General features: G+C 45.6%; 2 protein-coding genes and 1 long non-coding RNA gene across 11 annotated transcripts in view; 1 reads left to right on the forward strand and 2 right to left on the reverse strand.

Moving 5' to 3' along the window:
* Positions 1–20,364: 20,364 nt before the first annotated feature.
* On the reverse strand, positions 20,365–21,825 carry LOC139072132 (uncharacterized). The gene is made up of 3 exons (XR_011521737.1): positions 21,558–21,825; positions 21,230–21,440; positions 20,365–21,119 (listed from the first exon to the last, which is right to left on the reverse strand). It is a non-coding gene; the product is annotated as an uncharacterized lncRNA (long non-coding RNA).
* Positions 21,826–28,751: 6,926 nt separating this feature from the next.
* Positions 28,752–42,036, forward strand: dtx2 (deltex 2, E3 ubiquitin ligase). 4 transcript variants are annotated; one of them, XM_015961923.3, is made up of 9 exons: positions 28,752–29,287; positions 29,834–30,422; positions 33,232–33,290; positions 36,113–36,313; positions 37,314–37,414; positions 37,712–37,882; positions 39,359–39,520; positions 39,749–39,838; positions 41,666–42,036. In XM_015961923.3, exons 1-9 carry the CDS (start codon positions 28,975–28,977, stop codon positions 41,900–41,902), a joined length of 1,923 nt encoding a protein of 640 aa, XP_015817409.1. In that variant the 5' UTR covers positions 28,752–28,974; the 3' UTR covers positions 41,903–42,036. The 4 variants fall into 4 exon arrangements, with proteins under 4 accessions (XP_015817409.1, XP_015817410.1, XP_015817411.1 ...); XM_015961924.3 differs by having other exon boundaries at positions 37,347–37,414; XM_015961925.3 differs by lacking the exon at positions 36,113–36,313.
* A 4,954-nt stretch (positions 42,037–46,990) lies between these two features.
* gtf2ird1 (GTF2I repeat domain containing 1) overlaps positions 46,991–71,457 on the reverse strand; it is a 50,831-nt gene continuing 26,364 nt past the window's right edge. The window contains exons 9-27 of one of the 6 annotated variants that reach the window (XM_015961929.3): positions 69,745–69,928; positions 68,021–68,046; positions 67,759–67,885; positions 66,554–66,597; positions 66,262–66,342; positions 65,860–66,030; positions 55,515–55,568; positions 52,564–52,644; positions 52,102–52,285; positions 51,950–52,008; positions 49,538–49,609; positions 49,143–49,410; positions 48,968–48,996; positions 48,847–48,894; positions 48,693–48,770; positions 47,901–48,093; positions 47,790–47,827; positions 47,608–47,714; positions 46,991–47,235 (exon numbers count right to left, since the gene is read on the reverse strand). In XM_015961929.3, coding sequence (XP_015817415.3) covers positions 47,167–47,235; positions 47,608–47,714; positions 47,790–47,827; positions 47,901–48,093; positions 48,693–48,770; positions 48,847–48,894; positions 48,968–48,996; positions 49,143–49,410; positions 49,538–49,609; positions 51,950–52,008; positions 52,102–52,285; positions 52,564–52,644; positions 55,515–55,568; positions 65,860–66,030; positions 66,262–66,342; positions 66,554–66,597; positions 67,759–67,885; positions 68,021–68,046; positions 69,745–69,928 — 1,913 coding nt within the window. In that variant the 3' untranslated portion in view covers positions 46,991–47,166. The other 5 variants (XM_015961927.3, XM_054730963.2, XM_054730962.2 and 2 more) reach the window with 5 other exon arrangements.

Raw genomic sequence — 71,457 nt, forward strand, 5'->3', positions numbered from 1 at the left:
GTGACCTTATGTTACACGTCTAATCCTGTAATCACATTTAAGTTAACCCTTACGTTCAAAGACTCTTGCCTTGTTTTATCAATCAACACACAGCTTGTTCTACACGTGTTTCCGCTTTTCCGAAACACGCGTACTGAATGTTCTCTCTGGAATGTAAATGTTTGAGTTTTTGTTTCGTAGATCGTCTTTTCTGTCGATCCTGTTGTTTTTAGTTTGCTACCGATATGACCTAATCCAATCCAGAGATAAGTCAGTTAAGACAGGCTCATCTGTTTATCCACGGCTCGTACAACAGGATCGTTTAGGACAGACAGAGTCCTGTTGGCCTGGACGGCGCTTCCAGGTCTAGCTGCAGAAAAAAGGGAGACGTTCTAAAAATGGGGGTTAAATATTAAATTATTTGATTAAATTGATACCTGAGTACTCAGGATTTAGTGTCCAAAAACAATAGTGTTATTGGATTAGCTTGACCCTTTTGATGCACCCTAATTGCATGAGATTCTCCACTTTTCTGCCAAAAGGCACCACCCTGCGGTGTCCCAGTTCAAGAGTTCATGAGTTGGGCGCTGGTATTAAAAACCAGGGGGCTTAATGTTAAATCACTTAAACCCATCACAAATCATTTTAGTACCACCTGTCCTGAGATCATTTTACTGTTTATGTTGTCTAGCCTTATGGGGGTTTGCTGTTGTTTTGGTTTGAATTTGCAGCTAAAATTCATTTAAAGAGCAAGTCACCCCCTACCAGAGTCTTACGCAACTTCCTGTTTGAAAAATGCAACAAATGCTGTTGTCTAGCAGACCGAGAGGGCGTAGCCACTAACAAATACACAAACAAACAGGCTCACAACGCCATACATCATATGGTACCAGCTAACGTTCTAGGGTACCTCTTAGCCAATAACAATGGCAGATTTAAATTCAAATGCAGTGCAGAGTTTTTACCCGACAACGACACAACACTGACAGTTTTAGGCAGAAAATTTAAATTTTTACTAAAATGCACTAAAGTGCTAAACTATTGACTACACGTGTCTGCAGCACAATTAGACACGCACTTATGTAGTTTATCAGAAAAAAAAGTTGATTTAGGGGTGACTTGCTCTTTAAACATCTTCTCAGGGAGCATTAGCAGCTAGCTAGCTAGCTGCTGTCTTTTCTGCTGTTGACTGGTACAGAAGATTGTGGATAATTGATTATAACTGTGTAAAACCACTGTGAGTGTGTAATTAGTTACAACTGTTTCACTCCACTTACTTTGTTTAGATGAGTCTGACTGAAGCTTTGATTAAAGTGGAAGTGTGTGGTTTCCTGCCACTAGGTAGCAGCCATCGACATATAAATATTGGACAATGGGTTTCCATAGGCTCCAATAACATGTTTTGGTAGAAAAATGGGAGGTGGCCACCACCGCCATTTTGACCGTGTCACAGGTTCCGTCAAGTCCGGACAATTCCACAAAAGGGAAGAGAGGTGGAGCTGAGGGTGGGGCTGTAAGCCTGGGATCAACTGACGACACCCGGTCAAACTAGCTACTTGCTAACCTGAAGCTAACCCAAAGCTAACGCGGAGGTGGGAGCCAAGCCAAGGGAGGTAGAAACCTAGCTACAAATGGAGTTAACTGTGCACAACACCAGAGCTTCTGAGTCAGAGATACGCCGGGCTAACCACTGGGTAAAACTGGGTGGAACACAGAGGTCTCCCGAGAGCTCCACAAGCCTGCAGCCGCACAGCAGACAAGTGCCGCTGCGATCTGAGATGCGCAGAGCTGCCGCTGGGGAGAACCAGGTGGAAAGGTTTCCATCCAGAGCTCCACAAGCTGGCAGCCCGCGCAGCAGACAGAAGCCGCGATCAGACAGAGATGTGCCGAGCTGCGGGGAGGGGAGAAACGGGTGGAAAACAGAGGTCTCCCGAGAGCTCCACAAGCCGATAGTCGGAACCCAGCTCCACCAGCATGTTATATTTCAACCCATTTTCTCAAGTGCAACATTATGTTAAATGCACTGGTTTTTACCCTATTACACTTAAAATTCATGGTTAAACAGTACATGTTAAAATCTAAGCTCAGCTCGGCAGTGACCTAAAATACATAAATATAATTTTACTTCCCGAAAAAAATGAAGTGGAGACTCCTTGGGCGCTCTATTAGTGTCACAAGCGTGCCGGTGAGTGAAATGGAGGTGAGGATCCACACGCGGGTGAGGAAGGAGGCAGGCAGGCAGACAGGAACATTTAAAACAAGGATTTAATCAGGATCACGTAGGACAATGAAACAATGAGCCAACAAGAGACACAGAACTGAAGGGGTTTAAATACATGAGGGCTGGGAGCTTGGGTGATTGGAAAACGAGAGGCAGGTGGGAGCAATTAACAAAGACACATGACTGAACAGAATGGGGAGACAGGACAGGGTGTGACAGTACCCCCCTCTCAAAGGGCGTATCCCAGACGCCCATAGGAACACAGAGCAGGGCGGGAGGAGGGGGACCCGGAGGGAGGGCCGAGAGGAACCGAGGGACCGATGGAGAGGAGGCAGGGACCAGTAGAGTCCGGGGGCCTGCATCTGGGGCAGAGGAGGAGCCGACGACGGGCTCTGGGGGGCCTGCGTCTGTGGCAGAGGAGGAGGCGACGACGGGCTCTTGGGGGCCTGCGTCTGTGGCAGAGGAGGAGGCGACGACGAGCTCTTGGGGGCCTGCGTCTGTGGCAGAGGAGGAGGCGACAACGGGTTCTTGGGGGCCTGCATCTGTGGCAGAGGAGGAGGCGACGACGGGCTCTTGGGGGCCTGCGTCTCTGGCAGAGGAGGAGACGCCGACGGGCTCTTGGGGGCCCGCGCCTGGCAAGGGCAGGACCGGCGATGACCGGAGGCAGAGACGCCAGGAGGAGATGTCCTTGACTTCTGGACTGGAGGCGGCGGCGACGACCTCTGGACTGGAGGCGGCGGCGTCGGCCACTGGACTGGAGGCATCGGCGTTGGCCACTGGACTGGAGGTGGCGGCGTCGGCCACTGGACTGGAGGCGGCGGCGGCGGCCACTGGACTGGAGGCGGCGGCGACGACCACTGGACTGGAAGCGGCAGCGGCGAGCACTGGACTGGAGACGGCGTTGACCACTGGACTGGAGACAGTGTCGACCACTGGACTGGGGACGGCGGCGTCCACTGGACTGGGGACGGTGTCGACCACTGGACTGGGGACGGCTTCGACCACTGGACTGGGGACAGGACTGGGGACGGCGTCGACCACTGGATTGTGGACGGCGTCGACCACTGGACTGGGGATGGCGTCGACCACTGGACTGGGGATGGCATCTACCACTGGACTGGAGATGGCGTCGACCACTGGACTGGAGACGGCGTCGACCACTGGAGTGGAGGAGGAGACGTCGACCACTGGAGTGGAGGAGGAGACATCGAACACTGGAGTGGAGGAGGAGACGTCGACCACTGGAGTGGAGGGGGAGACGTCGACCACTGGAGTGGAGGGGGAGACGTCGGCCTCTGGACCGGAGGGGGAGACGTTGGACTGGAGGGGACGTCGACTTCACGGCCGGAGGGGACGTCGACTTCAGGGTCGGAGGAGGAGTTGACCTCAGGGCCAGAGGGGTCGACCTCAGGGCCGGAAGGAGCGAAGACCACAGTGCCGGAAGGGGCGTCAACCACAGGGCCGTAAGGGGCATCAACCAAAGGGCCGGAAGGGGCGTCCACCACAGGACCGGAAGGGGCGTCGACCTCTGGAGTGGAGGCGTCAAACTCTGGAGTGGAGGCGTCAACCTCTGGACACGAGGAGGCGTCGACTTCTGGACACGAGGAGGCGTCGACTTCTGGACACGAGGAGGTGTCGACTTCTGGACACGAGGAGGCGTCGACTTCTGGACACGAGGAGGCGTCGACTTCTGGACTGGAAGGAGCGTCGACCTCTGGACTGGAAGGAGCGTCGACCTCTGTCGGCTTTTGGTCCGGAAACTTCGACTTCTGGACCGGAACCTTCGACTTCTGGACCGGAACCGTCGACTTCTGGACCGGAACCATCGACTTCTGGACTGGCCGGCCCGGGGGAAGAACCTCTTGGGTCACCGCTGGGACTGGAGCAGACTGAACTGGTGGCGCCGGAAACTGGGAGAGCAGGGAGGATAGATTGTCCAGCTGGAGCTCCTGGAGACTGAGGCTCTGATTGAGTTGGGCCAGCTCAGCTCGGAGACCGGCTAGCTCTGCTGGGTGGACTGCGGGCTCGATCCTTTGGCCCTGAGACGAGGGAGCTGCTGACTGGACCTAAACCTTCTCCTGGTGATTCGGGGAGGATAGGGTGTCCAGCTGGATTTCCTTGAGGCTGACGAGCTGACGGATCCGGCCAAGCTCCGCCTGGAGACCGGCGAGCTCTGTCAGCTGGGCTGTAGGCATGGTTCCTCCGCCTGCAGATGACGGAGGCGCTGATTGGACTGGAGACGGGACTGTTGGTCTGACTGGGGGCGGGTCCAAGCTGGCGCGCTGAGCCGGGACAGCGGCGAGTTTGCAGCTCCGTCCTGGGACAAGGGGTGACGGTGGAGCCCGGCATCCTTCCCAACGCCGTGGGCCAACTCCGGGGGAGCACACAGCAAGTCTGGTGCCCACATAGCAGGAGCGGTCCATCTGCGCCTCCCCGTCCAAGTCTCCATCCGACTCCGGGAGGGTGGAGAGGATTGCTGAGGCTGAAGTTCGGCGGCGACGTCTGCTGCGAGGAGACGCCGGAGTAGGAGAAGCCGGCCAGTGGTTGGAGGTAAGGAATTGGAGCAAGCACCCCCAGGGGAGAATCTCCGCGCTGGATCCAGCGGGTTGGCTCATTCTGTCACAAGCGTGCCAGTGAGTGAAATGGAGGTGAGGATCCACACGCGGGTGAGGAAGGAGGCAGGCAGGCAGACAGGAACATTTAAAACAAGGATTTAATCAGGATCACGTAGGACAATGAAACAATGAGCCAACAAGAGACACAGAACTGAAGGGGTTTAAATACATGAGGGCTGGGAGCTTGGGTGATTGGAAAACGAGAGGTAGGTGGGAGCAATTAACAAAGACACATGACTGAACAGAATGGGGAGACAGGACAGGGTGTGACAATTAGTGCAATTAATGCCTCAGCAAGTCATTTTGTCCAACAATTGCACAAATAATATCCAAAAAAGAACGCACAAACGCTACAACTAATGGTCTAAGTTGAGAGACTGAAAATGACCGAACAGTTTTCAGGCGAGGTCGAGGCTCAGGCTGAGGTCTTTCCTCGGAGCTAGCTCCGTGGTCACATGGGTCTGATGCTCATTAATTATACAGAATTTAAGGCTTTTAACACACTTAAATAGAAAAGTGACAAAAAATTCACCTCCCTCAGAGTTGTCAAGAGTTTTTACCAGGGAGACTAGATCAATTAAACAAAAAACATGTTTTGGTTACCAGGTTGTAAACATGTTTACGCCGCTCGCGCCGCTCGCCCCGCTCGCCCCGACCGCCCGCTCTCCAACACCCACCTGCCAGCCCAGACGCCTTTGGACTCCTGTGCCCAGCTCCCAGCCATCATTGTCATCTCAAGGACGCCTCACTCAGCCAGACCTGACTCACCCTCCTCTCCAGCTCCAAGACCTTCAGGAAACCGTAAGCCTCCCCTCTCTGCGCATTATCCGCGTTTATCTGCAAACTACTCCTTGTTTCTGCTGCAGAACTCTATTGTCGTCGTCGTCGTCTTCCTCCGCTTATCCGGGTCCGGGTCGCGGGGGCAGCATCCCAATTAGGGAGCTCCAGGCCGTCCTCTCCCCGGCCTTGTCCACCAGCTCCTCCGGCAGGACCCCAAGGCGTTCCCGGACCAGATTGGAGATGTAACCTCTCCAACGTGTCCTGGGTCGACCCGGGGGCCTTCTGCCGGCAGGACATGTCCGAAACACCTCCCCGGGGAGGCGTCCAGAAGGCATCCTGACCAGATGCCCAAACCACCTCAACTGGCTCCTTTCGATCCGGAGGAGCAGCGGTTCTACTCCGAGTCCCTCCCGAATGTCCGAGCTCCTCACCCTATCTCTAAGGCTGAGCCCGGCCACGCTACGGAGGAAACTCATTTCGGCCGCTTGTATCCGCGATCTCGTTCTTTCGGTCATTACCCAAAGCTCATGACCATAGGTGAGGATTGGGACGTAGATCGACCGGTAAATCGAGAGCCTGGCTTTCTGGCTCAGCTCCCTCTTCCCCACGACAGATCTGCTCAGCGTCCGCATCACTGCAGACGCCGAACCAATCCGCCTGTCGATCTCCCGATCCCTCCTACCCTCACTCGTGAACAAGACCCCGAGATACTTAAACTCCTCCACTTGAGGTAGGACCTCTCCCCCGACCCGGAGGTGGCAAGCCACCCTTTTCCGGTCGAGAACCATGGTCTCAGATTTGGAGGTGCTGATCCTCATCCCAGCCGCTTCACATTCGGCCGCGAACCTACCCAGCAAGAGCTGAAGGTCAGAGCTGGATGAAGGTAGGAGGACCACATCATCCGCAAAAAGCAGAGATGAGATTCTCCTGCCACCAAACTCGACACACTCTACACCACGGCTGCGTCTAGAAATTCTGTCCATAAAAGTGATGAACAGAACCGGTGACAAAGGGCAGCCCTGGCGGAGTCCAACCCTCACTGGGAACAGGTCCGACTTACTACCGGCTATGAGGACCAAACTCACGCTCCTCTGGTAAAGGGACTGAATGGCCCTTAACAGAAAGCCACCCACCCCATACTCCTGGAGCGTCCCCCACAGGGTGCCCCTGGGGACACGGTCATAAGCCTTCTCCAAATCCACAAAGCACATGTGGATTGGCTGGGCAAACTCCCATGCCCCCTCCATCACCCTTGCAAGGGTATAGAGCTGGTCCACAGTTCCACGGCCAGGACGAAAACCACATTGCTCCTCCTCTATCTGAGATTCAACTATCGATCGGACCCTCCTCTCCAGTACCTTGGCGTAGACCTTTCCAGGGAGGCTGAGGAGTGTGATCCCCCTATAGTTGGAACACACCCTCAGGTCACCCTTCTTAAAGATGGGGACCACCACCCCGGTCTGCCACTCCCTAGGAACTGCCCCCGATGACCACGCAATGTTGTAGAGACGTGTCAACCATGACAGCCCTACAACATCCATAGCCTTGAGATACCCAGGACGAACCTCATCCGCCCCCGGGGCTCCGCCGCTGTGTAGTTGTTTGACTACCTCAGCAACTTCTGCCCCCGAGATCGGACAGTCCATCCCCAGGCCTCCCAGCTCTGGTTCCTCCTCGGAATGCGCATTGGTGGGATTGAGGAGCTCCTCAAAGTATTCCTTCCACCGTCCGACTATAGCCTCAGTTGACGTCAGCAGCTCCCCATCCCCACTGTAAACAGTGTGAGCGAGTTGCTGCCTTCCTCTCCTGAGGCGCCGGACAGTTTGCCAGAACCTCTTTGGAGCCGATCGATAGTCTTTCTCCATGGCCTCACCAAACTCCTCCCACGCCCGAGATTTTGCCTCGGCAACTGCCACTGCTGCACCCCGCTTGGCTATCCGGTACCTGTCTGCTGCCTCCGGAGACTCACAGACCAGCCACGCCCTGTAGGCCTCCTTCTTCAGCCTGACGGCTCCCCGAACCTCTGGTGTCCACCAGCGGGTACGGGGGTGGCCACCACGACTGGCACCGGCCACCTTACGACCACAGCTAGCAACAGCCGCCTCGACAATCGCAGAGTGGAACAAGGCCCACTCGGACTCAATGTCCCCCACTGCTCTCGGGACGCGGTCAAAGCTCTGCCGGAGGTGGGAGTTGAAGACCGTCTTGACAGGTTCTTCTGCCAGGCGTTCCCAGCAGACCCTCACTATGCGTTTGGGTCTGCCAGGTCTACGCGGCATCTTCCCTTGCCATCTGATCCAACTCACCACCAGGTGGTGATCAGTTGACAGCTCCGCCCCTCTCTTCACTCGGGTGTCCAAAACATACGGCCGCAGGTCAGATGATACGACTACAAAATCTATCATCGACCTGTGACCTAGGCTGCCCTGGTACCAAGTGTACCGGTGGGCATCCTTATGTTCGAACATGGTGTTCGTTATGGCCAAACTGTGGCTTGCACAGAAGTCCAATAACAAAACACCGCTCGAGTTCAGATTAGGTGGGCCGTTCCTCCCAATCACACCCCTCCAGGTCAAGCTGTCATTGCCCACGTGAGCATTGAAGTCCCCCAGCAGGACAATGGAGTCCCCTGATGAAGCACTATCTAGCACTCGTCCCAGGGACTCCAAAAAGGGTGGGTACTCTGAACTGATATTTGGCCCATAAGCACAAACAACAGTCAGGACCCGTTCCCCGACCCGAAGGCGCAAGGAAGCTACCCTCTTGTCCCCCGGGGTAAACCCCAACACACAGGCAGAGAGTCTCGGGGCTAACAAAAAGCCAACCCCAGCCCTCCGCCTCTCACCCGGAGCAACTCCAGCAAAGTAGAGTGTCCAACCCCTCTCCAGGTCTCGGGTTCCAGAGCCAATGCAATGTGTCGAGGTGAGTCCGACTATATCTAGCCGGTACCGCTCAACCTCTGCCACAAGCTCCGGCTCCTTCCCCGCCAGCGAGGTGACGTTCCATGTCCCAAAAACTAGTTTTCTTGTCCGGGGATTGGACCGCCAAGGCTCCCGCCTTGGTCTGCCACCCGATTCGCATTGCACCGGACCCTTCATGTTCCTGCTGCGGGTGGTGGGTCCACAGTTGGACGAGCCCATGTATCCGGTTCGGGCTGGGCCCGGCCGGGCCCCATGGGCGAAAGCCCGGCCACCAGGTGCTCGCTCACGGGCCCCAACCCCAGGCCTGGCTCCAGGGTGGGACCCCGGTAACCCTCCGGGCCGGGTACTCCGACTCTTCGTTTTAACCGCCATGAAAGATCCTTTGAACCGTTCTTTGTCTCACCCTTCACCTAAGACCAATTTGTCATGGGAGACCCTACCAGGGGCACTAAGTGCCCCAGACAACATAGCTCCTAGGATCATTAGGGCACTCAAACTCCTCCACCACGATAAGGTGACGGTTCAAGGAGGAGCTCTATTGGACCCTTCCAATCTCAGACCTTCAACCACACCTCAACAAATCAAAATAAATCATTTTTTACTTACCTTTTGCCTCGAGTGGTGAATCTTCATGTCATGGGTCAAACAATTACAGCCCAACATGACAATAGTTGGATTTCCAATGTTCTGGAAAACTTGCTTGGCTTCTATTGGTGGCATGATTTATACCACTGTTGATTTGAAATAGGAAGGTCTTTAGAGGAATAATAGGCAGTTCTGCGTGCTTTTGGCACCCCCTAACAGCTGAAACTGCTTAACCTTAACAGCTAAACCATCTCCCAGTGTTCCTAAGTTTCCACAGGAGTGATTCATCACTAAATCAAACAAATCGGCTGTGTTCATGATATAAAACATGCAGGAAACGTGCTGAAGCCAGACAGCAGCACCAAGTTGGTCAGCTCAGTTTTTCTAGTCCCAGTGCGACATTCTGGCCACGGGGCTGGCGATAGGGGCTGGGTGGCCTTTCATGAACCCTGTAGAGGGTCATTTTAGCTCATACTGGCTCAAGAAAATTGTTTTAAAATTTGAAAAAGTTGCAAAGTATCCCTTTTGTTTCCAAATGAACGTTTGAACATTGGCTTTCCATATTTTCCTGTATATGTTCACCTGTTGTCTCCCACAGAGCAAATATGTGCATTTTGGGTAAACCGCTGCTTTAAATTAGTGTTCAGTTTGATTGTGGGTGTGAACATAAAGGCTTTTTGTTTTCTTTGTGTCCCTGTGATGGACAGGTGTCCAGTCACAGTTGCACCCTACCCAATACCTGCTACAGATACAATTTCAAGGGATAAAGTGAAAAGATGCAGCTGTTTTAGGAAGCCATTAGCTGCTAGCCTTTAGCTTATCAACCCTGTAGGACGTGCACTTTATTTCTCCAAAGTGATGATGTTGAGGAAGTCAACTAAAGCCATCCTTTCTACTGGACCACTTCAAAATGACCAAAATGTCCTTTTAATATTGAACTTTTTCCCCCTTTTGCCTTTGAAATGTCTCAATTAAATCCAACATCTCTACAGTAGAAAAAGTCAATGTTTTGCTCCCAAAACTGCATGTGGTTAGCATTTTTAGTCATGCAAAATCATGTCTTTGGGCGCTGAATACATGAATCCGTTTTTTAATTTGAAAAATCCCCAGCTCCTTAAGTCCATCTCACCATGCTGCCCGTTTTTCTTCCCCCTTAAACTTTATTTGTTTACAGCTTTCTTTTGTTCTTCTGTAAACTGAATTATGAAGTCTCCTCCGTCTGATTCATGCTGCTACATATTTAATATTGTAGTTTTGCTGAGACACTTTTCTACGTTGCGCTGTTAAACACCTCCGATCCTTGCATCATCCTTCCTTTTTGCGACAGCGCCTTGAATTTCTGCAAGTTGAGTGTTTTTTAGAGTGCTTTAGTGAATGAGAAAAGGATCTTAGCTCTAGGGGGCTCGTGAAACTCCTTAATGTTACTAATCTATCACTTAATAAAAAGCTACGGTGGCTGATTTTCCACTAAACATCATGCAAACAATTAAATCACTTGTCCAACGGCTGTGTTTTTAAGGTATACTTGCAGAAATTTGCGCAGATCCCAGCAGAATCTGAATGTGTGTCAGTGCAAAATGACTAAACTTCTCTGTTCATTTTTAATGCAGCGAGTGTCAACGTGAAGTGTGACGGGTTGAACTCAAACAAGAGGTCAGCTTTAGCGTGGCGTCGCCGGCTGTTTGACTGAAGCTCCAAAGATGGACTCCACGGTTAGATTTTACAGTCCCATTAAACTCTCAGAGCGTCGTGAATCTGATGAGACCCAGCGTCATCGAGCTCATTCTTCAAGTCCACTTCTTTTGTTTCAGCTAAAAACGGCTCTCTGACTTCCTGGAATTGTCCGGATCTTCGTAAAAGCTGATTTTATTGTTTGGTTCGTGCTCACTGGCAGGAGAACGATGTGCTGAATGATTTAAGGCAGACATGTTGGATCTAATCAGAGATTTTTTTAATCAGAATTCAAAAGGAAAACAGTATCAAAGCTGTTTTTTCCTCTGCGGTCAAAAGGCAAAGGGTGGCTGATAATATTTTTGCCTATTACCAATGATCTCATTAACCAGAGGGCTGTTTTAATGCAATGAACTGAATGCAGCTTTCATTCTTTATGTTTTGGGTTAATCCAATTCAAAATGGCCGCGGTAGCAAATTGTCTTTAACCAAACATAAAAATGTCATAATTCCATGGATTTTAGAGGGATACGTTTTGTGCGTAATGCCCCCTTTCCACTGGCGCCTACTCAGCTCAGTTCGGATCAACCCTACATGTTTCGGGCTGTTTTCCATTACAAATGAGAAACAGTTCTGATGGTGGAGTTGTGTGTGTGTGTGTGGGGGGGGGGGGGGGGGTCGCAAGAGTTTGAAAAGTAACACGAGGTTTACTTCTTTATGCGACTACTGTGTATATCTACATTTATGGTGTTTACTAAAGTATTTCTTACAGAAACAAATAACCAATGCAGAAAAACCCAAATCTCTAAAAATATGGAGATTTTTAAATAAAAGTTAAACACTAAATATCCTATTTTAATATTACCTGAAATTAATATCTTACAAACCTTAAAGAGCAAGTTTCCTGAGAACCCTTTTGTTTATTTTTGAAATATGACTGGTCACTCAGAGAGGTTGAACATTTAGCCTGCGTGTGAAACTCACTTCTTCATTAGCCTCTGATAGAAAATAGACGTGGAAACACTCGGATTAGAAAAGCCTGACCGGTCTACATCACACTGAACGTTAGCATTCATGGACTAAACCATCTTGGTTCACGACGGGTAAGGCTGCTGTTGTGGATTTAGCGTCCAGGAGAGAGCAGAGCATGCCTCTACTAGTAGAAGCTAACTGTTAGCATTTGCAACTCCACCACACAACAGAACGCCTCCAGGCTTGTGTTATGTGTGAAGATTAAACAGTAACGATGCGGAGCAAAGAAGTCAGTGGTGGAGTCACGTTGTTGTTAGCCAGTCGGAGGCGAGATGTCCAAATATCAGGAAGTAAGACTCCAAAACCTGCCGTCTACTGCTCACCTCTCCTCTGGCTCACTTCTGGTTCCTGAAACTGGAGCGTCAGAGCTTTTTTTTCTCCACAGAGGTCGACTCACAAGGCATTAATTTATACTAGAGATCACTACACTTGTTGAAAGAACGAGTTAACTTTGTCTTTAATCCCATCAAAATGAGACATTTTTTACCTTCTTTTTGGTGTGGAAGTTAAAAGGTTAACCCCAGCAGGTGTCCAATGTGACACACACACAACCATAATTATTTATATTTTAAAATATTAGATAGCAAACTAACAAATTTTCTGAGAGAACCCCCATCATTATGGTTTTCTGTGATGTCTGATTCAGAGCAAAAGAGCTTCCTGCTCAGAGACGAAAGGATGAGGAGCTGCTAAACTAACAGAAATAAAGCTATGAGCAACAAAACCCAAATGAAACATGTCAGCCAGCATCTTCAAAGGCTCCTAAACATGCAGCTGACTCCAGAGATCAACACTGCAGTCGAACCAGTCCCTGTGAGAGATCAAATTCAAAACTTTGTAATAAAATAGCAATTAGCATTTGTTTAACCCTAGTGCCTCAAAGACGAATGTTTAACGTCTCACATATGTTTCCCTGGTTTAACGACCCGTTTTCCTGAGCGGCCCTAAAAGGAGTGAAGAAGAGGATCTTTCATTGGTCCTGATAGCCCCGGTGTGGGCAAGGAGCCATTGGATAATGGAAATTGTTCTGCTCCTCTGGTGCCTGTCATGGCCCTCTCTGTTCTCCACTTAGACCTGGTTCCCTGAGAGGACGTATTTCATTATTTCACCTTCAACCAGAACAACTCGTCTTGTGAGTCTGGCATATGAAAAGCATGATTTGAGCGCGGCAGGGCTCATTTGTGTAATTGACACCATTCAGGGTGCACAGGCCTCTGAGAGAAGGCAGGAGGCGGGGTTTGAACAGCCGTGTGGAAAATTAGAGTTTATTTCACTGCACTGTGACAGAAATGTTCAATTTCTTCAGTAAATGTTTGACAAGAATAAATCTTTTCTCACCAAAGTGACCCAGCGAGCGAACAGACTCCAGTCCCATCAACTGGTCCTCCTGTACAAACTCTCCATGGAGGCTTTTTCATTAAATCTGCAAAATGCATACTGCAATGTGGAATATGAGATCGCTTCGTGTTGTGTTTGCCCAGAAAACATAAAATACAGCCAAGTGTTGGCCAGAATATGTACTTGTTAAGGAGTCACAAACAACTGGTACTGCCCACCAATCACAAGAAGGACTATTAATTCTATGTGTGTTAGAAGTTTTACTGGAAGGATTGCTTCTAGAAACATCTCTGTCCCAAAACCAAACACCACAGCAGCAGAAATGGCTCATCTACCAGCAGTCAGCATGGTGGTGGAGGACTGATGATTTGGACCTGGGCACCTTATAACCACCACATCCACTATGAACTCCTCTAGATAATAAAGAGTCCCAAAGGGATATCACCTGCGTTACCAATGTCACCTGTTACATATCATGGATGCATCTGGTGGGCGAAGTCTTCACCAACATTTTTACAGGGGATCATTACCCTCATTAAGCATGGAGTGTAGCTCTCATCAAGGGCGCCCCAAGGGGTGGCCAGGGTTGGCCATGGCCACCCCTGGAAAATTACTGGCCCCCCCAGGAAAAGCCAGTGTTAACTAATCATATTAATATTCAGTCAAAACATATATTAATCTTGTTTATTCAAGACATAATTGTAAAACAAAATAAAAATGTTACCATTAACGAGTAAAGAAATAATCAGAATAAAAAATATACATATCTTTCTGCTGCTCGCCAGTTTTTATCTACATAGTTTTTTTTGTAAACACAGCAACACAGGTGAATACACCTAAAAAAATTAAATTTTAAATTAAATTTGGGGTAACATTTAAAATGACTGAAATGTATTTTTCTGAAATGTTTTTTAAATTTTAAGTTAAATGTTTGGATATGTACTGTTATTTTAATAAAAATTTGTAAAGGTGCAATGCAATACATCGCCACAGGCTAAATTCTCCCAGAGTTACCACATGGACCAATTTGGTGTATCACCCCAAAAATTTCTTTGGCCCCATCTGGCCACCCCTATCAAAATTTTCTGGAGGTACCCCTGGCTCTCATATGGTTGGTACAAACCCAACAAGCAGCTTTAGACGCCAAGAATTAAAAAAGAAAGCAAGCAAAACTGAATCAGCTAAATATGTTGTGTTTCAGGCCGAGCATTAATCAGCAGGTGATCGATTGTTGTTTTTATTGTTTTGTTGCGTTTATATCTCACTGGTGATTTATGACACAACAAACTTTGAAAGGTGTAATAAATCATCCACGTCTTTTCACTCCACCTGGAGGGGGGGGGGGGGGGGGAACAATTTAGTAAAAATCTAAAAACATTCTGAGGGATGTTAGCTCAGCTTCTGCCTGAAACTCCAACTCCATAATCTAAGCTGGAATATCAGTGTTTTAAACAAGACCCCACAATGCGGGTGAAAAATTGAAGCAAACGCGGAAATGAAATAAATTGCAGTTCCACCCTCATCCACTAGGGGCTGGTGTCAGAAGCGAGCAAATCCTCATTGACTCCCATGTTAAAAATACCAATTTCACAGCAGAAATAAACATGTTTACAGCCTGGTACCAAAACATGTTTTAGGTTTAAATGATCAAGTTTACACTCATGACAACTCTGAGGGGGGTGAATTTTTTTCTCACTCTTCTGTTAAAGTGTATTGAAAGCCTAAAATTGTGTATAATTAATGAGCATCAGACCCATGTGACCACAGAGCTAGCTCCGTGGAAAGGCCTCAGTCTGAGCCTCGGTCTGGCCTGAAAACTGTTCAGTCATTTTCAGTCTCTCAACGTAGACCATTAGTTGTAGTGTTTGTGTATTCTTTTTTGGATATTTTTCGTGCAATTGTTGGACAAAATGACTTGCTGTGGCATTAATTGCACTAATAGAGCGTCCAAGGAGTCTCCACTTCATTTTTTTCAGTAAGTGAAATTATATTTATGTATTTTAGGTCACTGCCGAGCTGCGCTTAGATTTTAACATGTACTGTTTAACCATGAAATTTAAATGTAATAGGGTAAAACCCAGTGCATTTAACATAATGCTGCACTTTAGAAAATGGGTTGAAATATAACATGTTGGTGGAGCTGGGTTCCCACTATCGGCTTGTGGAGCTCTCGGGAGACCGATGTTTTCCACCCGGTTCTCCCCTCCCCGCAGCTCGGCGCATCTCTGTCTGATCGCGGCACTTGTCTGCTGCGCGGGCTGCCGGCTTGTGGAGCTCTGGATGGAAACCTTTCCACCCGGTTCTCCCCAGGGAAAGAAAATGGTAATATTTACTCAGTACAATTGTCAGTAACGTGGTAATTACAATGCGTTTTTAAACCCAGAATCAAGATGTGGGTTTCCTAAAAATTCAAATTGCGGGAAGCCTGAAAAAAGATCCAGTATCCACATATATGACGTCATTTATGGACTCAGCGTTGCGGCCATTCTATGAGCAGAGAGGATGCGGTAATGGCTCAAATACTCCAGCTGCGTCCTGCATGCGGCCGCTGTTATATTCACAAAATCGCTCCACCACAACAAAATAATTCATTTGCGATCGTTTATATCAGTCCATATTCTCTGGTACTTCATGTACTTTTCAGCTGAGTTCATAATCTATGCCCCGGTGATTTCAACTCACTGCTGCTGGAGCGCAGCACACATTACGCTTTTTTTTTTTTTTTGGCGTTCCGTAGATCCTTTGGCTGATTAGTTAGAAAGCAGGAAATTTAGGAAACATTTTTTCTGGAAGGCAGAGAAAACATGCAGCATGCAGTATGCAGGAAGGTTAGAGAGAGAAAGGGCAGGAAATTATTCAAATAAAATCAAGATAAAAAGAAAAAAGTAGGTAGATTTATTCCCAATGTACATTTTTTACCAGTGAAAAGCAATAATATATAAACATTTAATATTCAGTCCCACATCCAGGGCCGTATCAAGGCATTTGGGGACCAAGACAAATAGGCAGAAAGTCAATGATGTGGATTTAGGAACTGGAAAAAAGCAATTGAGAGAGAGGGGGGGGGGGGGTTCAGTTCATGCAAAGTCTGAAAGGCATAAGGATTCAATGATAGCGTGAAGGGACTACCAGAGGGCTGTGAAAGCTAATACAACATTGGCTAATATACTCGACAAGGAACACAGTAAAAAGGTTAAAGAAAATCGTGAGTATATCAAAACAATTGGTGAAGTGATTTTGCTTACGTGAGTGTGTGTGTGTGTGTGTGTGTGTGTGTGTGTGTGTGTGTGTGTGTGTGTGTGTGTGTGTGTGTGTGTTGACTACAAAAAGCAAATTGTATTGTGCAGATATTTTATTTGTTTGAATGTTTATTTTTCATATGTACAGTTCACATAATCTTCAAATAAAGTCACAAACTATAATAATTGACTAGAATTGTTTTGTACTCAAGTCTCATGTTGCGGTGAAGCATTCAGAATTGTTATCGGAGTACCATAAAAACATGCCAGTTTTACTTTCACAAGTAAACCATTACTGCATTCGCCGTAATAGTTTACTTGTTCATTGTCTTTTATTATGATTTTTTTTCTTGTTCCCCCATGAAAAAGTACTGGCCCCACTGTGGCCCCCCTGGAAAATTTGGTCTAGAACCGCCCCTGCTAGAGAACTAGCTTTCATCATCAACTTACCTAGTGTGTCTTCAGATGACATCTATAGACTAAAAGATGTGGTAAATGTAGGTAACTGGGTTGATGACACTCATGTCAAGTTACATACGCCTTCATTCGTTGTGTTCCATGAAGACACGCCGCACGTCCGGTTGGTTCCGGATCTGCGCGCGTGTTCGCTCACACATGGCCTACACTTGTGTCCAGGCACACCTTTTCTACGTGGCAGTGCCACTGGTGTGTGTGGCATTGATGAGTTGTCGGGTGATTCCAAATGTCCTATGACTGTGACTCTACGTTTGCATGTTGTTCAAACTACTGTTGTTGTTGCTGGTGAACGTTGGTTAGTTAATATCCCGCTCGTGAAGCGGATGTGTTCTATGAGCGTCACGGTGTGTCCACACGTGTTGTGCTTCCGTCTCAAACCCTATCGGTGACAGTTCCACGTAGTACTACTGTCCATGTAGGTGAGGTCTCTCTATATTACTTGGATCCTGGTGAGCATAAGTCTGTTGTGGAGTTTCTCCTTTTTATGATAACATCTCCCTTGCTCTTTCTCCAGCTACGGTGGATCGTGTTACATTTAATGGTCCGACCATGGTTTGGGTTGGTGCGGTGAACAGGGTGATGCGTGAGTTGTCGACAGATCCTGGTCTCAGGTTTCAACCAGTGTCTTAATCCTGGTCCTCCGCTGATTCTGTCGTGTTATTCACTGCATGCCTAAATATTTGTTTGTCTTTGGGGTTGTCATTGCTCCTGTTCCGTCACTTGTCCGCACGGTTGACCTCTCAAGGGGACTCGTTCCGCAACGCCGGTGGCCGTCCATCTCGAGCTCTCGTACCGGTGGTATGAAATGTGTTTATCTACCCATCAGCTTGCTGCGTATGACTGGACTTCACTCGTCATCTAGAATATTCTGGTGCTCATCCGTGGTTGGAAACAGCCACGAAACTCCTGGATTGGGAGTGAGAAAGTCGCTAGTGTGCTTTGAAAATGGGCTGCAGTAACCAACTCTGACCACAGGATGTCATTTTTTATTCATTCTCACATCATGAAATAAAAACGCTGCAGGTTGTCTTCTTTCTGCAGCTTGTGTAAGAAGAACTGGGCCTGTGGCTTTGGTGACAGAAGGCAACATGTCGGTGTGCTGCTCTGTGACAAACCTTCATGTTGTTTCAGTCCAAAATCAGTCAGTGAAAAGTTCCAGTCACACTCCTCATGGGGGGGCCTTTACGCAGCTGCCAGGTGTGCATCGTAATTAAAACGGGCAGCGCTCCAAGCACTCTGGAAATGATTTTCTCAGCATTCCTGACATTCCCGCCATTCCCGCTGCATTCCACACATCCGTTGCCTGGCTGCATCTGACTGCTTCTCTGCCACAATGCCAGTGTGATTTCAAGGGAGAGATGAGAGGGATGTGACTGGAGCAATCATGGAGATGTGATGATGATGAGAAGAAATGAACCTGCACAAGCTGTGAATGGAGTCCAGTCCCTCTCACCTGCTTTTCTGTGTTTAAAGGGTGGATACAGGTGTGGCATAATGACTGGAGTACACACACACACACAACCTGACTGTTAACCTCTATTATTTAAGAACAGTTATCCTTTAATCATTTGCTCTCATGAGAGTAACTTTCCAACAGGATGCAGCTATGATATTATTTATAATTCTTGAATGACTTGAGTTAAATTCTGCAGCGATATGGAAAAAGATAAACAGCCAGCAAACATCACATATGAGAGGCTGAATCCTGCCTGCTTATGTTTGATTTGTAAATTGCAATTTATGGATTTATAAATGGGTCACAACTCCACGGCCGTGCTCTTCGGATCCGTTAAAAGCCTGAGTTTGAGTCGGCAGATAGCGGAAAATCCTGCATTGTGACACTCGCTCTGAACTGTGGGGCAGGTTTCCAGGCCATCAGGACTCAAATGAACTCATGAACTGTTTATTATGCTTATTGTTTTGTTTAAAAGAGAGACATTTGTTTATTCATGTTTGTTTTTATACATTTACAGTTATGGATGACTTATATTACATCACACAACTGAAATTTGCATTTGGGAGTGTTAAAGCAGTAAAATGATCTGTGGGATTTTTAGGGCAAGCAAACATTAGAGGAAGTACATCACCTTGAAATTATGTTCCTGCAAACGGCTCATCACATATCAACAAATGTGAGAAAAGGAGGATTAGTTACACAGAAATGTTGGTGTCGTGGTTCTGTGATTGTTGCACACAGCTTATGAAATAAAACCTTTTTTCTGAGAAAACTGGTATTATTTATTAAAAGTGGCCCGCTGTCTGGTTACCTGACTGAAGGCCACAGTTTTCTGGTGAATCCGGTTTTAGGACACGCGTGACCCAAGTGTTTAAGTAACGGGAACCTTTCTCTGCAGGCACGCAACCTCAGTGAGTCCTTCTTTCTTTTCTGCAGGGAAACCTTTTCTTATATTTTCAGTGCTGCAGCCTTATAGTCTTATTTACTTGCAGCGGATTGGGGCCGACACCCTGGCTGTACATAATTTACAAACCGAAAACATTAAACTGAAAAGTTGCAGTTAGACAGGAAAAGGTTTTTCTATAAGTTGAGAAAAACAGACGTGAACATTTTTGCTGCCTTCGTCTGATTTAATTATCATTTTTGTTTTTGTTGAATACGGGTGTGAATGTTTAAAAGATAAAGGCATGCTCCCGTGCTCCATTCCACTGTGTGCACTGTCGCCTTTGACCACAGTAATCCTCTGGTCCTTAAACCCAGGGGAGGGATAGTTTAAAAGTTAGGTAACACTTTAGTTCAGGGAACACAAATTAACCATTAATTTGCTGCCAATTAATATGCATATTAGTGGACTACTAAGTCTGAACTAGTCATTATTAAGCACTTATTAACAGCGTAATAATCCCGTAACTCCAACATTAACAGGCCATAAATTAAAAGTTTTATCAAAATAAGCCATTTATAATGGTTTGTTGCTGATTAACACACATGCTAATTAGCTCAAACCAATATGTGTTTTTTAACGAAGTAATTGGTAACACTTTATAATAACTACATCTTATTTAGCCTTAATTACACATGAAAAAACAAGTAACTACTAACAAATAATTAATTAACAATGACTTACTTAATAAACAATTAACCAATGTATTAATTAATGCTTTGTTTTTAATGATTAGTCCCTTGTAAAAGCTGTTTACTCATTTCTTTTTCATATGTAACAAACCATTAACAAAGTACTTTTAAGCAACTGACTAATGCATTAATTAATGCTTAACTTCTAATGACTAGTTTCATGTAAAAGCTGTTTATTTATGGCTTATTCATACTTAACAAACCATGAACAAAGTTTTTATTAATCATTCATGCATTATTAATTAAGTGGATAGCTAATAGCTAATTAAGCCTACTTTGAGACTCTTTCTAAAGTGAAGACTATTTATGCTTAATTAAATATTTGTTAACATATTTATGCTTTCTATGGACCGGGTGTCCCTACTGAAGACTTACTTCAATAAAAAAATAATACATGACACTGGAATGAGGGGAATATCCTTTGTATTTACATTTTGTAAATTTGTATAACATTCTGTATTTATATAAAACAATGAAACAGTGCCTCATCAACATACATAGCAACTGCACTGGTTAACAATAAATTATTATAACAAACTAAAATATTTGCATAAGTGCAAATAAAGCAGACTCCATCAAAACATGTAAAGGTAAATAAAATGCTTGACCTGTGGTTCTGAACGAAAAATGTATGTTTGAAGAAAAAAACTAAATGAACATAAAAATATCAACACCTGCAAAGGTTAACACAAAATATTCATAACAATATTTATTTTTTCATCAGTGCAAATTGTTGTAGACAGAACTCTGAACGGGCAACAGTAAATCAGTGTCTTGACAGTGGTCATTCTTATACTGTAAACAGAACTGTGAAATACTTTGTGACACCAATGATAGAAAACAAGGCAGTACTTCCTTACTTTATCTTAAAAGGCAACAGCTTTCCATTGGTTTTGTAGTCTTTAACCAGCTGTTTTACCTCTGGATCCTCTGCAATTGCAAATGCACAGTGTGCTGCAAACACAGACAGTTTAGCCTGATTGCTGTAGTTATTTAAGACTTCTGCACACTTTCTCGGTGCAGCAGTTGACAGCTCTGCAATGGGAGCGGTTACTACGATGGTGTTCCGATCCACTCCGTAGCGCTTAAATGCTCGGGCCATTGTCCCCCTTTGTCTGTAAATCTTGAGCAGAGATTGGTACCTGGACACAACCTGATTTGGAGATTGGGCTGGAATCAAAATTCAGAAAACATAACCAGATTAGAAATGTCAAAAAACAAATATGTAATGTAACAATGATTTTAATGAATTAATATTCAAATAAAACTAAAATGTTTACCCCTCTGATAATCTTTGTCCTTAATCTTCTTTGATGTTTTTCCCTTTTCCTTCTTCAGTCCTTTTTTGGTCTTCCTCTTCTTCTTCTTGTCATCATCTGATGACAAGTGGTGATGAGCACTCTGAAGACTCAGACGAACATTGTGTTGTGTCTGAAGAAAGACTTCTTGTGTCTTCTGAATCCTTTTCAGAGGGTGTGTCCTTTTTGAGAACTGTGAAAAAATATAAAAAGGAAAATTAATTATAAAACTTTCTAACTGTATAGTTATAATGTTGGAGCAAATATAAAAATTCAGGGGCAACATTCAGTTAAATGTAGTGAGAGTAACCTGATGCCAACTGTTCTTTCAGAAAGTCTCATTCCTTTGTCAGCTCATAGATTTTTTCATTTTGCCATTGCACCTTCATCTCCAGCATTTCAATTTCATTGGACCTTTTTTCAACCAGCAAACCAGTTGGGGCTGTTGAAACACCTGAGAAAGTGGGCACAGAGAAGTTCACTTATAAAATTAAAGAAAACTAAAAAGCTACATTGACTTGAGTAAGCAACATTAGAAACAAGATAATTAATTCAATGAATAAAAATAAACATGCAAAAAAATGTTACATACATATATATACACACATGATTAAGGACAATTATTTCCAAGCTAAAATGTCTTACCTTGCCAGACACTGCGTTACTTTGTGCCGTTTTTGTTTTCAGCATGTTTTATGTTAAGTTTCTAGCACATTTGTGATCAAGAACTCTAATTATAATCATTAAAAACAATGCAAACATTGTATTGAAAAGAAAATGAACTACAAGACTGAGCAAACCATACACGGACACACTGTAATATTACATTTGTATGTGTATTTTACACAATTGTGTACTAACATTTGTGCATTAATGTGTTCCGGTTTGAGGCTTGCTAGTGAAGCTGGGGGTTTGTGTTGCTCTGAGCCAAGCACGTGACACCGGGGTAGCTGTTCCCCATGCTAATTAGCTTGTTAGCAAATCTCAAGAAAAGCAAACTTACTGCCTGTTTGACCGCTCTTCGCTGTCTCTGTGCCAGACTCCTCACTGGCATGGAACGCGGTGACCCAGGCATGGGTCTGAATGGCTTTTCGAACACGCTTTGGCGGCATACCTGCACTGTTAACATATGTTTCAGCTTCACTCGTATGAACGGCGGAGTATGTTTCGTCCTCTTTTGATGACGTAACCAAAGTGAGACGGTAAAACAGCGGGAATTTTCCACAGCGCATGCGCATTGAACAACGTGCCAGTTGCAGTCCTTTGAATGACATGTTAGCCTAGTGAACTAGACCAAATTCTTGCTTTGCAAAGTTTGGTCTAGGCATGCTCCACTGGAACCTCCGCAGCTCCTACCAGGACTCTGGCTAGCCAATCACAGCTCTCTAGAGGGGTTTCAAACACATAAAGAGCTGTGATTGGTCCTTAATGGTGGGCCAATCATAGTGCTCTATCTGCTTAGTGAACAAATCACAGAACTTTATCCGCTTTGTGGGCCAATCAGGGCACTCTATATGCCTAGTGGGTGGGATGATGCAACAGAGTGAAACAAGAGTATAGCCGTGTTCGAGATGAGCCAGTTCTGCGCAGATTCGATCACCGGTGATCAGCGAGCAGTGCATGCCGGTTAGATTTGTGTCCGACTTGACGCCGACTTGCTCTGACATCATGCATATGTAGGCAGCGATAACCTTGTGAGATCAAGGCGGCCGCAGACTTTGGAGCAAGGCGCTGCAGTTGCTCTCCACCGGCTGCAAAACCTAGAGCAGGGATTCCCAAAGTGTGGTGCGCGCACCCCCGGGGGTGCGCGAGCTGCCGCTAGGGGGTGCGCGAGATGAAAAGTGTAATGGCTGCGGAGCTCAGAGAAGTCTGTCAGGTGTCACCATTAGCGTAGCCAGAAACTCATTTGTGGGTGGGCCAAAGAAAAAGTAAGTGGGCACAATAAATGTAATTGAAAACAAGTATATTTTACTTGTGTGTGTGTGTGTGTGTGTCCTCCACATGTGCCCTAGCTTCATAATAACAATGCGCTGAGCTTCAGCACTCTGGCCTGCGCAAGCCGATATGTTCCGTATTTTATCATTTTTAACGGTGTTGGAGAAATCTGAAGGTGGTGAGTCATTCTGGCAGATTGTAATTAACACCTGTCTCATGCAGGTGTTCTGACATTGTAAACCTCACACGCGCTGAAGATCTGAAGTTTAGAGTGCGTCTGTCAGAGGTCAGACGCGTTCCGGAACCACGGCTCACCACGTGTGCACAAGTGAGCACATCTGGGCTGGGCAGAAGTCATTTTACAACATTGGTTTAAATAGCGCCATTAACGAGACACAGTGACTTAAACGCTGCAAGTTGTGAAGCGCGTTCCATCCGCGAGACGCATCACCAAGCGGAAAGTGAATGCGTCAAGCATAAACCAAGCTTCGTGGAGCTGTGCCGTGCGCACACACACACACACACACACACACACACACACACACAGATTCAATAAGTGCACGCTGCGCAAACTCCGGCGCGCCAGACTGATACCGTCAGACTGAAGGCAGAAATGAGCTCTGCCTCCTCTGTGATAAAAACTTTTAAGAGGTTTTATAACAACATTTTTCATTCCAGGTCAGATCCAAAGCCTAAGTCAAATGTGGTCCGAAGTCTATGAGCCAAATTATCAAATCCTACCAATTCCAAATCCGCAATCCAAATGAGTGTGTTCCGAAGACTAATTATCACAACGAGTTTTTACCAAATGAGCATACGAGGAGAAGAGAATAGTATAAACTGTAAACAGTCTACACTACCCTGGACCTTCTCACTGAACTGGGGCTGGGAGCAGCTTTTAACAGCTGCCAAGTGATCATCACTGAGTGGAAACAGCTGAGCACCGGGAGACAGGCAGGCAAAGGCCACTGAGGCCATCTTGTGGCCAAAAAGGAGCAAGGCACGTAACAGTAGTCCACTAATATGCATATTAATTGGCAGCTAATTAATGGTTAATTTGTGTTCCCTAAACTAAAGTGTTACCAAAACCTTCAAAACTTAAATAATCAACTAAGAAATGTGGTTAAAGGTCAATGCCATGGTTGACTGTTATACCAGGAAGTAGCATGAGTAGGGAAGAGTTCCTTTTCCAAGCTTTATTTGAACCTGCGTCACATGTCAGGCATCCATCTTTGTTCTCACCACACTTCTCCATCTCTGTCTTACCTGCATCTCTTATCATCTACTGCCCCCTAGTGGTAGACACAACTGTCAACTTCGCAGAAAAATAATTTTTATCAGTGTTTCTGATCATTTTTGGTCACTGAGTTTTTCGTGAACACAAAAATAGTTATTGTCTTGTTGATGCAAACATATGGCCACGGCGTTACAACTGCCTTCATCCCATCATCACAGCCTCACCCTTTTCCGAAACCTCCAAGAAAGGTACAGCAAGCAACCCCAATCCCAAAGTGTTCAGTTACCTGCTAGAGATTTGTGTCAATTAAATACTACTGAGATAACCAAGATATAAAACAGAATGCTGCAGTAAGAGTGTATAACTCCTCAGCTTCAAGAGCAAGTCACTCCCAAATCAACTTTTTTTTCTGATAAACTATATAGATGTGTGTCTAATCATGCTGCAGACACGTGTGGTCAATAGTTTTTCACTTTAGTGGATTTTAGTTAAAATTTAATTTTCTGCCTAGAACTGTCAGTGTTGTGTCATTGTCAGATAAAAACTCTGCACTGCATTTGAATTTAAATCTGCCATCGCTATTGGCTAAGAGGTACCCTAGAACATTAGCTGGTACCATATGATGTCACAATGTCGTTGTGAGCCTGTGTGTGTGTGTGTATTTGTTAGCAGCTCTGCCCTCTCGGTCTGCTAGGCAACAGCATTTGTTGCATTTTACAAACAGGAAGTGGGAGTGGAGTAATTCTCTGGTAGGGGGTGACTTACTCTTTAAGAAAAACATCCATGAAAGCCGTTTTAACTGCTGGATTATTTATAAAACAGTGACTGGTGAATAAAACAACGGGTTGAATTCACTCTGAAGTGACAGAACTATTGTTTTATTGTAATACTGCACACTCTGAGCTGCGTTTTCATGCAGCCTGAGGTTTGCAAAGGCTCAGATGAACTGTTGCTTGTGTCATACATGTTTATCTCCAGTTGGGGGCAGACATCCTTCTAGGATGGACGAGCGAAAGAAGAGGAAGAGTGTGAAAGAAGAGAGAAAGGCCTAAATGCACACTCTCTAAGCTTTTAATGCAGAAAAGGGAGATTAAAGCACTGCAAGATTTAGCTAAATATGATATTTTTTAGGTATTTGTGTTAGAAACGGGTAAAAATGTGGAACTGTCTGTTGATGGCTGAAGAAACAGGGGTCCACATGCAGGACTACCACCCCCCATCCGTAACACCATCAATAAATCATGGCCTGCTCCACCACCTGCACCCCCACGATGAAACAAAGAACACTGGCTGGATCTGAGCCTCTTCTTCACCTGGAAAAAGACACTCTGAATTATAGTTTATGATGATGCTTCCGCACACAAAAAGACTATTTAAAGCATGTTTACTCACACACTCGTCACCTGAATTAGAAAAATTTTGAAGGCTTTTAAGCTTTCTGAACAGGATATGAATCAATGTTCCACTGAGCTGAGACAGAGCAGCAGAACACCCAAACAAAAGAGAACACAACAAACCATTTATGTGCAGTTTTTTAATGGATCTTCTGATGTTTTTTCTCCACTTCTGCTTGTTTTGTTGCCTGTTTGAGGAGATACTTGTAGACAAAATGAGGCTATTTTGTGTATTTACACATTTTAGGTCTAATTTTCTCCCAGCTTGCTCATTTTATGTCTCATGTGTTTGTTTTCCTGAGTTGAGGTTTGGGACGTAGTGTCCCACTTTGATATTTTTCTCCAAGACGGATTTTAAATTCAGGTTTTTGTTCATTTGTCTCTTGCTGGGTTGGATCTAAAGTTACTAATGTATGGACTTAAATAAATTAATTATTTATGAGAAATGTATATCTGCGATGGACTGGCTCTCTGTCCAGGGTGTACCCCGCCTGATTGCCCATTGACCGCTGGAGATAGGCACAAAGCGGGTTCAGACAATGGATGGATAGATGGATGGATGGAGAATTGTATATTTAAAAACGGAATAATTGATTGCATCATGTCATTACAACATAATTTCACATTTATTTATGCGATTATGTCATAAAAACAAATAAAAATACAACCTGCAGTATCGAGATCCTCCACCAGAGAGCACAATACATCTCTAGATTTAATTGCAGCTTGTTTTTAAGGAAAGAACTAATCCTTTTAAAGAGATAAAACTATTAGAAACAGATAAAAGTATATTGGTATATTATATACCGTATACATACATATACATACATACATACATACATATACATATATATATATATATATATATATATATATATATATATATATACACATACATATATATACATACATACATACATATATATATATATATATATATATATATATATATATATATATATGAATATTTAGGGTTATTATTTTGTTTTTACTAAATCATGTTTCTTCCTCCATTAGCTTGCAGATGTTGAAGGTTTTATTTAATCTGATTCAACTTTATTTAATCCGACATGTTAGTATTATTATGAATATCATTATTTTTATTATGATTTTAGGATCCTTCTGTACGTTTTTCATCGTATACATCTCTTACAGTTTTTCAGCAATTAACGCAAATGGGGTCACACGGTGTTTAGCTCGTTTAGGGAAAGCAGGCTAGGATTTTTGTTGGACATTTTAAAATGTTTTTAAAGATATTCAACGTTAAATTCTTAATTGGATGAGACCAACGTCATAGGTATGGTAGCCATAGCAACCAAGTGGGCGGAGCCTAACTTCAAAGGCACCTTGGTAACTAAGGAAACAGCATTCAAACAGCAACAACTCTGAGGTTTTTTTCTTTTTATGGAGACACTTTGCAACTTTTCATATTTTTAAATCATTTTCTTGAGCCAGTGTGTGCTAGAAAAACCATTTACAGGGTTAATGAAATGCCACCCAGCCCTTTTCACACTCTGGAGACAGAATATTCCACTTGCAGCTTCGCAGTTGCTGATCAGGTCTGCTTATATGGTGCTGCAGTCTGGCTCCAGCACGTTTCCTGCATGTTTTAGATCATGAACACAGCTGATTTGTTTAATTTAATTTAGTGATTAATAAGCCATGTAGACAGTAATGAAGGGGATACGTTTCAGCTGTTAGATTTAAGCAATTCATACTTTTTTGTCTGTGTCAGCCAGGATAGACACGCCACTATGAGTCGATGCAGGAGCGCTTTGACAGGCTTGCAGAGGCTGATGGAGACACGCCCCAAATTTTAACTGTCCATTGAAAGAGACGGAGAGCGCAAGCTTGTGATTGGTCAGGAGGCTGCTTCTTGTTTTTATTGGTCAACAGCACCGTCTTTGCCTCTTCAAAAGGTCAAAAGATAGCGGCAAAAACAGAACAGGTTGAAAAACGCATCGAAGAAAGTCTGAAAATATGAACTTTTATTCACCTGTGACTGAAGGAGAGCAAAGATATGCAGCAAGCGTTTTATTCGTGGACAGAAAAGATGATAAACGTGGGTTTAGAGGTACTGATCGCATAAAGAGGTGAAGATCAATGAGGGACAAATCTGTCCGTGTCAAAAAGTCTCTGGAATACATTAAAACAATGTAAACACAATACCATCGTGGACCGGCTACGTGACTGTAATGGTAGCAGGATCCCTCAGAATAGCACTACGCTCTCGGTTATCTTGGCGGGAAATTGTTTTGCAACACTCCCTAGCTGATGGAGAAATTTGAAAGCAAAATGTCTCTGTCAATGCGAGTATGTCTCTCCATCGCAGAGCTGAAGTATAAATTAGGCTTGAGGTGTTGAAAAGACAAACGCACAGATTGGTTTTGCTTTCTTTCTACAAACGGACACTAGGGGGTGCTAAAAGCAAGCCTAAACTGCCCAATCTCCCTTTAAAAACGTATTGGATCCAGTCACTAGGGGGCGCTTGTTTTGCTTTTGTTTCAACTTCTGTGTTGCATTCAAATGCCTCTGTTTTTACAAATCATTCAAAGTTTACTAGTATGAATAAAGCGTCAATTAATTAAATAGTAAAGCAAAAATGCTAACATTAAAATATATATTTGATCTAACTTGGGCTGGATTTTCAAAGATGCACAAGTTTACTAGTTTGCTTTAAATGTTTTGCTTGAGTTTGCTTTAAAGGTTAAAATAAAGTTATTAATCTTTAACGAAATTAATTTTCACGAAATTTTCATCCAGCTGGTGCAGAAAAATCACAATCTGCTGGAATAAATGAATTAATGTGTAAAAGGAGATCGGGTGAATGAGGAAGCTGTTTCCCATAGACCAGCGTTTCCGAGGCACGTCTGCTGAGTACTGCTATTCCCGACGGGCCTTGAAGGCAGCGGTCCAGACTGGAAGGCTCCATGGTGATGTTGTCACCACTCGGCCGCCTTTGGTCTTTCTGAACGCAACAGCTTTGTCAACATGAACCCGAATGTTTGTCTCGGTCGTGTTGGGTTCGAGCCTCGCCTCGGAACTTCCTTGTAGGCGCGTGCACACTTTCGGAATGGAGTTTTTAACGAGCCTAGCTAGCTAGTCGCTGCGTCTTCGTCGTAGCCACAATCAGCTAACCAGTTGTGTTGTTAGCGAATAACATGGCGATTGTGTCTGGTTCCTGCGCCCGGGTGAACGGCTCCAGAAACGGGCCCTCGCTGCCGGTTTTGCCGTCCGGTTCCGTTGGACCATCCCAGCCCATGATAGCGGTGTGGGAATGGCAGGACGACCAGGGCTATTGGCGGCCTTACAGCGGCCAAGTCAGCGCCTACATCGAGCGTTGTGTGTCCCGGCGCGGGCCCAGAGGAGGCGGAGGAGCCGGCTCGACGAGCATCTGCCTCGGACAGTCAGACCCCAGTCTGTCGCCCTACCTCATTGACATACCGAGCCTGAAGCAGTTCCGGCAGGACACAGGTGAGCACGACCTCTTCCTTTAATAACCGCAATAATAAACGCGTTTCCTCGTATCGTCACAGTGACCGGCCTAGCTGGTTTCGCTTTACATCAGCTGGAGGAAATACGAGTCATGTTTCTGGGCTTCATTCTCAGTGAAAACATCAGGATCGTTCTCATTACTCGTCCTAGAGCTGGACAGCTTAATCATGTTGGTTTGAATGATTAAACCGTGCAAATACTTAGTTAAATGACTGAGCTGTTAGAGCGTCATGTGGGAGGATGTTGAATAACTCAGGACTTTTACCTGACATGGCTTTGAAACGTGTGTTTTATACAAAAACCACACAAGAAAGGGGCTTAAAAACATTAAAAATATGAAAATAGATGTAAAGTCATCTTCGAGTACAAACGTTGAAGTATAAAATGGGTGAATAATGTGGGAAATACATGAAAAGAACAGTTACTGTTGATGAAGGTGCCAGTCTTGGGTCTTGACCAGGTAATGTTGGTTTAAGATGCTTTACTCACAAATACACACTAAAGGGTTTGTTGTTTACTTTCCAGGGACGACCCGGTCAGTGCGGCGCTCCCTGTTCGCCCAGTCTTCAGGCCTCGGCAGCGGTGTCTACTGGGAATGGGTCAACGATGAAGGAGGTTGGACTCCGTACGAGACCCGGACCTCCATCCTTCTAGAGCACAGCTACCAGGCCCGCCAGGGCACGGCCGACCTGGGCCCGCATGGGTACAATTACATAGTGGATCTCACCTCTCTGGCCCAGGTGAACAAATCCACAGGCTTCAGGCGCCAGGTGCGGCGACAGTGCAACCTCCCCTACCCGTTGGCCTCCTCCGGCCCCCCTGCCATCCCCTCAGCCCCTGCCTGCTCCTGCCAGCAGTGTTTGAGCCACAGCAGCACCGGACCCATTCCCAGCCGCTCACGCCATTCCTTTTCCTCGGGGAGTCTGAACCGACCCAGCCTCCAGGGGATGGGGTGGGTCGCTGCCGCTCACCCGACTTCTGTTTACTCGCCGTATCCCAGGAGACCCCTCTCTGTGGGGGGGATGTCCTGGGGCAGCCCCTGGCCCCCACTTGCCTCTGCTAGTCACATACCTGCGCCACACCTGGGCAGCTCCACCAGCGTTAATGGTTTAAGGTGAGTGTGACACATTAAACCACAGCGGGGGACTGAAGGATGTCCTCCAGCCCCCCCGCCCTCTCTGTCCTTCCTGTCTGTCTCCTCACTGACCCATCCTGTCAAACAGGAGGTCCGGAGCTCTAACACATCAGTGGTGTGTTTGTTTTGGCTCACTTCCCCTCATTTCCATCTTTGTCATCTGATCTTCCTTCTTCTCATTCCTAATGGCACAGAGAGCAGCTCCCAAAGTCAAACGACTAGCTTAAGCGGTGCAATGGATATGTAGCTCACTCTCAGTCCTGGGGTCTCAGTTTCCTCCACACTGCATATTAATCAGGGATGTGTATTTTTGAAATTCTGGCGATACGATACGATCACCATACAGGGGAGACGATACGATATATCACGATATATTGCGATACATTCAGTCAGACGTTACAAGCAATTTTTTTTTTTACAGAATTTATTGTAAGAATGTTCAATAAACAGTCCAAACTGATATATAACATGTTTAACATGAGGTATCTGAACCATGATGGAGGGATTTACATTTCAATGGTGGAAACAAAACCCGTTGCACACTGCTGCCAACTAGCGGGTGGCGATTGAATTGCACAAAACGAAAAGAAAATACACAAATGTTTGCATGTAAATTCTTTCAAGAATTAGATACACGGCTTTTGAATTTCAATGTAATATTTACAGGGGAAAAAATCACGATATATTGTCATATCGATATTTCCGATACACGGCTTTTGAATATCGATATAATATTGCTGGAAAAAAATATCACGATATATTGCCATATCGATATTTTCTTGCATCCCTAATGTTAATAATCCTGAGTTAATTCTAATTTTCTACATTTTTGAATGTTATTCATGTTTAATGTTCCACCCTTGCACGACGCGTTTTTGTACTAATTATAGTAGATGTCTGCTTATTCTTGCATTAACTTTTTGATGATCTGTGAAGTAATAGTTTTGTAAAACCCAAAAAGCTTCGTCACGCCGGATTTGCCGACTTTCTGTTTTTAAAATATTTCTGATCAGTAAACAAATCAGCATAACACCAACATAACCAGAGTAGATAAAAAAAATGCTGTTTTTAAATAATTATTTCATTTATGAAGGAGAAAAATTGTCAAATCTTGCAAAAAATGTGAGAAAGTAGTTGCTTTTGGACCCATCTGAGTCCTGATCCCACCAGGTCTGCTGGATGAAAAAATTCACTTCAACATTTGAGTTCCCTAACCTTAGTTGAAACAGATTAAAATTATGCTGCACAGAGTAATTTCATAAATAAAAATTATGCTAAATATAAATTTTTGGGTAACTGGGTGGTGAAGGTGAGGGTCAGGGTTGTTTTTTCTGAACAATCTGGACGTTTTCCACCTTATTTTCATGCTAAAATGTCAATAACATCAGCTGATGCTCAAAATGTCTGAACTCTGCAGCAGCAGCACGGCGCTGCCCGGGAATGCGCCTGGCTTTAAATCTGCCGATGCGTCTAGCGTAGATGAAAGCTGTGCCAATCATCATCTCAGGTTTTCTTTGTCCAGTACTGAATCTGAAGTAGAGCGGGGGCGATGCGGCCTAAAAGCAATATCACCATATATTGAGGATTTCACCTCGATAACGATGAATGGATAATAACTACGGGTATGTGCAGAAACAAAAGTTGTCCACTAGGCGGGGCTGTCACGTGTATTAGGTTGAGCCACATTTTTATGAGACTCGAGCTGGTGCAGCGTCTTAAAGGGACATGAACGTTGCCAACGTCCACACGTCTTTAAAAAATGTTTTTCATCACATTTATTGACATGGGAAAAATGATCGATCAGTCAGACATTTTGATAACAACAAATGTTTTATTTATTGCCCAGCTTTAATCTGAAACATGTAAGTGTGGCAAATAAAAAATAATCTAGAAGGGTGTGTATGCTTTATACAGCATCTTAAAGAGCAAGTCACCCCCTACCAGAGAATTACTCAACTCCCACTTCCTGTTTGAAAAATGCAACAAATGCTGTTGCCTAGCAGACCCAAGAGCTGCTAACAAACACACACATACACAGGCTCACAACAACATTGTGACATCATAATGTACCAGCTAATGTCATAGGGTACCTCTTAGCCAATAGCGAAGGCAGATTTAAATTCAAATGCAGTGCAGAGTTTTTACCTGACAACGGCACGACGCTGACAGTTTTAGGCAGAATATTCAAATTTTAACTAAAATGCACTAAAGTGCTAAACTGTTAACCACACGTGTCTGCAGCACGATTAGACACACATTTATATAGTTTATCAGAAAAAACAGTTGATTTGGGGGTGACTTGCTCTCTAAATAGGTGACTTTCTCACCGGTCAGAGTGGGTAGAACAGCCACACAGTGAGTTTTTTTTCCTATAACTCCTAATTTCGTGGTTTCATTAGTTAACGGCTCTGGGAGTCGATCCTCACGCTCATTTAGGAAGAAAATAGCAGCGATAGATTTGTTATTCTGAGTTTGACGGGTTTCGATCACCGACAGCAACTGCTTGCTTTTCCCCTAAAACTCGTTTTTCTCCATCAGCTGATCGGCCGCTGCACATCCGGTTGAAGCCGGGGTGCAGTTGATCCCCCAGACATGAATAACTAGTCTTAGAACCGGTCTGAAGACACCTTCTCCATCCTCCCATCAAACCAGACGAGCCGTGTTTCTGTCCGCGTGACGCGAGCAGAAGTCCGAGCCAGTTTCCAGCCTTTGTTCTTTGCTTCCTGCCTGTTTGATTGTTGCTGTTTTCACTGACTGAATGTCACCATCTGTGTTTCCTGACCTGCAGCGTTCCTTCCATCTCCGTGCAGTTGAATGGGTCGACCAGCGTGAGTTCTGCCCTGGCAGGTAAACGGGTCACTGTGTTTCCTCCCTGGTAGTTGGTGTTCTTCATCCGTGTGTTTAGGAGCAGGCATGGGTCAGAACGGGTCAACCCCACTCAGACGTGTTCTTATTTAAGACTCTTTATGCACAACAAATACTTAGCTTCTGATTTTCATCATTTCTATAGTTTTATTCTCATTTGATAAACATTTAGTCTCAAATATCCATGAAATTTGTTTTGAAGATCATAATATGTGTGGGAAAATAACTTAAAGAGCAAGTCACCCCCCACCCCTACCAGAGTTTTACTCCACTCCCACTTCCTGTTTAAATAATGCAACAAATGCTGTTGTCTAGCAGACCGAGAGGGCGGAGCCGCTAACAAATACACACACACAGGCTCACAACGACATTGTGACATCATAATGTACCAGCTAATGTCATAGTGTACCTCTTAGCCAATAGCGATGGCAGATTTAAATTTAAATGCAGTGCAGAGTTTTTACCTGACAACGGCACAACGCTGACAGTTTTAGGCAGAAAATTTTAATTTTAACTAAGAGGCACTGAAGTGCCTAATTGTTGACCACACGTGTCTGCAGCACGATTAGACACTCATTTATTTAGTTTATCAGCAAAAAAAGTTGATTTGTGGGTGACTTGCTCTTTAAGCCACTTCGAGGTGTGTTTCTGTGTCAGGGGTCTGCAATCTGCGCTTCTGGAGCCGCTTGTGGCTCTTCTGCCTTACTAAAGCGGACCCTTGTAGCTTTAAGGTTGGTTTATGCTTGACGTGTCCGCGAGATCCGCACGGCTCCGCGCGGAAAAGTTGCGTCATTTTAACAACCACGCCCCTCCACCGTGCCTCCGCACGGCCCAAACTTTCCGCACCGCGCACCTAGGAAAATTTCTAACCATGCTGATGGTCGGACACGGAAAAACATGGCGGACCGGCAACAACTAGTATGGCAGAGGTTCGTACATACAGACATTTGTATGATTCAGCTCTCAGAGATCACCGTGATCAACATGTTGTTAATAATTCTTGGAGAGAAATAGCTCGCACTGTCGGAAAAGACGAGGACGCTGTTAAAAAATGCTGGAATGCCATGTTGTAAACAACAGTAATTTCTACTTCTACTATGGTGTAGTGTTGGATGCATGCTGTAGAGCTCCATGCTGCCCCCTACAGTTTAGGAGAATATTGGCTCACCGCAGAGACAAGCCGCACGAACCATAAACGCTGCGAGTTGTGAAGCGCGTTCCATCCGCGAGCCGCATCACCAAGCGGAAAGTGAATGCGTCAAGCATAAACCAAGCTTTAGCCTGTCATTTGATGTTTTATTTAAATTTTACAATCAAAGCTTGAGCAATATAATCATTCAGTATCTGACACAGTAAGTGACAGCAGTCAGGAAACGTTTCGGATATTATTGGTTTTGTCTGATTGCCTCTCGTCATCTTTGCTCCTCGAGGAGCTAAAACGGCTCAAACTTTAGCAGAAATAGTTTAAAAGCTTTGATCTGCTTCGCTTTGTGAGCCTGTCCTTTTTTACTGGAACAGAAGTTCAAGTCAAAGGAAAGTCATGAAGCTGTTTTTTAACACTTTGTGGATCTTTTAAGGCTCACTATCGATATTTATTAGGAAAGCTGGTGAGAATTAAACTGTTAGGCTGCAGTTTCTAGACGACTTTCTGAGCAGCCTCTGTTAAGAGAAATGAAGTTCACATCTTCGGGACTGATGAGCTAACGGCTAGTCTGAATTAGTAGCTCCTGCCTGGGTCGGGCTAGCTGTTGACTCAGTCCTGTGGCATATAGATGCTATTCATCCAAACAGAGGCCCTTCCAGAAGGTTATTTATAAACTTTGGACAGAAACTGTTTATAATGTTTTGTACGTTCATGCTGCTCGGGTCAGCAGAATCATTTCATCACGTTTAAAAACGAGTCGGATAAAAGCTGGATTTAGATTTTTTCGTAAGCTTTTTAATTTTTTACGCCTAACCGGACAAATCCTGTTAACGTGACAGCGTTCGGGTGGGTCCAGTCTGGTCCGTCTGCAAGAGTTTTTATTCTGACGCCACCTTCCAGCCACGCCTTTTTGTCCCGCTGAGGTCAGGTTTGGATGCTTCGCCGAACGTTTGCAGGTAAAATATTCATCAAAGCTGCTGATTTCTATTCTTTTCTCTGCCTTTTTAATTCCTGCTGCTCGCCTTTTAATTTAGCCGGCGCGTTCCGAACAGACGGAGTAATTCCAATCAGCTCGGAGGACCGGAACCTCATTAGTGGAACGCTCCAAAGCGGGACACGAGTAAATCATTTCAAATGGAAGGTCAGCGGTGCGGCGCCGCAGATTTAATCCTCATTAGGCGGTAATGAACGTTAACGGTAACCAGAGCCAAACTTCACCGTTTGGTTTGGATAAACTTGTGATGAAAACACGACTTCCTTAAACGCCGCCGCCGTCGCCGTGCTCCATTTGTGAGCGAGTTTTCAAACTGAAGCCGGCGGAGACAGAAAACATTCTGTTTACGTTTGTGCATCTCTGATCTCATTCAGAGTGAAGGATTGTGGGTAGTCACAGCTCCAAGTTCTGGTTTTTGCTCTGACACACACACACACACACACACACACACACACACACACACACACACACACACACACACACACACACACACACACACACACACACACACACACACACACACACACACACACACACACACACACACGCCTGAGTTGCAGCGGAGGCGTCGGCCGCTGCTACGTTTCTCATTCTTTTGATTTGTTCCTTTCTGTTCCTGCATCCCTCCACTTGCTCTCCACCCTCACCCGCCTCACCCCGCTCCAGGCATGGCCTCCATTTTGATGTCAGCAGTGGGACTCGGCGTGCACTTCACCTCCGCCCCCCTCCCTCAGCAGCAGCATCAGCCGCCGCCGCCTGCTCCCTTCGCTCTTCCTCCTCCTCCTCCTCTCCTCCCCTCAGCCAGCAGACCCAACAAGCCCCACAGCAGCAGTTCAGTTAGGAGAGCAAAGAGGCAGCACAGGAGAGGTAGCTACCTCACCCAAAAATACCCATAATCCACTTCACCTCCATCCTCCTCCACCCGTCCACTCATCTCCACAGGCTTGAGGAACATCTCATCCTCCATCACGACTCGTTTCCATGCGTCCTCACTCTAATCCACCTTGCCGTTTGTTTTGCGTCCCTCGACAACGAGGATAACGCGACACAGGTGATAAAAATGTCTCACCTGTGGATTTTCAGCGGGGGTTCAGCTTTGGAGGAGAGAAAAGGTCAAACCTTTGAGCCAGCAGGACGTTTATGATAACGACGAGTTTGAGTTTGTGTTCCAGACCTCAGGTCTGCAGAAACCTCAGAGAAGCTAATGAAAAGGACAAAAAGACGAGGACAGGAGCAGCTTCAGCCGTCAGAACTTTATTTGTCCTCAAAAATACTACATTTAATAAGATTAGGAATATTCTGTGAAATTCTGGAGCCTCAGTTTAATAAATCCCTAAAAATGTCTCATTAGGTTGATTTTAGGACGTGTGAGCATCACTAGGTTTGCTTTATTTGATGGACTTGATTGGATTTTGCAACTTCTGGCTTCAGATTATAAAGAAGAAATGTTGAAAGTGATGCGTGGATATTTACAAGACGCTGCGCGCCACAAACTGTCTGTTTTCACAGTTATTTATGTGATTTATTGCAACATTTTATCGTTAATAACCAACAGATATTGGAGCTGAAAGCACTCGGTGGCTGTGGGAAGAAAAACCTTCGTTTGCCAGTTTTTCTTTCCCAACAAACTAAACGAGCTCCCTCACCATCAGAAACACGGAGACTCCCTTTAGTTCATGTTGGGTCCCGTTTCGCCGTCCATCAGCATTTCATGTGTCCTGGTTCCATTAACTTCCATCAACCCTTGACTCTTAACGTTCTTTCTGACGGCACCCTCCTACAGTAACTCACCTGATGAGTAGAAGTGCTGGAGTTGTTCGTCTCTCCAGGAGAAAAATAGTTTCATTCCATCCCGTCTGATTTTTAGTTTCAGCACATTCTCGACTTCTCTCTCCGCCAGTGCTGACTCGGAGCTCTGAGGACGTGATCCGGCGCTACATGGAGGTGGTGGCTGAGGTTCCCGAGGAGGTAAGTGTTGTTGCATTAAAGTAAACAAGTCCCAAATGTATTTAAAGGTATATTTAGACCTTCTGAAGGGAGTTTATTTCTATTTGTTGGTTTTATTTGAAGTAGAGGGAAATTGAAAAAGACAAAAGCTCTCAGGACAGCAACACAAAAACACCATTTCTCTGAACAGAGGCTGTTTTAGAACTTTTACACATAAATGCATTTCAAGATGGCTGTAATATCCCTTTAAGACACGGCTCAAGGCATGATGGGAAATGTTGTGTGAAGCTTTAACACTCGGAGACTCGTCTCTTCCAGGACTGCATCATCTGCATGGACCAGCTGTCCAGCCCGTCCAGCTACGAGACGCCGCCGTCCTCAGAGGACGGGGTTCAGAGCGTCCTGCCGGACACCGTGGGAAAGTTCATCACATGTGGACACACTCTGCACATGCTCTGCATGCTGGCCATGTACAACAACGGGACCAAGGTACGGGGGACGTTTGGGCTTTCTTAAAGCCTAAATCAGGAAGAAGCCTGCAAACAGAATCGTTGTTCATACAGTTCTTGTTCAAGTGTCCAAATTAAGACAAAGGATTCGGTTCTGTTTTGATATAGAATGTTTAAAGAAGTCCTCGATTAGATTTTCTTTAGTTAAGGCCTTTAAAATGACAGAAATCCTTCGATCCAAAGGTTCTAAAAATAGCACGGGGTATTTCCAGGCATGCATGTTAGCTCCAGGAGCAAAACGATGTTAAAGTTCGACTCTTAACGCCGTTTGTGTTTGATCAAATGTGATTAAATATCAAGTCAAAGAAATAAAAATGCATAGAATATTAAACGTTATTTTTGTTTATAAGGCAAGAATGGGGATTTGGAAACATAATGGTGTATAAATGATGGTAATCGGTATGCTATTCTAACGTTTTAGTGTAAGTTTCAGGTGTTTTGGGGGGTTGGGGTTATGACAGGGTATCTGCGGGTCCTTAAAAAGTCTTAAATTTGCTTTTCCAAATTTAAGGCCTTGAAAATCCTTAAAAATTACAAATAATCCTTAAATCCAGTTTCCAAAGGTCTTAAATTACCAAAGACCCAATAAACAAGATTCTTTTATTTCCATAAAATTTTCGTGAATTTCTAGTTTGTGTTCAGCATTTTTAGTGTACGATGTTGGCGTATGCAGAACCGTACACGTTCAGCTGGTTGTGAAAGGGGGCCATTTTTAGATGAGCACATTAGCTGGTTAAGCTAGTGGGAGCTTGCGCCATGGGGAAGTGCAGTTTTTATGGTAACTGGGTGGCTAATCCCACGTTTGCGACGTGGTTAGCACCGGTTCCAGGCAATAGCTGGAAATTATAGCTTAAATGAAATTTTAAAAATAGCTTAAATTTGGTCAAAGTGGCCTTAAAAAAGGTCTTAAATTTGGCTCCCTTAAACCTGCAGATACCCTGTATGAGCTCATGCTCCTGCCTGTACCCAAAAGCCAGCATTAAAGACATTAAAGACACTGCAGCGTTAGCCTCACAGGCGCAGAAACTACGTCGCTCTTGTGTTTTTGGAAGGAGAAAAACTGAAAACCTCCCAGAGACGAGGATGGTGCAGTATGGCCTTCCTTCCACCATGACTGAGACGTTACGCCCGGAACACACCATGATGCGCCGCGAAGTGCTGTGGAACGCCGAGCGCTTCTTGTTAACTTACGCTCTGGGTCACATCAGCTGCAAAGCGCCACGGAGGCTCGCGCCGTGCAGCGATGGTTTTGGCGTGCGTTCTAATTTGTTCGCGAGTCGCATCCATTCTGGCAGAAAGTCGAACCAAAACAGACGAGGCTAGCTTCATCCTCTGCAGAGAAACTGTTGTTTTTCAGCATTTTCTGTTAGAGTTCTCATTAAAATGGTCACACTTCAAATCTACTAAAGTAGATCTGAGAGGGGTGCGTCTTACCCGTCGTCTCCCTTCTCTGCAGGACGGCAGCTTGCAGTGTCCCTCCTGTAAGACAATCTATGGAGAGAAGACGGGCACGCAGCCCAAAGGCAAGATGGAGATCTATAGTATCGCCCAGTCGCTGCCGGGTCACCCAGACTGTGGTACCATCCAGATCATCTACAGCGTCCCTCCTGGCGTTCAGGTACGGCCCAGCTACCCCGATGCCGTTGAAACAAATGAATCCAGATGTTTCCAGGCGTGAAGGTGACCTGAGTTTGTTTTGGTTTGATGTTGAAAGTGTGTGATGAACGGTGAAAGGTTACAACACCTTCAACCAAAAACAAAGTTCTCTTTAGATCAGATTCTTCCTTCTTTGATCTGAACGGATCCGGTGTGACCTTATCGGATTAAACTTTCTGACATCCATCAGGGTCCGGAGCATCCCAACCCTGGACAGCTGTACACCTGCAGAGGATTCCCGCGATTCTGCTTCCTTCCCGACAACGACAAGGGCAGGAAGGTAGTATCTCCAGTCTGACCTTTAACCCAGACTAACACTCTTCAGGACTCGCTGTTGTAGTAAAAAGATACGAGCCTTTCCGGGTTTTAGAGGTAGAGAACTTGGAACAAATACATGATGGTACGGAGAAAACTGCCTAAACTCCTTTAGGAGTGTTGCAAGCCAATGTGCCGGACTAACGCCACTCTTAATTCAGATGTTTATAATCTCAGGTTTGGCCTGCAATCAATTCAGTGGGCGTGACATTAATTGCCAGTAAAGACCCTTCACTATGTAAAGAGATGATTAGCAATCACCGATTTACCCAGGGCTTCTAATTCTGACCAGTATACGTGTAAGTGGACAAAAGGAAGACCAGTTCCACCAGTACACACACTATTCCTTCGGCTCATGAATGCCTCAGGTAAAGATAGCCGTCCCTTTATGCTGAGGAAACAGTTTAAATCAAATCAACTTTATTTTTAAAGCGCTTTCCCACGCACGAAACGGACAAACAAAGCGCTGTATACCAATAAGAAGCACAACAATAAAACACGTATGAAAGAAGAAATCCCGAGTACAAGTGAGCAATCCATATCAGTCCTGTTTCCAGAATCGGATCCAGACACATGCAGAGTGATGCTGCCCACGCAATCCCAACTTTACTGTAGCACAGGATGGTTGTAACAGCTAAACAGCATTAAAACCTTTTTTGGGATGGGATACGACAACCAGCACCTCACCTTTTCGTAGATTACCGACAGAGGAGACCCCCAGAGCGTGGACTCGTTTGAAGTTCCTCGCAGTGAGAAACAGATTTTATTCCACAAACCGATAGAGATGAAAATCCCGTCGCAGCGGGTCACACAGACACGATCACAAACTCTTCTGCAAGGAAGCCCAGCTCAACCTCCACTCATCAAGCCCCCTCCAAAAAGCTCAGTCCATGACTCACTCACTCATCCCATCAAACTCTCTTCACACTCTGTCCCTCCTCCCCTCTGCGTTCTTCAGGGGGTTGCATCTCCATGGCAACACCCCCATCCTGCTGCTGGAGCTTAGCATCTAGTCACGTGTTTCCTCTTCTCCTTGAGATTACATCATCTCCGGCAGGCTCTTCTGGCTGTCCAGTCTGCCACTCTTGTCTCTCCTTGGCCTCTGGTGACCTTAGCCCAGCGTTGCCCCTCCGACTACTCCTCTTCTTCCTCTCTCGGCCTTGGGGAGGAACAGTAAATCTTCTCCTTCATGCAAGTTAGTGGGCTTATCGACTTTAAGAGTACATGATCTGTTTTTATAGCTATTACCTGGTGCACCTGGACTTTCTCCAGGATAAGCCCCCTTGCCTCCACTTCTCTGGAAGTCAAAGGTTACCACAGAACCGTCCGTGAGACCGAAACAGCTCAGAATATTTACGACTTCAGTGTGAGAAGCACACGTCTTTATCAGTGACACACACACACACACACACACACCACACACACACCACACACACACACACACACACACACACACACACACACACACACACACACACACACACACACACACACACACACACACACACACACACACACACACACACACACACACACACACATTTAGACAAAGGAAAAGCAGCAAGCATGAATTGGTTTCACAATAACAGAGAATTAATCCAGACCTGATCTTGTATAACTAACAAGTCTGGGATCAGTCTCAGTCCATCAGGGAGGAAGCATTAATATCACATTTATAAGTCTGAGAATTGTACTTACAACCTTTCCAGACATAATAAACTCGATGGTGGGAATAGACGTGCATTCCAAACGTTGTGACTGGATAAAAAAAAACCTCGTTTCTGACTTCCAGGTGTTGGAGCTGCTGAAGGTGGCATGGATGCGTCGCCTCATCTTCACCGTGGGGACGTCCAGCACCACCGGAGAGCCCGATACGGTGGTGTGGAACGGCATCCACCACAAAACGGAGATGATGTCCAACCTGTCGGGCCACGGCTACCCCGACCCCAACTACCTGGACAACGTTCTGTCCGAGCTGGCCTCGCAGGGCGTGACAGAGGACTGCCTCAAGCCTCCGGGCAGCAGCTAGGACGCAGCGTCACATTTTCTGTCACCGCAAACCTCAACCGAGCCGACGGCGGTCGCCATCACAGGCCGCCGTGTTTCTGCACCTCGCATCGCAGGAGCCTGAACTTCAAAATAAAACACATTGGGCCGACTTTAGTCTGCGCCCAGTTCATCGAACCGCCGCTCTGGAAACTCGTGATTCGTTTGTCGAAGCCTCATCAGTATCCTGGTTTTGAGTCGCCGTGGGAAACGGCGCTTATTCTGGGAGCAGAAGTCTCATGAAGCACTTTAGCTCTGACAGTGAATTTGCTGGCAAAATGCAGTTTTTGTTTGGTTTGTTATTCCACAGTGAGAAGGCAGTCGGCTCCGTCGCAGCCGAGCATTTCAGCAACGCGGCGAAACTCCAAGTAGCAAAGTCCGTTTGTACGATTATCAGTGAGAAGAGGCAACACTTAGTGCTGTAAATAAACACGAGTGCATCAAAAGTATAAAAACATCTTAAGTTTTGATTTTTACATCCATGGTTGTTTTAAAGTCTAACAAGCCTTCTGCAGCCATTTTCTTAGTGTTGAATCTGAGAGGACGGATCGAACAGCCTCAGATTTTGACCCAGGTGGACGGGAGCGTGGAAGGTTCGACAGTGTGACAATCAGAGTCGTCGTGATTAAACGAGACGCGTGAATTCGCCCGCGTCTGCTCGGCCGAGTCTCCACACATGTACATGCAACTGAAAATGTATCTGCAATAAAGAAATGATGCAAAACCAGACCGGCGCCTGATTTGAGCTGATGAAGATGCTGCAAACTTTAGTGTTTTTAGCTTCTTTTGCTAAACTAACCTGATCATTTTGAGCCTGATGAGGATTTAAAGGTGTTATCTGCTGCCCAACAGCCAGTTGGAGTTCTCATCCGCCCGCTTAACAGAATTATGTTTCAAACCAGGTTGTTAAATCTAAAACATTTTGTTTTTAAGCCATGAGAAATGAACAAGGCTTCACCCAGACTCTAACGAAGCGTTGGTTACAGGGGCGCCTCCAGAAAATTGATAGGGGTGGCCAGATGGGGCCAATGAAATGTTTGGGGTGGCACACCAAATTGGTCCATGTGGTAACTCTGGTTGAATTTAGTGTGTGGAGATGTGCTGCATTGCACTTTTGTTTTTATTAAAATAACGGTAGGTATCCAAAACATTTAACTTAATTTTATAAACAAACATTTTAGAAAAACGGTTCAGTTTTTTAAACTGTTACCCCTAATTTAATTAAAGCAGTTATTTTTTTAGGTTCATTCACCTGTTGCTGTGTTAAAAATAAAACTAAGGAGATAAAAACTTTAAATGGTGAGCAGCAGAAACATGTATTTTTTTATTGTGATTATTTCTTTACTTATTAATTGTAATATTTTATTTTGTTTTACAAATATGTCTTGAATAAATAAGATCAATATATGGTTTGACTGAACATTAATATGATTTGTAAACACTGGCTTTTCCGGGGGGGGGTACCAGCAATTTTCTAGGGGTGGCCATGGCCACCCCTTGGGGGCGCCCTTGGTTTGTTTGGGAGGAAGACAAGGGTCAGAGGTTGATACTGAAGAGATTCGTGTTTCATTCTTGAAACATAATGAAGTGATTTTTACTCTCCTACACTCAGCGGGATTTAGCAGAAGGATGAAACGACCCTTGTTTTAGTTTCTGGGTCATTTTTCCCCTCAAAGCTCCGACAGGAACTAATTAAAACTGGAGATGGTGCACCTACGAGCCTCGTGTCCGTCTGACCAGCTCAACTGGCCACAGCTGGACTTCAGCTGCAGGAACACCATAACAGGCCAGTGAAAACGGGACGTTTCAAACAGGCAAATGAAAATCAAATGCACTGAAAAAGGTTCTAGTAACAAATCTACTTTGTGCATGAATAATTCCAGCCAGGACCACATGAGAACAGAACCTCCAAAAACATCTGCGCTTACCTCAAATGCTCCTCTGGACCCTGATGGTGACGAGCTCCCAGCAGAAGGCCAGGCTCCTCTGGTCCAGTCACCACTGAAGCTTCTCTTTATTCTTGTCATTTGTACCAATGTTTGTACCAAACTAGCCGTTTGTTCCTGGTAGGCGGAGCTAAAATATGACAGACAGGCTCACCTGTGCTTCATCAGTCAGCTCCAGGGTTTAATCCTGGGGTAATGGCTTTGGTATCCATCACATTTTAGTTTTAACCCGGCTTCAACACACCTGAATTCAATCAGCAGGTGATTAACAGGCCTCTGGTGAGCTGCTGCACAGGTGAGTTAACCACTGAATCAGGTGGAGCAGAGAAACCACTAAAACATGCTGGATACCGGCCCTCCAGGACCAGAACCGAATACTCCTGGTTTAAGCCTTTTCCTAGAAAGCCATTATCCATCCTGTTGTAGTTGTTTCTCTGCTCCAACACACCTGACCCGCTGACTGTTCAACCTGTTGATCACCTGCTGATTATAATCAGGTGTGATTAAGCAGAGAAACAACTACAACAGGCGAGGTGGGGGTCCTGGAGGACCAGGATTGGTTAATAACATAAATAACTTGTTTTATTTAAAGCTGCAACTCAACAGAACAAGCAGCATAGCTGCAGGTGGTTTGTAGAGATTAGCTCAGACCAGGAATGCATCGGACCGTCCTGCCCAACTGCCACACTTCCCTGGGTCCTCCACTCATCACACACTCCCTTAGCAGCAGAACACCACCGGTGTGAGAGGTTCTCTTCTCAGTAACGTCAGAGAAGGAGAAACAGCCGGCTGCTACCACTTCAGCTTTAGGACAAACTACCAGAGTCCCAAAAAGAAAAGCACCAGTTGAAGTCACAGACAACAAACGACGTTTGGGCCTTAAAAAACGACGACTGGTGTTTAGTGCCATTTCGTCTCCTCTGGTAATGCGGGGTCCAGTTCTGGCGGATGTGTCCCAGGGACGATAGCCAACGGGAGGGGTGCAAGTTCCGTCTTTAAAAGCTTGTTCTGTAAATTAGCTTTTGCAGTTTTAAAGGCGCCTTTCTAAAACCAAAGGTCACCTTTCAGAATAAAACCGAAAGAGCATAAAAATAAACATTAATACAGCAACGAAGAGTAAAAGCAGAGCATATGTGCTAAAGTCGGTCTTTATCCAAAACCCGTCTAATGTGTTTAGAGCTGGGTCTTGAAGTAAGAGTCGATGTTTCTAATGATAGCAGGAGGCGGCTTCCAGAGCCGAGGAGCAGAACGACTAAAAGCTCCGGTCCCCGCGGCGGTGAGGCCTACGCGAGCTGATGATGATCTTGGAGAACGGGAAGCAGTGGCGATGTTGGGCAGGTCACACCGATCAGACAACCTTGAGCTGAACAAGCAGAAGACGGAGATGATTGTAGACTTCAGGAGAACACCGGCTCCACTGCCCAGCATAACCCTGACAGGCAAGCAGATTTAAACCGTGAACTCCTTTCGCTTCCTCGGGTCCACCATCACCCATAAACTCAAGTGGGAGGTGTCCATCAACACCCTCATCAGGAAGGCCCAGCAAAGGATGTTCTTTCTGCATCAGCTGAGGAAGCTCTGCATGCCAGCCACGATGATCCAGTTCTACACGGCCCTCATCGAATCAGTACTCGCCACGCAGGAGCCGCTGCCAGGGACAAAGACCGCAACGGGCAGCTCGCTCAGGGGAGAAAATAATCGGATGCGGCCTTCCATCCGTACGACCTGTACAACTCCAGGGTTCTGAAACATGCAGGTCGGATAACAGCCCTGGTCATGGACTGTTATGGGCCATTCCCATCTGTACCGGGTCGGCCCGGGCCGGGTAGCGTAGGTTGTTTACATATCTGGGTGGCCTGGTATTTTTCCGGGCCAACCAAGGCTCATTCTCAGCCCTCTTCTCGAGGGGGTCTGCTTCAGGCCGACCAGGGCCAACACGCCCACTGCTGACAGCAAATTCACACCTTCCATTAGAGCAAGCCTCTGATTGGTGGGTAGAATCAGCCCACATGGGCTTAAGGCAAGGATGTGTGGAATCAACCGGGCCAGGCTGGGGCCGACTGGGGCTACCCGGCCCGGGCCGACCCGGTACAGATGGGAATGGCCCTTTAGAAACCCTAATTTCAGGGAGGAAGTTCCGGTCCTTCCAGACTAGAACCTCACGCCACAAAAACAGCTTCTTCCCCTCCGCTGTAAGGCTCCTGAACAACCGATGAATGGCCAAAACACATGGAAACGCCCCAGTCACCCACATTCCTACGCTCATGATTGCTTTCTGGCTGTGTTTCTTTTCTGGTTATTGGATGTGTCCTAATGTAAACGCCGCCTGACCTGACTTCGATTTGAAGGCATGTTCGCACCTTGCCACCGAAACAACTTCCTAGTAGACGAGCCTCTCACCTACATGGCAACAAATCTGATTCAGATAAGGCGGGGCGAGGCTGTGAATGCACTTAAACACGAGAAGTTAAACTTTAAATGTAATCCTGGTTGCTAAGGGCAACCATAGGTTCTGGTTGACGCTGCTGACGCTTTCTTCATAGTGACAGGATATAAAACAGAAAAACACAACAAATAATATGGAAAGCCCTTCCCATCATCCCCATAAACACACGCTGAGTCACCTCCCACGCTACGGAAATGCAAGGCAACACATTTTATTTTGAAGGCCTAACTGGCGTTAAGGTACAGCATATTAAATATAGTTAGTCCAGAGACGTCATCGCAGAGTAACATACCAATCTTTTCTTTACATGATACATTCAGTCTGGCGTACTTTACAGGTTAATGCGGTGGGAAGATAGAAAAGGCTGCTAGCTGAGCGGCGCTCCCCGCAGGAAGCCCCCGCTGCTCCGTGGACCGCCGGCCGAGCCCGCGTGTCCGGGAGAGTCTGCAGGTGTAGCCACAGTCTCTCACAGAGCCGAGTGATCTATTTTACATCCCTGCACGTGTTGTTATAGTTCAATAAATATAATAAATAAAAAGTACAAATATCTGATATTAATGGAACCAGGTGGTTTATCAAAGTCAGCACTACATCACATCCTAACACGACTCAGCGGATGGACAGCTTTTAAAGGAAAACTACTTCAATGAGGCTTCCAGCTGAGAAATAAAAGTTCAGATCCAAATCCGGTTACGACCGCCTTTAGAAGGGACGCCGACAGCCGTCCTGCCTTCACCCGGTGCCGACGGGAACGTCGTCCTGCTGCTGATTGACGTTCCAACATTCTGCCGTTCCTCGTTTCGTCTCCGTCTTTTCTGGAAGAGTTGTCCCTTTGCCGTAGTTCAGCTTTGTCCTTCAGTGATTGACCTTCCCAGGAACCTGAACGTTGACCCCGCTGTAGTCCACCATGTACATGGGCCACTGCTGCAGACACACGGCGGTCAGGAGGGAAAACCACAGTTAACTCAAGCTTATTACGAGCGCTGAACACCGTTTACCTTTGAGTATAAAGGAAGTGAAATGGTGGCTTTGAGCTGTTCGTGTGGACCATACGAGACTCTGGAAAACTTACCTGGAGTTGAACTAAAAGCCTTGATGTCTAATTGTACTGACAACTAAGATCTTGTTCTCAGGGAACCGTGTAATACTTTCTCTTTTTAAAAGACGACCGGTCACCGAGTTCTCGTCTCCAGCAACAGGGAAGCGATTGGGTCTCTTCTACGTCACAGGAGGAGAACAAGGACACTGGTAGGACACCTGGGACCAGCAGAAACTAGGCGGAGGCATTGGACGTACCATGACTGGAATCTGATTGGTGGAAATTCCCAGCTCGGGGGAAGCAGGAACCCGGCTGCTCTCCTGAACTCTCTTGCGTTTCCGTCGGTTAGTCGAGGCCTCCGTTTCTGCTGAAGAACCAGACGGTTTGAGTCTGAGGCGCTGACCAGCAGAAAGGTCTCCCGCCCACAAGCAGAACCTACCCGTGTTGCACGTCTGGCTGCAGATTTCTGCAAACGGCCTGAAAGAGAAGAATTTGGTTTGATTTGGGAGTTTTGCGGATCAGGGTGTGGTCCGAGTGCTTCTCCACTCACTGGAGCTGGCTCTTGATGCTGAACGTGATTTTATCTGCAGCCTGAAGGATTTTCTCCAAACACACGATGTCGTAGGTGTTCGGGTTTCGGAAGGCGACGTCGTCCGGAAGCCCGCTGACTTCCACGGACTCTGGACTGCCTCGGATGAGTTTGTAGGGGACCACGATGGAGCGGTCCAAGCCCAGAGCCTCACCTAAACACAGATGGGGGGGGGGAAACTGAAACACAGACACCTACAAACCCACCCACACCGACATCAACACAAGTGATTTTGGTCTGATGGACAGGAAGTCCTCCCAAGGCGATGACGCCATGTAGAAGCACCAAAGGCGGTCCGCACTAGAAGAAGCTTTCTGATTTTACCCAAATTTCGAGGACGGGCTCGGTGCTTGAGTTCAAAACCTAGCTTGTTTGCAGATTGGCTAAAACATCTCAAAGCCGTTCGGCTTCAGTCGTTTGCATATTTGTTTTTAAATCCATTCGTTGTCAAAATAAACAAGAAAAATCCTTGTAGATGAGCTCGTATCGCTGCTAAGTTTTAACTTCCTTTTGGTGCCATCACGGTTGCTAGGCAACAGGACAAGCTGAGGGAAGGGGCGGGAACAGATGTGAAGTCCAGACCGTCCCGTTCTGAGTGGTCGAGGACGGACCCGAGCCACTTGGCCCAGGGAGGACGTGTCCTCACAAGACAGCTGTCCCCGGGTCGTGTCCACTAACCCACACAGGCATCACTTTACCGTTAGACACCGTCTGCTAACGGTTCTGACGGACACACGTCTCCACGGTTTTTACCGTATTTCTGGTTGAAAAGCTCCTTGACTTGCTCCCGGAGGACGACTTTCTCTCCCATTCGATTGACGTCGTCGTCGTCTGTGGGGAGGAGAGAAGGTGAAAACCAGGAAAACGACGATGCGGCGCCAATTTTAAACCCAAACCCAAACCTCACCGCTTATGGAAGCGTAGGCCTTCTTCAGCAAGGTGACTCTCCGAGGTGCTGAAACAACAACAAAACAGTTTGGTCGAACCCTGACCCTCCAGAAACAGCACCTGCTGAGTTCGGGTCGTACCTGGTTTTGGGATGAGTCCCTGAAACGGTCTGAAAACAAAAGGAAATAGTTTGTTTAAAAACTGACAAACTTAAAAACCAGAAAGTGGGAGCAGAAATGAGGAACTTTTTGAAGCTGGTCGAGACCGAGCCGGGCTACCAGCAGGTGAGGTGGTCACGTGACCCGGGCAGCCCACCTGGTGATGGTGAAGCAGATTTTGTCGGCGACCGCCAGGATCCTCTCCAGGTTCTGGGAGCCGAAGGTGCAGGGCTTCCTGAAGGGGATGCCGGGCGGGAGGCCTTCGATGATGACCGAGTCCGGGTTGTTCTTGATTCGCTTGTAAGGCACTTGGACGGGATACTTGATGCCCAAAGCCTCGCCGTACTTCCTGTTGAACAGATCCTGGACCTGCTCTCGCAGCGTGTTGGCCAGGTCGATCCTGGACAGCTTGGACTCCATGCACTCTGAGGACAGGACGGTTTGTTTATGTGGCAGGAAAGACGTTCAAAACGAGCCTTTAACCTGGAATGGTCCGAATATTCCCGTAATACGGACGCGTTTCTGGTTTGACCCGGAGGACCTGAACCATACCTGAGAATCCGGTCCTCTTGGAAATCGCTGCTGCGTCCTCGGTTATTGGCGTTGTGTCGTTGACGTCCAAATCTGTAAAAAAAAACAGGCATTTTGTTTTAGTTTGATGGTCTCATGAGCCGTCCTGAAGACAACAAACGTTGTTAGGAGTTTAGAGCTGCCGCAGATGAGCTTTATTACAGATTAAATGTAGAAACAGCTGCAGGAACCCCTTTTATTTAGTTTTATTTTAGAAAGGCTGTTTTAAATAGAGCCTGACCCGAGTCTGACCCCTACTTAGGCGGAAACCGACAGTTTAAAGCTTCCAGATGGTGGAAAAACAGCAGGTTTTAAACTAGAAACGTTCCGATCTGAGGAGCCGAAGCTGCTCCTGAAAATGTTTCATCAGCTATTTTAACTCATTAGGTGAGCAGCAGTGATTTCATCTGAATAGAAACAATAGAATATATTTCATATAGATATCTATCTATATCCCTCTCACCCTGTAAACATAGTAAATGTATAACACTGAACAATATTTTAATAGTAAATAAGAAAAACATACTAAAAATGATCAAACATATGAATAAATAAGTACATGAACAGGAGATCTGATCACTTGTCCAGGTCTTGATTTGCAGCCTAAACCAGAAAGGCCTCAAAGGGACACTAGGCGGTTTTGGCTTGCCTTTAGCACCCCCTAGTGTCCATTTAGTAGAACCTAAAGCAAAACCAACCTCCTCGCTGTGCGTTTGTCTTTTTTAACACCTTAATCTAACAGCTGAAACGTCTCCCAGCCTTCATTACAGTCTACAGGAGCGTATCATCACTAAATTAAACAAATCTGCTGTGTTCATGATGCAAAACACGCAGGAAACGTGCTGGAAGCCAGACTACAGTGTCAGGTGTGTCAGGTCCTTTTTTCCTAAACGGTAAACGGCCTGTATTTGGATAGCGCCTTCTTATGGGCTCGACACACGGGAGGCGACATCGCCTCTCCTCCATTCATTTTCAATGAGACAAAGCGATAATCGCGGGTCTCCCTCCTACCAAGCGAAACGCGAAAAACGTGCGTGTGAAATTTTGCGCTCATGCACGTGTCGTGCACGTGCGACCCAGCGACGCGATCCCAGAAAGTTGAAATATTTTCAACTTTTCATCGCTGTCGCTCGGACGAGGACCAATCAACGGAGGTTTCATTCACTGACCAATGAGCGGACAGGATGCTCCGTACACCTCCGAGCAAACATGGAGGAGAAGTTGGTTATTATTATGTTTTATAGTAAAATCAGAAGTAAGATTTCACACAACTCTAGCAGCACCTTGTGAAACATCATATCTACCACTTTATTAACTCTGAACCGCTTAAATAACCTTAATTCCCTCCAACCTGACACAGCCAAACAAAACAACGGAAGTTTCGATTTCGCCATGGAACAGAACGCGTAGACGGCTTTGCCGCTGCCGCAGATCGCCTCCCGTGTGACAGGTAATAAAAGCAATGGCGACAAATTTCGCTGATCGCGGTCGTTTGTCGCCTCCCGTGTGTCGAGCCCATTAGGCTTCTACGACCCCCCAAGGTGCTTCACAACACATTCACACGCTGGTGGGGATGAGCTACGAAGTAGCCCACTGATGGAGGCGCCACCGGTCCCTCCGACCACCACCAGCAGGCAAGGGGGGTTAAGCCCAAGGACACAACAGCAGAACTCTCCGGTCAGAACCGGGATTGAACCTGCAACCTTCCGATTACTGGACAACCCACTTAACCTGGGTGGCCTTTCATTAACCCTGTGCAGCCGGGGTATTCAACTGCAGTCCTGGAGGGCTGGTATCCAGCACGTTTTAGTGGTTTCTCTGCTCCAACACACTTGATGCAGTGGTTGAATCACCTGTGCAGCAGCTCATCAGGCTCTGCAGAAGCCTGTTAATCACCTGCTGATTGAAATCAGGTGTGATGAAGCAGGGTTGAAAGTAAAACATGCTGGATACCGGCCCTCCAGGACCAGATTTGAAGGCCCTAGCTGTAAATGTAACCCTTTAAAATGTAACTAAGTAAATAAAGTTTGGTATTCAACAAATCTAAAAGGCACAAAAAAGTAAATGTTGTTTTTATGAAATAAATAAAACTCCTTTTAACAGAACTTGATTTGTTGCCGGGTCTAAATTTCACCGTTAGTTTCAGGTTTGTTTTTAGTTTAGAGTCGCTGAGACGCGGGTCACACGTGAGGGAAAAGCCACCGAGTCTTCCCCACGGCGCCGACTCGGCAGCATTCTGACCCGGACTTGATTAAAACCCGGAGATGTCGTCGTTTGTCAGATTAAGTTTGTGTTTGTGGACCAGAGGAGCAACAATTTTGCTGCATTTAATAAAAACGGCTGTGGGCGGGGCTTCTTCCATCGGTGTAAAGCCTACAGGTGCACACCACTCACCTGCATCACAGGGCATGGAAGGCATTTCTTGTTTAAAGTGTTCTGTTAAAAGTTCCGGCCTGAGGACAAAACAAGACAAGGATTCACACGTTATTCCCAACTCCGCTCCACCCTCACAGCTGGATGGACTTCCTGTCTGTCGGCGTTCCTACCTTTTAATGAAAAACTGGATCTGGCCGCCAACAGCCAGGATCTTGCGGAGTTTGGCCGCTCCGAAGCAGTTTGGCCTCCGGAGGGAGATTCCCTCCGGCAACCCGGTGACGTACAAATCCTCCGGATACATCTGGAATTTGGAATACGGCACCTTGGCTGGTTCAGGGAGGCCCAGGGCTTCGGCTGGAGGAGAGGAGATGTTATGGAGCACGTCAGAGAACAAGAGCGAGAAGGAAGTTCAGAGCTCTAAAAAGACGAGACGCTGCTGCACCTCAGCACCTGTGGTTAAAGTCGGATTTAATCCCAACGCTTGCAGCGTTTAGCTGAACGCAATCAGTCCCAGGTGTTTCATCAAAACAAGTTAAATCATTCATAATCCAAAAGACTTAGAGCACGGCTACAAGTGGAGCAGACGGAAGTCTCACTGCGGCTCCCCGTGAAGGAGGATTGTGGGTATTTACCGTATTTAATGCTGAAGAGGTTCTCCACTTGTCTCCGAAGCTGAAGAATCATCTCACCGATGTCCTCCACCAGAGTCCCAGCTGGAAGAGACAAGCAGGTGAGCAGAGAAGCTGAACAGGTGAGTGTGAACATCACCAGCACTCCGACCCGGCGATGACACACCTACCGAATCCTCACCAGGTGCGTAAATCATGGAGAACGGAAACAGATGTAGGACAGCGGAGACGTGAGCCAGGGACTAAACCCAACAACAGAACCGGGTAAACTGGGTCTGGTTATCAAACGTAGCAGGAGCCCGTCGACAGCTGGGGATGGAGCCGGGTCTACACTCCAACAGCAGCATTACTGTCTAAACATACTATTAATAATATTTTAGCAATACTCATCTTTTCATTAAGACACATATTTAATCTTTGTTAGAAAACTGTGTGGAGTTCTGCTCCGACTGGATAATAATGTCACAAATATCTGATTTACTGAGGAGACACAGGGGAAAAAACGTGTCCTGACTTTGTTTTGTGGGACGCTGAAAAGTGGACACGTCCAGGGAAAAGAGGACATTTGGTCTTCAAACGACGAGGCTGAAGTTAGCTTCCGATTCGGGGGGAACGGCTAAAGGGCCATTACACCCAATTTTTCTCTACTCTGACCATCTTTAATATGCTCTAGCTGAAACACTACAACAGCCACACTGTTCAATCCTGTTCTAGATTATTCTACAATAATAGCAGATTGCATACAACCTTGTTTGGGATTTGTGAAAACTTTCCCTGATTTGTGAAACTTCAACAAAGCCTTAAAAAATCGGTCTGCGCATGCCCGATAGTAGCACATGTCAACGAGCACGGATAGTCCGACTATCTTGAAAATACACCTCCAAAACAATTCCTCCGCTCCTCCATTGTTCTAATGGCGTAGTTTTTTTCTCCCGGGCCGGCTCTCAGACAGGAACTCCGTCATATTACCGTAATGTATCGTACACCTCTGAAAAGTGCGGAGTGTCACCTTTCTGAAACCAGGGCTGAGGCAGTGGAAAAGAACGAGCATGGTGAGATGGATGAGAGGTAAGACAATCTGAGTCACTGAAAGATATCTGCAAGAAAGATTTTTTGTATGTCTTTGGGAATGGAGAAATACATAATACCTGAAAATTTCCTTTTTTTGCAGCAAAAAAGCGGAACTTCTCATGAAACTGAAAACAGAAATGGAGAGACGTTCAATTATCTGAAGTTCTCTGGAATGTGGGAGAATAAAAAAGTTTGAGGCTGAACATTTATGCTTGTTTATAATTAAGACACGCAAACATCAAAGTAACTTTTGCATAGTTGTGGCTGTTGTGTAACTGTGCTACATGTCACCGAAAAAAGACAATCTGTGTTGAAGTTTCACAAATCAGGGAAAGGTTTCACAAATCCCACACTGTGTTTTATTTGATCTGCTATTATTGTAGAATAATGCAGAACAGGTCTGAACAGTGTGGCTGTTGTAGTTTTTGAACTGCAGCTGTTCCATCATTGGCCAGATGCTGAAAAAACGCATAAATCAGGCTTTGCTGAAGTTTCACAAATCAGGGAAAGGTTTCACAAATCCCAAACAAGGTTGTATGCAATCTGCTATTATTGTAGAATAATCTAGAACAGGATTGAACAGTGTGGCTGTTGTAGTTTTTCAGCTAGAGCAGATTAAAGATGGTCAGAGTAAAGAAAAATTGGGTGTAATGGCCCTTTAGCCGTTTCCCGAATCGGAAGCTGGAATCGGAAGCTAACTTCAGCCTCGTCATCAAACGCGGATGACCTGTCTCCTCCTCGTTCACCTACAAATGGAGACCATATTCCACCCAAGTGTCCCGGAGTTCGATAATTAGGAAAAGCTATTTTTAACCAGCCCAGTCATTCTCCTGACCCGCTGTACTCCTTTAGCTTTAGCTTAGCATAAAACACAGGAAGTGAATGGGTCCAACTAGCATGGTGAGCAAAAAAAGTTCTTAAAGAGCAAGTCACCCCCAAATAAACTTTTTTTTGCTGATAAACTATATAAATGAATGTCAAATCGTGCTGCAGACACGTGTAGTCAATATTTTGGCACTTCAGTGCATCTTAGTTAAAATTTAAATATTCTGCCTAAAACTGTCAGTGTTGTGCCGTTGTCAGGTAAAAACTCTGCACTGTATTTTAATTTAAATCTGCCACCGCTATTGGCTAAGAGGTATGCTATGATGTAATCTGGTGCATTATGATGTCACAATGCTGTCGTGAGCCTGTGTGTGTGTGTGTGTGTATTTGTTAGCAGCTCTGCCTTCACGCTATATTAGTGCAATTAATGCCACAGCAAGTCATTTTGTCCAACAATTGCACAAATAATATCCAAAAAAGAATACACAAATGCTACAACTACTGGTCTACGTTGAGAGACTGAAAATGACCGAACAGTATCCAACCCAGACCGAGGCTCTACTGAGGCCTTTCCCCGGAGCTAGCTCTGTGGTCACGTGGGTCTGATGCTCATTAATTATACAGAATTTTAGGCTTTTAATACACTTAAATAGAAGAGTGAGAAAAACATTCACACCCCTCAGAGTTGTCATGAGTGTAAACTTGATCATTTAAACAAAAAACATGTTTTGGTACCAGGCTGTAAACATGTTTATTTCTGCTGTGAAATTGGTATTTTTAACATGGGAGTCAATGAGGATTTGCTCGCTTCTGACACCAGCCCCTAGTGGATGAGGGTGGAACTGCAATTTTTGGTACTTCCGGGTTGGCCTCAACTTTTCACCCGCATTGTGGGGGCTTGGGCTTTCCCTCAACACTTCAGAAAGGGAAAGTTCTTCGACAACCCAGATGTGATCTCTCATCACGCCCCCTACGTCCTGGACGCTGCATCCGTTTCGTGTAGACGAATCATTTTATTAAACTCTTCCACAGAAACCATTAAAACCAGTCCAGCGTACCTTCAGAGGGTCTCCTGATGATGTGGGAGGACGCGCTGGGAGACGAGGCTTCAGCTGAAAGATGAAAGGAAACACAAGCAGCACCCATTGTTGCTTTAGGCTGAAAATATTCAAGGGTATGATCAGAAGGTTTAACAAACACAGATTATACAGCAAGACTCTAAAATCTGGGATTATAATCTAGATTTGCTGTAATCTTTGAACCAGGAGTCACTGAAATAGTACTCTAGATTATTCTTCTCATTAGCACTTAGATATTTCAGTGAAGTGTAAAGTACATTACAAACACAATGTATTATTATTGTTGTTGTTGTTGTTGTCTCGTTTCTGAATAATTCGATAAATAAAAACTCTAAATAATCTATCCTTTACAATGTTCATTATGTCCTCTTTTTAAATATTAAACGAGGTTCTTTTTGCTTCGGACATGAAGTGTTTCGAGTTACCTTTTACATGTTTGCATGTCGAGCAGTAAAACATTCACGGGGGAAACCAGCAGAACATGACACAAGAAGTAAAGAGCACCAGAAGGAATGTGAGAAGGAAACAACAGAAAGACTCACAAGGACAACAAAGGAAAAAACAGAGGAGCAAACCCTCAGGTCAGCCATCTCAGATCATTGCAAACAAAATAATCACATCATGGACTGGGATCAAGGGAAAATTATCAACACGGAGAACAACCGGTTCTAACGTTGGGTCAGGGAGGCAATAGAAATAAGGAAACGGGAACATGAACAGTGTAACGATTAAATTTACGTATTATTTAAGGAACCATAAAATGTGAGATTCCATAGGAAGTTTGAAATCAATCTTATGGATCTGTGGATAACTTAAAACCAGAAGATTGGAACTTTTTATTGCAGGGATTATGTAACACTTCGTATTAACTCAGGCCCTGTCCACACGTAGCCGGGGATCTGCCAAAACGTAGATATTTTTCTACGTTGTGGCCTGTCATCCACACGAAAACGGAGTTTTTTCACACGAAAATGAATCTTTTTAAAAACTCCGGCCAAAGTGAAGATCTGCGTTTTCTCCGTTTTGGGTGTCTGCGTGTGGACAGACAAAACCGGAGTTTTAAGGTCCGCAACGTCACTTTCCACGACAAAAAAATGCTGACATCACATGTGCGACCTGTGTTTACACTAGCGGCATCATGGAAGCCCTCAGAGCTGCGCTCGCTTTATCAATTGTCCAAGCGCTTTCTGCTTGTTTGTTTTTGCAAGTGGAATTACTGCTCCTTGCGGAAGACCACAGACGAAGGACGAGGTTAAGAACGGGGGAAGTACTGCCGCCTACAGGTCTGGCATGTCCTTAACAACGTATTTATCCGGGTACGTGTGGACAGTTTTTTTTTAAAACGCGGTGGTGTGGATGCAAGTTTTTGGAGGGGCGGATATTCGTTTTTAAAAAACCCCGGCTACGTGTGGACTAGGCCTCAGAGACAAAAGAGAGTCAAGTTTTAAAAGTTTAAAGATTTATTACTAAACAAATTAAAACTAGACTAACTTTAAACACTAAATGTATAGTGTAACTAAGGTGAAGTGAGACGGAGAATGGTGTAGTGTGGAATGTTGTTCAGAACCAGCAAATCCGGAGAAACGATTAGTTCTGATGGGAGTGAAGGTGATGTTTCGCACTAGGCTTTGGTTGGGAGATTCATAAACACACGTTGAGACGCCATTCTGCCGGTCTACCCTTAGCGGAAGTCCCCGTCTAGATCAGGAGGTGTAGAGGTCCAGCTTGGACCTTTCTGGAGCCGAAGCCTGTAGCACGACTGCGGCTGCCGACCAGTCCAGTCTTTGAGATACTTCCGGGTCACGACAGTTTTATCGGCATCAAGCGAGACCCAAAAAGGGGTCGTGATGGTTCAGCTTTTATTCTGAAAGGAACCGTTGCAGCAGGTGGAAGAGCAACAGATTTTATCCAGCTTGTCGTTGGTTCTTTTGGCTGAAGAGGAAAGTTACGGATTGGCCACTCCGACAACTTCTCTAGAACGCTTTGAACTGGAGTTTAAGGCCTAGTCCACATGTAGCCGGGGTTTTTTGAAAACGAATATCCGCCCCTCCAAAAACTTGCATCCACACCACCACGTTTTAAAAACAAACTCTGTCCACACGTACCCAGATAAATACGTTGTTAAGGACATGCCAGACCTGTAGGCGGCAGTACTTCCCCCGTTCTTAACCTCGTCCTTCGTCTGTGGTCTTCCGCAAGGAGCAGTAATTCCGCTTGCAAAAACAAACAAGCAGAAAGCGCTTGGACAACTGATGGATCGGGTAGTGACAGAGCGCAGCTCTGAGGGCATCCATGATGCCGGCTAGTGTAAACACAGGTCGCACACGTGATGTCAGCATTTTTTTGTCGCGGAAAGTGACGTTGCGGACCTTAAAACTCCGGTTTTGTCCGTCCACACGCAGACACCCAAAACGGAGAAAACGCAGATCTTCACTTTGGCCGGAGTTTTTAAAAAGATCCGTTTTCGTGTGAAAAAAACTCAGTTTTCGTGTGGATGACAGGCCAAAACGTAGAAAAATATCTACGTTTTGGCAGATCCCCGGCTACGTGTGGACAGGGCCTAAGATGACGTGGGCATAGTTTTATAATTTGGATGTTTTGATTTACGGTCAAATCAAAAGAGGACAGCTTTACCAAGCACCACCAAATCCACGCCTCCGTCAGATCTGGAAGATTCTGAATGGATCAGTAAAAACAGTGGTTCATGTCTTAACGCTACATGAGATCAGTCTCTAGTGGAAACATTTAAAGTTATATTACTTATTATATTCTATAGGATTATAATATCAAGTAATTAATATTTTCATTTCACAGATTGGTTCATATTTTATTATTGACTAACACTTTGTTTGATTAGCTATGGGGTTGGCAACCTTCCCCCATCAAAGAGCCATTATTACCCATTTCCCACAGTAAAGAAAACACTGGGAGCCGCAGCGTTGTGGGCGGGGCCTACCCTCTGACAGCAGAGCACTGCTTTAACAGATCACAACAGGTGACAGCAACCAATACCAGTCGCTCATGTACCTCAAAGTTATCTTTCAACAGAAGATAATTAATAAAACAGTTTGTTTATAATTGATCCAAAAGTTGAAGCCCGTCTGTGCCGCAATATTTCGATATTTTTCACCCTGCTAGTGGTTTTAGTGGTTGAGCAGGTGACGCTTCTTGAGGCATCACACATAACTGTTCAGAATACAAATCCAGACTCTGTCTCGTTGGACTGTTGTAATTCAACTTTGTACTGAACTAAACTTTGCATTAAACATTGTTTACACTGACGGAGGTAACGGCGCAGCGTGGTGGCTCTGGTGTTCATCAGGTTTAATGCTTCTGTTTGCAACAATCTTCACTAGAAGGTAAGACGGTTAAATGACGGGGTTCGCACGACCCGATGTTTCCCGTAATTATTTTGACGGAGAAATCTCAAGCCTGCAGATGCGCTGACATTTTAACGCACATCGTGGAGGTAGCTACATCAATCAGGAAAAGATTCCCATCAGAACATCTGAGATGGACGCTGAGCTCAGCGCAGCCCGCTGTTAGCGCGCGCGTAGCGTGGACAACGAGCTGAAGATAGATCGGGGGCTTGGAGCGCATCACAGAACCAGAACCATGTAGGAAGATTCTGTGTGTTCTAAACCCGGTCTCTCAGAGACTTGTCACTTAGAAAATGTTCCCTGATTATGAATCTTCGGCTGAACAGCGCTTGTTCCTGTCTCCAACACTGGGACGCATCCACGAGCCTGTCTGAGGAACAGTCCAGCATCTCCTCCTCAGCTCAGAAAGCTCCTATAGAGACATTTGATTACGCACAAGCAGGTGACCTGTTCACGTTTACGCAATCTTTAAATTTAGAATTGGCTACATATGAAAACATGAATAAAATACATTGTAATTAAATATTCCTTAATTAGTTTACAAGCAGAGTCTAGGAGCCCCATCAGATGGATGAAAGAGCCGCATGCAGCTCCAGAGCCGCGGGTTGCCGACCCCTGGATTAGCTTTATTAAAACTAGAGTTCTTTGATTTGTTAAAAAGAGAGTCCTTTTCTTCTCTTGAGCTGGAAAATAAGAAACAGTTTAGAAGCAGATGCTTGAGACCTTGAGCAACATCTCATGCAGATTAGTTCTTGGTGAGGAGAGGGGAAATGACTTTTAGGTGGAAAACAGTCATTTCATTCCGTTACAACCGAGACGAGGGGGCCTATCTATCGCGTCATACCCGTGTCACAACCCGTGCACGCGCATTGGGTCCACAGCGCGCGTGTGAACGGGACTCGCGCGCATGTGAACGGGACTCGCGAGCGAAAATATACATGGCGAGAGGTCATTTGTGCACAGAGAGGGAGCAAACTGTGTCTGTGAGCGCACAAGGATGTGCACAAGTGACAAACCTGCGTGCGCGCGTTGTCAACGAGCACACGGCAGAGGAAAACGTGCGCGCGCGGCAGCCTCTGTGCGCGCTCGGCAGCCTCTCTGCGCGCTCGGTTTCTGACTCCTGCTCGCTCGGCTGTAAGGGCTTTTGGCACTCTGGAGGCGTGGCCTGTGGCAGATCTTGTCTGTCCTCTGATTGGTTAGTTCACCCCGCACTTTACCCTCTATCTATATAAAAAAGTCTGATGTTCAGTAGTTGCTGGCATAGCTCAGCTGGGAGAGCGGGTGACTCTCGCCCCGGAGGATCCAGGTTCGAGTCCGGGCAAGGAAAATGTAGTAGACGTCATGTTAATTTTTCTTAATTTCAGGTATTTTACAGTTGTGACCATTCAACTGTCATTAAACGTCCGAATGTTTGCTGGGCAGTGTTTTAAAAAGTGCACATAAGCTAGATGGTTTTAACCATATAAAATTACATTTTTTGTGATACTGGAAAAATACATACTGAAATAAAACTACTGATTGAAAACTTTATGACTGTGGTTGTACAATATATGACTCACTAATACACTGCAAACTCCCTTAGAGTGGGGCTTCTCCCAGCTGAGCTATGCCAGCAACTACTGAACATCAGACTTTTTTATATAGATAGAGGGTAAAGTGCGGGGTACACTAACCAATCAGAGGACAGAGAAGATCTGCCACAGGCCACGCCTCCAGAGTGCCAAAAGCCCTTACAGCCGAGCAAGCAGGAGTCAGAAACCGAGCGCGCAGAGAGGCTGCCGAGCGCGCACAGAGGCTGCCGCACGCACGTTTTCCTCTGCCGTGTTCTCGTTGACAACGCGCGCACGCAGGTTTGTCAGTTGTGCACATCCTTGTGCGCTCACAGACACAGTTTGCTCCCTCTCAGTGCACAAATGACCTCTCGCCATGTATATTTTCGCTCGAGAGTCCCGTTCACACGCGCGCGAGTCCCGTTCACACGCGCGCTGCCATGTATATTTGCGCTCGCGAGTCCCGTTCACACGCGCGCTGTGGACCCAATGCGCGTGCACGGGTTGTGGCACGCTTTAAACGCCATACCTATCAGCCGTCTCGCACCTGGGATTCCCGTCCCCAAAGACCAGCCAGCGGAGATGGGCGTGACCGGCCCGGCGGATCTGACAGATCCGGGTTGGTCGCGCCCACCAGTAGAACAGCTGATAAAGACGCGTCACACAAACACCAGTGACACTTCTGAAGAAGACCGCAGACGGTGGATGAAGGTAATTAGAAACACCTTGATGTCCGAAGCAAAAAGAGCCTTGTTTAATATCTAAATAATCTAATTCCATGCTTTTGTTCTTTTTAAACACAGAAACAGTTTTGTTTACCTGTTTTGTAGCTACAGTTTCGCCGAAACTGTAGCTACAAAACAGGTAAACAAAACTGTTTCTGTGTTTAAAAAGAACGAAAGCATGGAATTAGAACCACGACACAGCAAGAACACACCTAAGACCTAAATAATCTAATTCTGAATGGTTGGTGTGACGCCAACATCACTTACCTTCATTTTCTTTCCTTTACTGGTAAATTGTGAAAGAAAAGAAAACTTAAAGAACAATCAAATAAACCAGAAAAGATGCTGGCTAAGACCAGGACCCTCTGAGTAGACTCGCGCTCGCCGGCGGGAGAGCTTGCTTCAGATGCACAAAACCTGAATCTTTCGTTTATAAACTAAAACTCTTTCATATTTAGACAGAACTATTAATATTCATATTTTCTGGGTATGAGTTCAGCTGAGGTGAGGAAATAACTCAGATTAATCTTTATAATTTAATCCTAAATCCCCCGACGGGGAGAGCGGACTCTACTCAGGTGTTCCTGTTACGTGACTCGGCTAAAGGTCCAGGGAGACCAGCTCTAGGAGGGAAGGAATCTGGGATCTGAGTCGGATCTTTGAGGGAAAGGTTGATCTTCAGCTGATTGTTGGGGCACTAGGACCAGTGTCTCACTTGGCTGCGGCTGACGGAGTGCACTCGTCTCTAAACTCCAAACCCTCGTGAGACTTTTCGGTTTCCTTGTGTAAGTCACGGAGCCTCCGTGACTTCTTTGAGAGGGGCTGGAGACCAAATTGTGAACAACTGAAACATAATTTGGATGCTTTGTGACTGAAGTTTCACATTAAAAGAGCTTGAGAGTCTCAGTTGTAGGAAACCGTGTCACACGTAGCGATTAAGAGCGATTCCAGGTGAAAAGACGCAGGTTTCGTCTCCAGCTATAGCGGCGGCAGCCCGGTGAGATCCTGGCTCCAATCTGCAAATGTGCACGATGCATCACTTCAGTTCCACTTTACCATACGGCTCTGCTCATAAACGACATCGCTAACAGATAGGTCAGTAATAAATCCCTAATAAGGACCATAAACCCACTAAACTGACCGGTTTGTTGCCAAATAGTGAGCCGAATCAGTTAAGCTGCAGTGCATTTATAACTGTTCACTAATTATTAATGAATAATTTTATGTTTTAAACTTTATAATAAGGTCCCTTTAACATTAGTGGATGTTTGTCCTGTAGTCACTATCACAGTGCGCTTAGACTGTGATTTCCCCCAACACCTGAGGGTTAGGGTTAGCCCGTAGCCCTTTACAGGGCAACCTCACGGTGTTGTTGTAGTCCATAACCAAAGTCTATTTCTGTCACAATTTTCAAAAATGTTGATTTTCCTGCAGAAAATCAGAGAAAATGAAGTGATGGACGTTGGCCCTGTCCTGGGAAGAAAAATACCAACATAAAATAACACGAACAAGTTAAATCATCGTTGTTTTTGCATAATATAGATAATTTAAGACATTTTAGAATAATCTAGCTCATTTTAGAACATTATACCACTGTTCAAAAATATAGAATACATCACAATATAGTAGCCTGGCCGGCCAGACTCGTCCTGTTTGATTCTGCACAGAGAGAGTCTGGTAACTCACAGGCAGAGCTGCACTCGAGGGGTGGGACTAGGCAGCTCAAAAACAACCAATCAGAAAAAAGACGGAAACCCCGATCGTACCGCGCGACGCTTTCGTTTTTACCTGTAGTAAAAAAGGCGTCTGGCGACGGCGCAAGCATCTTTTATTTTCTTTAGAAGAAATGCTTTTAGAGCTTCTACTTGTGGTTTTTAAGACATTCGAGTCATTTAGAACAGAGGAAAGAGTCGCAGCCAACTCTGCCGCTGTCTTCGTTGTTTACGAGAAACTGAGCGTCGCTGTGTGTGACGTCCGCGACGCTGTAGTTTATTAGCTGTAGTCAAAAATGGCGTCTGGCGACGGCGCAAACATCTTTCTTTAGAAGAGAGGCTGTTAGCGCTTCTACTTGTTGTTTTTTAAAAGATGTGTCCAAGTCATTCAGAACAGAGGAAAAAGCCGCAGCGAACTCCGTTTCAGTCGCCATGTTCGACAAACTCGGCGTTGTGGTGTGTGACGTACGATACTCAGCGCCGATTGGCTCGGTTGCGACTCTCCGGGGGTGGGGTTGTGTGAACAGGAGAGTTCCCAGACCCGTTCTCAGTGCAGAATTAAACAGGAGGAGGGGTCTGGCAGGCCAGGCTACAGTATAGTATATTTTTATAAAAAAGGATTTTTGTGGAATATTTTTGAAAAGTTATTGAACTTTAGATATGATCTCTGATCAAATATAGATTATTTTATATCTGAGGATCTGCCTCAGTGTCATCTTCCTCCTGTTCATCATCATCACTGATGGTGAGATGGGTTGGTGCAATAACTGTCCTCCTCAAGACATCTTCGCTTAAAACTACAACATATATTCAGCATCATAATTGTTATTTTTGCTGTTACCATGAATATTACGATTATGTCTAAAAAAAAAAAACTACAGAATTTACCTAAAAAATATTCATAATTTCTTTGACTTGTTCAGGGCGTGTGTTCAAAACTGGAAGATTTGATTTTCATGCTAAGATTTCACCAACTTTATTGAGTTTAACATTTACAACACATGAACCCTTATCTAGCACAACTGGTCAACCTTGTGGCGTGAGAGTTTCATAAACCTAGCTTTGTTTGTTTTCCAGATCTGACCGTAAACACGAGAGAAGACCGAGGAGTCTTCTGGCTCTGCAGACGCACCGATATTTGGTGCGTTAATGCCCCGCGCTGATTGGTGGAATGGCGTCATGGCGCAAACCGTGACTAGCTTGATCTCTGATGATTGTTTGGGGGAAATCTCATAATTCTAAGAGTTTGTGAAAAGGCACATCGACATAATTTATGATGTGAGTGGAAGTGTCTAAATATGGACGTTGGCCCTATCAATGGTTGAAGCTGAGTGTCAAGCAGGGAGGCATTGGGTCCCATTTCTAGTCTTTGGTATGACCCGACCGGGTAATGGTAAAAAGTAGGGATGTGTATTTTTGAAATTCTGGTGATACGATACATATCACGATACAGGGGAGACGATACGATATATCACGATATATTGCGATACATTCAGTCAGACGTTACAAGCTATTTTTTTTACTGAATTTATTGTAAGAATGTTCAATAAACAGTCCAAACTGATAAGTAACATGTTTAACATGAGGTATCTGAACCATGATGGAGGGATTTACATTTCAGTGGTGGAAACAAAACCCGCTGCACACTGCTGCCAACTAGCGGGTGGCGATTGAATTGCGCAAAACGAAAAGAAAATACACAAATGTTTGCATGTAAATTCTTTCAGGAATTAGATACACTGCTTTTGAATATCGATGTAATAATCGCAGGAAAAAATATCACGATATATTGCCATATCGATATTTCCGATACACGGCTTTTGAATATCGATATAATATTGCTGGGAAAAATATCACGATATATTGCCATATCGATATTTTCTTACATCCCTAGTAAAAAGTAAAGTAAAGTTTTCAGAAGCTCGTAGTGCTGATGAGATTGGGACTATGACCCGACCGAGACTCGGGGAGAACTGCAGCTGCATACCCCGGTCAGCGTGTCCCATTACCGTGTTGACGGGAGGAGATGAAGTCTGCTCTTGGGCGGGATGTACCGAGGCGCTGGTTCAATGCAGAGCCTCTGATTTCCACTCCATCAGAACTTCTGGATAATTTTACTGGACTGCCGCGGGTCTCCATTTCACCAAACTGTCCCACTTTCAGGGACCGACCTAGTACCCGGGCTGGGGTGTGTACTCGGAAAGGGCCTGGTAGAGTCGCTGGGCGGGACTTGTGGTTATCTCATGCTGATTGGTTGTAAAATTGAAAGAGTTGATGGTGAAGCGGAATGGAAGGAAGACCCGATGCGCAGCAGGACCGCTTACATGAGCGCCTGTAAAAAGTAGCTCTTCCTTTATGTCCCACAACCACCGAGTGGATTAGACTGTGTCGTACTTTGACAGAAGAAAATGTTTTAATGATATCCGCGTGCATGGACGCATTTTATTGTTGATCAGTGATGTCACTCATAGCTGAAACACCTTAGCATAGTTCCATGGAGGCACAATGGCTGAGAGGACCAAGCCAACGTGTTTTCCCAGTCCCCTTCCCCCGCCTACAGATGTCCTGGACCTCCTAAAGCAGAAACGTGGTCTGAAATGTTTATTAAAGCAACTCCAGATGAAATATATATAAGGGAAAAGATTTGACTCACTATTTAGCAAGAAACCCCTTTGTTTAGTCTCACTCATACCTCAGTGATAGTTAATGACTTATAAAGTGTTGCAGATAAACTGATGACAGACCTATGACCCTTTTATGAGGGGGTCCTCTTAGTTCTGTCACTGCTGATGCACAGTGCTTCTCACAGACGCCAGTGATGGGAGGCTGAGCCAGGTGGGGGTGGTTTGGTCTCGAGGAGGTTAAAAATGAAGTGCTTCATACTCATTTAGCTTCCTAAAAAGGCCGCGGATTGGAGATCCAGGAGCTGTGAGGAGGTGAGGATAGCTGGAGATTACCTGAGTGGTTTTCCACGGGGCGAGGAGGAGCCGGGGGAGCTGGAGTAGCAGGGGGAGCCGAGGGAGGAGGAGGGGGAGCCGAGGGGGTGGCTGTGGCCGGACACGGCGCAGCTGGACCGGGATCGGACCCGAGCTCACTGGGCTCCTCCCCACTGGTGCTGGCTTCTACTGCTGGTTAGGACCAAATAATAAAACATCAGGAGGTGGTTGGAGTGAATGGGCTGGTCCATCACAAACCCCCAAAAATCAGACCCCATAACTGTCGGTTATTGTACTTGTCTACTTTCTGAACGACTCTTCTGCGTAACAGATGAACGTTGCTGTCAAACAAAATGTAAAACAAGCAAAGACTTTCGTGTCCTTGTATCGGGACATTTGAAAGACGTGACAAACGGCACTCACCAGGCACCATCACCGGGACGACGTCCCCATCTGGAGGTTCTGTTTTAATCCTCCTCAGAGGAACGCCGTCACTGGAAGGACCTGCGCGATTTCAAACGGATTTAAGGACAAAACGCGTGTCTGATTGGACTAAAATGACCTCAATGGAGACAAAAACACCTGAGGACAGGACATCAGTGTCCAGCGTCTCAACGTGATAATAATGAATTAGATAATTAAAGTTCCTGAGCCGCTTCTTTAATACTAGACAGAAAAGGAAAAACTCGACAGGTATTTCTTATTTAACGATTACCTGCTTCACAGTCGGCCTGGGGGCTCACACACGCACTCGTTGATCTGCGAAACAATCAGAAAATAAAAACCCTTTAATGCGATTGTTTTACAAAACAAAAACATCTGAATTCACCAGAATCAAAGCTCTGATCAGCTGATGCTGACTGAAGCCTGAGGAGTCTGAGGCGGCGTTTCTGTAGTGATTGACCTCTGACCTCAGGAGGGAGGCCATGGAAATCCACGCTTGGGAATTTGTCTTTAACGCTTCCACTAGTGAAATATCTTCCTGTCTGTAGAATAACAGACTCCAGATTGTTTGGGGATGACCTTTAACCTTTCTCAGATCATGAGCTGCTTCCCTCCGCTGTCGTCCCTTCTTGGTGTTAAAGGTCAACTCTACTTCTATTTTTTAATACACTGACAGTGGTCTCTAGTAGGAATTAATGCCTTGTAATTAGTTCTCAGGGCAGAAAGAGCTCCGGTGCGCCTGTGTGACGACGTAGAAGACAGCCAGAGAAAATCGATTCACACGACAGGATTTAGAGTCTTATTTCCTGATATTTGGACTTCTCTCCTCTGATTGGCTAAAAGCAATGCGACTCTTCCACTGTGACGATGATAATCAAAAATAATATTTAAAACTATTTGATTTCAAGACAAAACGGATGAGTCTTGTTTTTATTATACGATGAAACGAAAATTTACAACATCCGTCTATTTTCAGCCGCCTATCCGGAGTCGGGTTGCGAGGGCAGCCGCCTAGGCCGGGATGCTCAAACTTCCCTCTCCCCAGCTACTTGGGCCAGCTCTACCGGGGGAATCCCAAGGCGTTCCCTGGCAAGCTGAGAGACATAGTCCCTCCAACGTGTCCTGAGTCCTCCCTTGGGTCTCCTCCCGGTTGGACGTGCCCGGAAAACCTCACCAGGGAGACGTCCAGGAGGCATCCTGAGCAGACGCCCGAGCCACCTCAACCGGCTCCTCTTGACGTGGAGGAGCAGCGGGTCTACTCCGAGCCCCCACCCCCCGGATGACCGAGCTTCTCACCCTATCTCTAAGGGAGCCCGGCCACCCTGTAGAGGAAACTCATTTCGGCCGCTTGTATCCGTGATCTCGTTCTTTCAGTGACTACTTTATAACTAATTTATAACCTAAAAGATAAAATAAAAATAATAACATTCGAGGGAATGATGAATTCTGAATTCAGCTGCAGTAAATGGGTCCGACCTGCTGCTGTGAGGGTTGCTGAGCAGCTCGGTCGCGGTGGGGAGCATGCTCAGACCGTCGCAGAAGCCGTCGTCGGGCGTGGCGCTCAGATCGAGCCTCCCCTCCTCCCGCGCTAGCTTACCAGCAGCTGCACCAAAACAACAAAAAGGGACAAAAACTGTTTCAAAATAATTAGTGACACTAAGCAGAAGAAGCCATGGAGGCAGATTAGCAGTAAAGGGGCCAAATAAACTAAATCAATAAAAATGAGTTACAGCCTTACCAGTAAAAATCCTTTCATCAAACATTCTGGAACATAAAAAGACAAACGTGTGGTTAGTCGCAGGTCCCAGCGAGCATCTCAGCTCTCAGGGCAGGAAAACCCGACGCAGAGTCTTCAGGAGCGGATTCAGCATAGAAACATGTTTTACAGGAGAAACTAGCACGCTGGTCTGGTCTCTGTCAGAGCAGATTTTACTTGTTTTTATTATTTATTCCTGTTGGAAAACATTTCAAACCAAACGGTTTACTTGACTCGTCAATCATCATTTATTACAGGAGAAAAAGATTTTTCCCAGGCTGGAATAACGGAGAAACTTTATTCTGATGCATTCATCCGTAACTTTTCACTCACTAGTTTTGATGATTTTCCCCAAAACTATATTTATTAAGTTCAAAAGAAAACTGAAGACCACCTAATGGATCCCTGTACACAGTAATGCATCATATAACCATGTTCTGTTTTTAGAAAATAAATTCATTTTATTAGTTTCCTGGTGTAAAATCAAATAATGAAATCATCAAAATGTTCTTTTTTATTCTAGGACTTACGTCTGTTTAACTGGAGCTTCTGAGTCAATTAAAACCAGTTTGTTAGTGAAACGTAAACCACAGCATCCACGCTGGTTTGCCGGAGTTTCTACCAGGGTATCTGCAGGTATAAGGGAGCCAAATTTAAGACCTTTTTTAAGAAATGTAAGCAATTTTTTAAAATTTAATTTAAGCTATAATTTCCAGCTATTGCCTGGAACCGGTGCTAACCATGTCGCAAACGTGGGATTAGCCACCCAGCTACCATTAAACTTGCACTTCCCCATGGCGCAAGCTCCCACTAGCTTAACCAGCTAATGTGCTCATCTAAAAATGGCCCCCTTTCACAACCAGCTGAACGTGTACGGTTCTGCATACGCCAACATCGTACACTAAAAATGCTGAACACAAACTAGAAATTCACGAAAATTTTATGGAAATAAAAGAATCTTGTTTATTGGGTCTTTGGTAATTTAAGACCTTTGGAAACCGTATTTAAGGATTATTTGTGATTTTTAAGGATTTTTAAGGCCTTAAATTTGGAAAAGCAAATTTAAGACTTTTTAAGGACCGGCGGATACCCTGTTCTACACATGTGCAGGACTGGATAAGGCGGGTTTCTGATGAAGGTAATCCGGATTTTCCATCTGAGGCTCTGAGGTTTAATCTGTGACGATAATCTAGGAGTGAAAGGAAACCCAATTCAACAGGAACCAGGTTGTTCTGTGGCTCCTCCCCCCACAGAAACGTTTAACAGGCGCTAAACGAGTGATGAAATGTAACCCCCCGTCGACGCCAGATGTGAGTTTTCATCTGTGTGACGTCGTTTAGAGCTGCAAACGTTTTAGCTTCACTTTAACTGAATCAGAGTGGTGAAGCCATCAGGGTCTCCATGAGGAACATCTCTCAAAGACAGTAGAAATGTGATAGAAGTCTGGATGAATGGCATCCAGTCCTTCCTAATTCTATTAACACTAATGAGCTGCCTGCAGGACGGGTGAGGAGCTGCGTCACCTCCAGCGAGACGCGGTGGCTCGTTTCAGTCAGCTCCAACAAACGGGAGGAGGAGCGAGCAACACGCAGGCGAGGGGGGTGGGCGTGATCCACCCGCCTGGTCTGGGTGGTGGACGCTGATTAAAGAGTTTACTGAACAACAACCGTTCTGTGTTGATCACATGATAAGGTCTCCATGGTTACCGTTTGATGATGAACCTGATCCCGTGGCGCTCGTCCAGGATGCGTTTGAGCTTCGGGACTCCGTACGTGCACGGCCTCTTGAAGGGGATCTGATCGGGGATGCCGATGATCTCCACGGCTCCGGGATCGCAGGCGATTTTACGGTAGGGGACAGGCACCATGTGGTCTAGACCCAACGCCTCGGCTGGGGGGAAAAAACATGCTCACTGTTTATTTATTCAAATGAAAACAGCTAATAATCTACAAACACTTCACCCAGAGGGATGAAAAACCTCACGTGAGACTTTTTAAATGAAGATAATTAAATCTAAACGAGAAATACATTTTAAGTGAATGATAATTAGCTCTGAGAGCTTGGATGGTCCCATGGGTCTAAAAAGTAGAAACGCGGTAATAATCACTAAAAAGTTCCAATAAACATCCTCTGGATTAAACATCAAAGCTTGTTTTGCATCGCTAATAAAAAGTATGGAGGTCGTTAATAAACATTCTGGTTAATAAAGTCTGAGCGAGGAACACCTTTCTACTACATCTGGGGTGTTTTACGGCACAAATGATTTTAATCTTTGTTTCTCCAAACAGGAGCCAATCAGGAAGCTATTTATTATTAATTATTAGCCAAAATCAAATCAAATCAAACTTTTTTTGTATAGCACTTTTCATGCATAGGATGCAACACAAAGTGCTTAACAGATTGAAATGACCCATATAAAGCTTAGTTTATGCTTGACGCATTCACTTTCTGCTTGGTGATGCGGCTCGTGGATGGAACGCGCTTCACAACTCGCAGCGTTTATGGTTCATGTGGCTCGTCTCTGCGGTGAGCCAATATTCTCCCAAACTGTAGGGGGCAGCATGGAGCTCTACGGCATGCACCCATCACTACACCATAGTAGAAGTAGAAATTACTGTTTACAACATGGCATTCCAACATTTTTAACAGCGTCCTCGTCTTTTCCGACAGTGCGAGCTATTTCTCTCCAAGAATTATTAACAACATGTTGATCACGGTGATCTCTGAGAGCTGAATCATACAAATGTCTGTATTTACGAACCTCTGCCATACTAGTTCTTGCCGGTCCGCCATGTTTTTCCGCGACCGTCCGTCCACGTGGTTAGAAATTTTCCGAGGTGTGCGTTGCGGAAATTCTGGGCCGTGCGGACGGAGGCGCGGTGGAGGGGCGTGGTTGTTAAAATGACGCAAAATGGCACAACTTTTCCGCGCGGAGCCGTGCGGACCTCGCGGACGCGTCAAGCATAAACCAACCTTAATCCACATTCCCTCCCTTTCCCACACTTAATACAATTGTGACAGTTTCACCCCCAATCCACAAACCATTCCTAGGCGCGCACACACACACACACACACACACACTAGGCCGAGCTCAGATTGGACAGGTAATGAAAGACCCGCCATCAAGGGAGCCATCTGCCTCGACAGCAGCAGATCCACGGCAGCAGCCAAGACACCAATCCAGGGCGCCTTGGGAGGGAGGGTGGCAACCCCCACCACTACCTGGGCACTACCCTAGGAGCGCCCCAGCCGCCGCCACCGACCACCGGTCCCGAGGCAGAGGGCTCCCCAGAGGAAACACTGGAAGGATTAAAATACGTGATGTAAAATAACAAGAGCTAATATGGAAAATATCTAATAAAATGTGATTATTCAAATAAAACATGTAACACAACAGTAATAAAAAATAAATAAATAAG

This window comes from Nothobranchius furzeri, chromosome 10, assembly GCF_043380555.1.
Source record: "Nothobranchius furzeri strain GRZ-AD chromosome 10, NfurGRZ-RIMD1, whole genome shotgun sequence".
Classification (NCBI taxonomy): Eukaryota; Metazoa; Chordata; class Actinopteri; order Cyprinodontiformes; family Nothobranchiidae; genus Nothobranchius; species Nothobranchius furzeri.

Coding starts and splice junctions, on each gene's coding strand:
- dtx2 (XM_015961923.3), top strand. CDS start 28,975: ATGGCGATTGTGTCTGGTTCCTGCGCCCGGGTGAACGGCTCCAGAAAC. Junction 30,423..33,231: donor ACCAGCGTTAATGGTTTAAG/GTGAGTGTGACA, acceptor CCTGACCTGCAG/CGTTCCTTCCATCTCCGTGC. Junction 39,839..41,665: donor ACAACGACAAGGGCAGGAAG/GTAGTATCTCCA, acceptor TCTGACTTCCAG/GTGTTGGAGCTGCTGAAGGT.